Source organism: Gavia stellata, chromosome 11 (assembly GCF_030936135.1).
Source record: "Gavia stellata isolate bGavSte3 chromosome 11, bGavSte3.hap2, whole genome shotgun sequence".
Classification (NCBI taxonomy): Eukaryota; Metazoa; Chordata; class Aves; order Gaviiformes; family Gaviidae; genus Gavia; species Gavia stellata.
This window is the reverse complement of record NC_082604.1, coordinates 28,695,486-28,767,328: the sequence shown is the minus strand read 5'-3', so window position 1 is coordinate 28,767,328 and position 71,843 is coordinate 28,695,486. Positions and strand designations below refer to the sequence as shown.

Below are 71,843 nucleotides of genomic sequence, written 5' to 3'. Positions count from 1 at the left end.
CCATTCTCTCTGGGGTGGGAAAAATGTTTTCAACAACTGCATATTTAGTTTTATTTTACTTTTCCATGAATAGGAGGAAGATTAGAATCATCTTCAAAGCAAACTTTTATTCTGTGCATATGATAGGATTCCCTTCTCTTGAAATCCTTCTCCCTCATCTCACAGGAAAGATCTGTTTTGTGGAATTAGAAAAAGTATGTCTCAAACAGCTACAGAAGTTTGTAATATCTCCAAGACTGCTGGATACTTCCTTCCCCACATGTGCCCATCCAAGAGAAAAAGAAAGCCTGGATACATTTCCTGGTTATTTTCAGCCTGAAACTTTCCCAAGAACATTCACATACGCAATTTATGGACAGAATATTGCAAGATATTTCAGAGAACTTTTCCCCTCTGTGTTACGCTAATAATTTGATTTATTTTTCTGTTTGAAAAGCATTTACTCACTAAAATAGAGTACTCTTTCAAAACTTTTAAATGAAGTTCTCACATTTTTCAGTGAAAGAAAAGGATTAAAGATTATATTGAAAGAGCATCATTTTCACACAGAGTGAATAGACTACAGCAGTTCCCATGGGATCAGCTGCATATATTTAAACTCTTCCCACAAGACAACCATTGTTTCCTACAAGCCTCTCTGTTTTTTTCTGTCATGACAGGTTTCCACACTTCATGTCGTCTAGAAATCCCATGGATGCTGAGCTGGACCAGATGATGAAACAATAAATTATGAAGCCTACTAATTAGGCTAGGGTTAAAAATGCTTTTTGCTAATGAAACACCTTGCTGCAGTCCTGGGAGCTGTGAACTGACTTGCTCTCAACATCCAGTTCTTATACACAAGGAAGCAGCAGTATTCTTATTGGAGGCAACTGCAAAATAATCAGAGGAATTATACAGCCTCTTAAGATGCATCGCTTCTACCAGAAGTGCAGGGCTATACTACTATCCTCAGCCTGAAGTAAGTTCAGTGTTCTTCCTAGACACGTAAACCAGTGCTATAAACTGGCTTAATCAGTAGTTTTTACAGGTCAGATGCTGCTTTAAGAGAACCAGATTTCACAGATCTCCGGGGCAATTTTGGCTGCACAACCCAACTGATGCAGAGTGGTAAGAATGTACTTATAAACTTGCTACGTGCTACTTTTGCAAACAGTTTATAACTTGACCAAATTTTTTTTATATATCTCTACTTGATAACCTATGTGTTGTCGAGACAGTTTTCTACAATTTTCAGTATATAAGAAATCACAAAGGTTTATATTTGACTGCTGTTTCAGAACACACCGATACTACATATAACATTTCACAAGACTTAGCATCTTTTAACGTCTGTAAACCAGATTTGTAAGAATTCCATTTCCAAATATCTTCACGATATTAAAATATTATGCTAAAATAAACAACACACTGCTAATACGGAATAAATTGCTTCATATAACAAATACCAATGCACTCATTGTCATGGTGATGCTGTCAAAAGCTAGTCATTTTCAAGTGCTGCTTAACAAACTTTCCTATCTGTGACTAATTTTCAAGACTGTAGTGATGTTACAGAAAAAGAACTTGTAAAATTTTACAAAATTTATAAATATGTATTTCTGTCTAAAGAGAGTGAAAAACTGAATGGAACAGAGCATGAGGGACTACAGGATAGGGTCTCTAAGGATGCCACTCTGGAAGTGAAAATTGGACTAGAGCAATAAATAAATTCAAAGTCACTGTCCCTCAAAGCCTCCTGAAATACCAGTTACCAAACAATCATTGAACGTCCTAAGGTTCCTCCCAGGTACCTGGCAATCCACCCCAGTTTCTCTTCAGCACATGTTTTAATAGGGCCAACAGCTTCCCTAGCCTGCATCTTCAGAGTTCTTCCCCTAACGTAAGGCAACAATTCTACAGCACTGGGCACAAAGTGCCTCCTGAGCATGGGGAGGAAAGCAAAACGCATTTGAGCCTCGGGACGAGTCAAGAGCACTGCAAGATTAACGTATGTGCTGTCAGACACCACAATACACAGGCACTGCTTTTTCTTTCTGTGGCACTTCAAGCTAACTTAGAACGTTTTTCACGAACATCATTGTAATACATTTATACATGTAATAACCACAGTTCCTGCATGCACAGAAAAACCAGTAACAGTCACACTATTAAAGACTACATTTCCTACACTCTCTAAAACCTCTTCCATTATTTAATATTTGGATCTGCTTCTCAACTCCTTTCCGTGCAGTAATTTATTCATTCTTGAAAATGTTACACAAATGCATATTTAAGTTAGTTATTCATACCTCTCAGAAGAGAAACCTCTGAAAACCATTAATAATTGAAGGCAAATTGTCGCTCTTTAGAGAAATTCTGATAAAATCCATTACAGTTGTCAGTCCCCCTTCCATCCCCCTGTCTCTGGTATGCGAGGCTGCTGGCTCAGTGCACAGCCTTGCCAAACCAACCGTACACTCTATTCAGTTACCCTGGAGTTGTCATGTGGAATCAAGCAAACAAATATCTTCTCTCCATTTTCCCCAACTCCGGCACTCAAAAACAGATCCAGACTAATTCTTCACAAAGCTTAACTTCAACAGCAGCTTGAGTGAAAACGCTCCGGGCTCGATATGGAATCTGAATTAGTTAAAAGGATTTATCAACAGCCAGTGGTTACAGTCAGTTAATTAATAACTTACTTAAGAGTAACGAGGAAATTGCAGAAGTTAATATTACTTATGGGGCCTCTTCTCAGAAGTTGGTGAGAAGGCTGGACCCTTTCAGTGTCTTTGGAGGAACATTAGCCAAAAGAAAAAATCAGGAAAAAAAGTACGACACTGGAAGAAATGCATCCTTTAAGTTGACAGCCGTTGCATCTCACCAAATCATAGAACTTCAGCCAGCTCTCAGAAAGTGTAACTGCCCAGGTGGCACCAGTGCCCGGGACCTACCTGAACACCTCCAAAGCTTGACAGCTGTAGCAAAAGAATGATTTCTAAATCATTCCAGCAGCATTCTGCATGCAAGCTGAACATGCTTTCCTTCTACATTAAGCACGTCTGTATACTTTTCCCCTTAAACTTCCTTTGAGAAAGAAATTGCAGATTCCCAACGAATCAACTGTAACTAAAGCCTACTCTACACAAAGGCCCAAAGGATCTTCATGGAACTGGTATCAGCTATGTCCTCCGCTCCTGGGAGAGCACAGGAGCAAACCCACACTGGGAGTGTCCCAGCACTGACATTTTTCCAATAATGGCCAAAGTAATATCAAATGAACCAACTCTCAGAACAGCAAGGTGTAAGGTCAAGCACTCTTAGCCAGCTGCTGAAAGAAAAGAAAGATTGGTTGCCCACAGATAATGAGGAGGCATGTTTGTACCATTCTTGTTACGGCTTTTGTCCTTTTGCAATACAGAAAAGATTTATAAATTATACAGTTTAAAAAAAAATCTCCTCCATAGAATATGCAATCATATGAGTCCTCAATTTTCATGGCAAATCCTCCAAACAGCTTTTTTGCTCCTGTTCATTCCACCATGGCCTCTACAACCAAATACAAAATTAATGGTGGGTGAACACGTACTTTAATGATGTTAAGAAAGTCATCATTTTTTAAATAAAATGCAATTGTGTGTTCTCTACATCTTCCTTTTAACTTAGTATGTATATGAAGAACACAACATGCTTCTCTCCTGTCTCTATGAGACTGCAAAAAAACTTGCAAGCTGATAGCAGAACATAAATATTGTCACTCTAAAATTTGTTTTCTAAACAAGAGATTTAAAAAAAAAATTCAAAAGGCAGCATGGTCTAACTAGGAGAGCATAAACAAGGGTCTTGGATTTTACTTCTGCATCCGATAACTACTTAAGTCACTGTACAGTAGAAATTAAGAGGTTGATTCCTTCACTCACTGCGAGCCTACTTTTGACTTCTAATAGCAACCAAAGTCACACTTCCCCCCAGTGTCTGACAATCTTTTAATTTTTCATGTGGAAGGAAAAGTAGAACCACAAGCTGGTTTTGCACTTACTCAAACACAACTACAGTTGTAGCTAGTGACAGTCCTCAGAAGTTTTACGTGGAAAAGCTTTTCTGATAGCTATGCTGAAAGGATAAGACCAGTGTTGACTGTCTTCTCAGACAACTTGTTCTCTTTATGTCACGAGGGGGTCAGCAGAAAGGGGTGCCCACACAGAATATCTCTTACTCTGAAGTGCATGTGCTCTGCTCCCAGAGTCATCTGTACAGTCAGAAAGAAAACTAAGACAGACAGCAGACTGGGAAATATAAGGCAGCAAAGCAAGAATCGGGTGAGAGAGACCCAAACAAGCTTTGAAAAGAAGACTGATGCCATTACCATGGAGAAAGACAGTGACAGGGCCTTTTCCAAGCTAGGCACTTGGATCCCTTCCGACCTGTATACTCCCTGCAGAGGTTTGCCATGCTAGCATCACCCTTTACAACCCTGATATAGTCATACCTTAATTCTTTTGCTTCTGCTTTTTCATTGATGGATTCATTGCTGTACACCATTAACGTCACTAAGACAATGAAATCTTAGCTAATGCAAGATGACATGTGAAAGAATATAGCAGGAAGGCTGACTCAAGCCACCCAGCGCTGGCGTCTTAAAAGTTCTCTGACTTTCCTCTTGCTGTTTATAGAAATTGTAATCAACTGCACAGAGAACCAAGAAATTACTGCTGGACCAGGATATGCTTGGAAAGACAAATGAAATCAGAGACAGCAAAGAGCACTTGAGCAACTCATGACTCTAAAACATATGCACATGGTAAACAATACGTTGTAATAATAAGGCAAAACAATAGATTGTGATAATAAGGCAAAAATTTCACATACATTTCGCTATCTGAAAAAGGAGGATTTACTTTATGAAAAATAGTTTTTCCCATCCTAGAAAAAAATTGGTTTTAACTTTTATAGCTACAATGAATTTATGTCCTTTTTAAACAAAGCCCTGAAAATATTTATTTTGTTAGACTTTTTTAAATAAACATCTTGTTAGGAAAGAGACATGCTATTGTTCTCTCTCTGACTAATTGGTGAAGAGAAACAGAATATTCCATATTCATTGCGTTTAGCCTAAATGAGTCATGTTATCTTCTACCCAGACAAAGCATTTTAATTTTAATAATGACAATGCTGACAGCTACAATACTGTTCTTGCAGAAGTTTGCTTGTAAATAATTAACAATTGTTATATAATGACAGTGGGGTTTTTGACAGCTCTATTAATTTCACAGTCAGGCTGGAGTCTCTTTAATTCAGGGTATTCATAAAAATCCAACCCCCTCCCAACCTACTAACATAAAAGGCTAATGGAAAAAACAGGTTTACATCCCTGCAGTCTGTCTTGATGCCAAAAACATGTTGTACACCAAGAGTCAGCCACAGAAAACCAAGAATAGTATAGAAATCACTGATTATACCTCCAAATGGTTTACATGTTTGACTAATAATGATCCAATTTTGAAGACTGCATTAATAACAAGTTCCCATAGCAAAATTCTGTTCTGTGTTGTAGGACCTGGTAGTCAGTCACTAGTGGTGGCATTGTGAGAGGACAGATTCAGCACAGCATGGGGCATCACCTATTACTGTCCTTTAACTACGTGCACTCATGCCTCTCAAAATCTTGCCAAGCAAGACACTGATGAACATTCCCCTAATCCACTCGTATTTTTAAAACCTGGCAGCATTCCTCCGATTCTGATGGAATCAGTGAGGATACAAATGCCTTGAGGACCATGAAAATGCTTCCCTTGCTTACAAGTTCTTTATCTAACACATGCCATATAGTTCTCTAATCCACAGCCACATCTTTTACATACATGTTGGGAATTTTGTCCAAGAATTGTAGAACTGGATGCAATGTTTCCTCTACTGTAATAGGAGATACCAAATTTGATTCCCCCCCCCCCCCCCCTTCAGATAACACATCCTGATGTTTCCATTCCTGTGAGGATGAAATCTTTCACTCCAGAAATAACAGAGCCTCTCAAAAGCCCACCAAAGTTAACGGAGAGACTCTTATTGTCATTACAAGGATCTATAGTCTTTTGTTCTCCCAGTAGGTATTTCCTCAAGTTACCTTATGCCCATTTGCTGTCCCAGATGAAGAAGTGGATAGTGACACAGACATTTATGGAGTAATCTTTGGTTTCTATATGGACCAGGTAACAAGAAGCATTTCTGGGCCATACATTTGATTGGCAGCAGCCCAATATTTAGTGTACTTGCATGGTTTCATACACTAAGTGGATTATTCAGGATTGTCAACTGTCCAGCCAAATAAAAAATGTTAGATGTCAACCTAATATTTCTATCAAACTCCATATTAATTACTAAAGCTATTTTCTAACTATTCTCATTTTTTTCCCCATACTAATTGCTTACACTCCACTTCAATTACTGGCAAAGCACAGCAATCTTGTTTGACACTTTTAGAGTAGCTGTTTGTTTCTAAAGGCCAAATCCTGTGTACCAGGCAAAGTCAAAGCTCCTGTTGAAATTAAAAGAGGTTTTCCCTGAACGAAGACTAAAAACTATAGGATTTGACCCACTGTCTCAGAGGAGCTAGACCCTGCCTCAGCACTGTAACTGTTCGTTAGTGGGGTTCGTAGGTGGTTATTGCCTGGCAGCCCTATCTTGTAACAATACACAGAGCTCATTATCAGCTGCACTGCTCCAAAAGGCTCATCTGCATCACAAAAGACAACATCTGCTGTGCATCTAGGTGCCATCTTGTTGATAAAGTATACCAGAAATAGAAAAAGTTTGCACACTCATTTCTTTCTAGCCACTGCTGTTTTGGAGACAGTCCAAAATACTCATAGGCAACAAAGAAATGTCACTGTAGGTCCATCTGACAGTACTTCGGATGCTCCGCAGCCTCCCTTGCTGTGATGGACAAACTGCAAACACACTCAATTTTTTTTTTTTTTTTTTACATATACACATACATGCACACACACTCTCATATTCCACATATCAGATATCATTTGCTTTACTCACCTACATAATTTTCTAATTGAACTGCATATTTTATTACTTCAGGCATCTATTTCCATTCACTTTGTTTCCCACATAGAGGGCTTTCTTAATTGAGCTGCATGGTTTATGAACTGTGCTAATTGAGCTGCATTGCTCCACTGCTGAGTTTTTATATACTGTACCAAGCAGAATATCGAGTGCTGGATTTATGCCACTGGAGTTACAAGCTCTGCAAGTTGAGGAGTACTTTAACAGTTCTGCTGTATTTTTCACTTCTTAGATTGCTGTATGGTTTTCCTACTTTGTAACACCCGAATGGGTTGAATCTGCATTTGGCTTAAGCAACAGGTTTTTTTAAGGATAGCCAGGGCAAATGAATTAAATTGTTGATGCCAGCCCAAGCAACCCTTGTACTCTGTCCTTGAGAGCAGAAGTCAAGAAAACTTACCCTAGGAGAGTGAAGGCAGCTACTCCCACGCAGAAGAAAAACTGCCTGACCACAAGAGACTGTGCCAATAGGTGCTCACGCTCCTGGTTTCTGGTTAAGAGCCAGAAGCCTTTAAAAGGGTCCTAGAAGCAGGAAGGAAAAGCAGTATTGATAAGTAACCATGAGGACATGCTGTTCTCAGCTCCCACGAGTTAAGAGCCCAGCAGTCAGGGCATGCCTGCTGCAGAGAGACAGGGCATCTGGAGCCAAGACTGGTTCTGCAGAGCATCCAGCTGTTTCTCATCCTAATTAAGTCTATAGGCTAACAGTGATTATTAATATTAAACACCTACCCTCTGAAGCTACTAATGAAACCAGGTAATCTGTACCGTAGATCCACATTTAAAATTAATACAGGCATTTATGCTAACTTACAAGAAAGAGAAGCAGTACACACCAATACAATGTGCTCACACCTTTCTTGTGCAGAGGTTCTCCTCTTGACTATGGATAGATGCCACAGTAAGAGCCAGTATTTAAAAAAAACCACTAAAACCTCTGCTCAGATGCTTAATAAGCTTATCATCTTTAACACTATACCTCACAGATGAGCACAATGCTTTGAAAGACAAACAAGAGGACTTCCACCAGAAACTCTAATTTCAATAACGGCATCAGAGCTCAGTAGTGGCAGTTATTTGGAGGCTTAAGAAAACCAGTCAGGAGAACAAAAAAAAAAAAAAAAAAAAGAGAGGCAGCACCTCATGAGACAAGATATTTAAATGAATTAATACCAGCACTAATATGGCTATGTAAACGCCTTTCCAGGACAAAGTTTTGCTTGCTAGATTTGTAGAAGAAAGCCTCTATATAAGTAAGTGAGCTTGAAACCATAGAAATGTACGACTGGAAAGTCCTCAAAAGATTATCTAACCTACCTCCTTATGTTGAGGCAAGAGTTGTCAGGCCTAGGCACCGCTGATGTTTGTTCTGATCTTGCTTCCCTAAGCACAGCTTTTCAACACTTCATAATTAGGAATTTACCCAGTAGCCAAGGACTTATTTCTACTCCATTAGAAACAGAGGACAACAGATCGCTGTTTTGTTACGATGTTTGACTTTATGATTCTTTGCTCTCTCAAACATCTCCTCTTGGAGCAAACATCTCTTTCAGCTTCTCACTCTTCTGATATTTTTCTTGCTTGTTTTCATTCTTGTTGAACCTCCTCTGGACTCCCTTTTCTGCAATTTCTCAGCCCATTTGCACAGGCACTCCTTAAGTATCCCCCCCTAGCCCGAGAACCTCCTACTCCACAGATGTGGCACACAGCCCAACAGCAGGGGCTCCAGTACAAAACCCGCTCCCTGAATTTTCAAAATATATTGCAGAGAAACCATTTTTCTCTCATAAACTAAAAATTTAAACCAATAATCTCTGCAACGTAAGTCAACATCTGATCCTTTGTGTCCAAAATGTGGTTCTCAGTTTTTCCTCAGCAGGTCTGAATTCATCAAATAACAAGGTGTACACATTGCATTAAAATCAAGTAATAGAGAATTCAGTGTTCACCTTTCAAGTCCAACTCAGTAGTAAACTGATTCAATTTTGCTATCAATTACATCAGGGAGAAAGAGGAGAAAATAGAAAAAAAAATCAGATTAACACATCCTGAGATAAATGGTATTTCAGATAAGTTTAATCTTACTTTTGAAAGGTGCAAACTCATCACATACATCTACATGGAGAACTCTGCAGAACACCTGGAAGGCTCAACACCAAAACAGTTACATCATGATCTAACTGTATCAGGGTTTTCTTTTTTTTCCCCTCAGCAGGACTCATGGGACAAGACAAGAATTTAAGCTGGGGCCTGAAATTCCCATATCCAGTCTGACTTTAACCGTGAAGGTAATTTTCTCCTAACCGTCAAGTTAGATTGCCCCTTTAGTCTTCTTCATCAGACTGTAAATACATGTTTCTCTCTTCTTGGAAGGACAAGAATTAAAGAAAGAAAAGACATGGAAAAAGATTGAAACCCATACAAACTAGAGGTAGATACCATGGACTTAAGAGACATTGTTAGGAGATACCAGATCTTAAATCAACAGATTCTTGAACTTAACTTTAACCATATGAGAAACAGTCTCATTCTTTTTAATTATTCGTTGCCCCATTTCACAGAGCCAGAGAATCACAACATGGTAGAGATTGGAAGGCACCTCCAGTGATCATCTAGTCCAACCCCCTGCTCAAAGCAGGGCCAGCCAGAGCCAGTCAGACAGGGCCGCCTCCAGCTGGGCTTTGAACATCTCCAAGGATGGAGAGTGCACAGCCCCCCCCCCCCCCCCCCGCCAACCTGTTCCAGTGTTTGACCTGCCCCACAGTACAAAAGTTTCTCCTTACACTTAGCTGGAATTGCCTGTATTTCTACTTGTGCCCGCTGCCTTCTGTCCTGTCGCTGGATACTGCTGAGAGGAGTCTTGCTTCACTCTTCCCCATCAGGTATTTATATACATTGACAAGATCTCCCTGAGCCTTCTCTTCTCCAGGCTAAGCAGTCTCAGCTCTCTCAGCCTCTCCTTCTATACCAGATGCTCCCACCCCCTAACCATCTTCATGGCTCTTTGCTGGACTCGCTTCAGTATGTCCCTGTTTTTCTTGTACTGGGGAGCTCAGCACTGGACCCAGCACTCCAGATGCATCTCACTGTGCTGAGCAGAGAGGAAGGATCCCCTCCCTTGAGCTGTGGTCAATGCTTTGCCTAAAGCAGCCCGGTGTGCTGTTGTCTGCCTCTGCTGCAAGGGCACATTGCTGGCTCACAAGCCACTGAAAGTCACCACAAACTTCTGTAGACACTGGTCCAGCTTTCCACACGTTGTTTTCAAATGTTTTCATTCACTACTTTCGAGAATCAGGCTTTAGAACAATATAAGCAGGCACTACAGAGAAAAGTCATGGCTGTCAAACTGGACTCAATCTCATTACAACGACTAAGACATAAGTGTGGTACTGGTATTGTAATACATAGTGACTTGCAAGAGAAAAAGGATTGGTGTTCTAGAGTTAAAACCAATCAAACAGAACTGTCAGCCTTACCTGGAAGTTTTCTGATGCTTAAATAAATCTTCTCCAATTCCACATTCTCATTAACTCTTGTAAAGAAACTCTTTCCTACTGGTTTCTGCAATAATATTCTGACAATAGAGAAGGTAAAAAGGAACAGCATTTTCTTGTCTAAATAATATCCAATATCCCTTCCATTTATCACATCTCATTAATAGAAAAAAAAAACCAAACCCTGTCAAGCCTCCCTGGATGCCTTCAAAATCTCTCTGATGAATTTCATTAGCATTATTTCACCTTAAAAATTATAAAATCTACTTCAAATTTGCAGTCTAATAGTACCTTCGCACACCCTACATTATGCTCCCAGAAAAGGATTAATGTCATGTATATATACAGACCAAGGACTTCTTTATTTTAATGGCAAGGCAACAAAGAAATTCACTTAATGACAAGTTCTTGGACTAATGTATTATTCATTTTGTTATGCGACAGTAGAACAAAATTGTATCCATAAATATATAATGTTGTACACTGCTTTTTAATGTAGTTTACATTTATGAAATAATTGGCTGTCTTTCAGCACATTATCCTCTCTTTATTCACTTTTTTTTTAAGCGGATGTCATAAAATGCAGTTCATGAGATAGCAGATGCATACATTCCAGGAAAAGAGGCAGGAACTGGCCTGGATAAACCTATGAATTTCAACCTCCATTTCTGAAAATGTTTTCTAGTCTCTGGAAACATTTTGGAGGTATCTTTACAGTGGTTTTCCACAAATAAATTGCTACTTTACTCCTATTTCCTTACAATTAACATTATATATTTTTAAATATATTAACTCATTTGAGGTCAACAAATTGCATCTAATCATCAGCATACTTACATTCCTGCATTTAATGATGTGTGTGGGATTGACTTAAAAATACTCGAACCTCCTTGCTCGGTATCCCAAAGCAAGCCATGAGCAGAGAGACACCTCAGTACAGGCAGTGCCCTCACTGGCAGGGCTCAGCCCCGCAGCGTCTGAACATGGCTGGCAGAGCTGGGTGCAGCAACACCGGCCACTAACGGTCCCAGGAGAGTCAAGCGGTGAACCAAGCCCCAGATACACCCAGGGAGTCCAGCCAGGACTAGAAGGAGACAAGGCCAGAGACAGGACTGGTGGCAAGGCTATGGCGTAAGTCCAAAGTCCATCCAGGAAACAGGGCTGGATGCAAGCTATAATGTGCTTGCATGAAGGGTCCATCCAGGAGCCAAGCTGCTTACAGCATTGGTCTGAGGTCCATCCAGGACCAAGGGACTCAGCCTGAGCTGAACTGGGGCCCCTGGGCAGGTGTGGGTGGAGGCCATCAAGGCCTATCAACACCCTCAGAGCAGAAACACTTTCCAGGTTCCATCACCAGTTTGTTTGAATTTTGTTCGCCTTCATAAATTGTTACAAGGAGCATTTGCAGATTATTTTATCCAGTCACCTGCATAGTTTCCCCAGTTGCTGCCCTTGCACACTCCAGGTTCACATCCAGTTCTGGGTTAGGTACCGCATGGGTTACTTACACTGAGAGCACTTTTCTTTAGGCACTGGGGAGGTGTAGGAGATGAGTCCTCTGCAGTCCTGCTGCTAGTACAGCCCCTCCTGCAGCACAGACAGTTCCTTCCAGCCTGCTGCCCTCTTCTCCCAGCAGCCACCAGACCCATTTCTGTCTACACAGGTGCAGGGATTTCAGCTAGCAGGCTCTGTAACAGGCACCACCTGAGCACCTCAGCCAAAACATCGTAAGGCATGTAACAAAACCTATTCCTTCCACAAGGCTGTATGCTATTAAAAATTTTACAAATCTGCATGCTTTTGCCCATCAACAACAGCTGAGTCTTATGGACATAAAGAGGGACTTTCACCGTGCCAGACAAATGCTGCTCAACTGCCAAAACCAACACTGAATCATTGCTTGAGCAGCAATTAAACTAGAACAATGCAGATACCCGAGCCTCCCTTTAATCATTCTCCCAACCCTGTGTTAATTAGCTAGGCTGCAGTAACTACAGAAATGATGAGCCTGTATGAGAATAAAAAGTAAAATTATGTTAAAAATTCAGTAAATTATACAACACTCTTTCCTATCAAAATATTTTAAAATATTCATGTCCAAAAGTACACATCCTACAAAGATCCCAGGATTGTTCATTAGACTTCTTTCTATCGCGGATCCCGAACTGCCATGACCGATCACATTAAAGGGCGGTGTTTAAGAGCGGCCGAGGCTCGGCAAGCGGGCACCAACCCCGCTGTGGAAGGGTCACCGCGGTGTTTATCAGGTGCCCAGAGCAGAGGCTGGGTTTGCAAAGGGCCCGTTGCCTTCACCCCGGTGGAAAACGAACAGCCGGGGCCTCTTCACCTAAAACCTCGCTTCTCTATTTCTCCCAGCGGCCGCTCTGCGTCTGGGCACTATACGGGTCTGAAAGGGATGTTTTTGTATAAAAGAGGGGTAGCACGGCTGACGTAACTGCCTAGGTCTTAAAAATACCACAGCTTTTTGCATCGTGTCAGCGTTAAGCGTCAGTTCAGGCACCTTTGTCCGCACAGGGCTGCGTTAGCTGCCGCCCCGGCCTCCCCCCCCGAAAGGCACCGGAGGGATGACCGTGTTTTGTAGCAACAGCACGCGTGGGGACGTCTGCTCCTCGGGACTCGGAGCACCGCTGCCTCCTTCGGCCTCGGTTTCCTCACAGCACGCCAACACCTGCCCCCTTCCTCGGGCCGAGCCCGGCCTCGGGGCTGCGGCTCTCGCTCGCCGGCGGGAGGCAGCTCCGCGGCGAGGCCCGGGCTGAGGGGGCGGCCCGGCCGCGAGCGCGGCACCGCCGCCCGCCCGCCCGCAGAGGGCGCCTCGGCCCCGCCGCTGTGGCGGCTGATGGCGGCCGACCGGGGGAAGGGGAGGGGCGGCGGCCCGGGCGGGCGGCCCGTCCCTCCGTCCCTCCCGTCTCCTCGCCACGGGCCGGGCGGCCGCCGGGGTGGGTGGCGGAGGGCTGCGCCGCGCTCCTCCTCCGCGCGGGGCTGGGGGGCGCTGCGGGGAGGGCGCCGGCTGAGGGCGCCGGCTGAGGGCGCGGCGGGCTCCCGGCGGCCGCGGGGCTCCCCCGGCGCCCTCCGGCGGGTGGCGGCCGCTGCGCGCGGGACCGTAACCCCCTCGCTCTCCGCAGGGTCTTCCGTGCGGCGAAACCGCCCTCCGGTGGCGGCGGCGGCGGCGCGGGGAGAGGTGCGCGGCGCCGGGCGGGCCCGCCGCGCCCAGCCGGATCCGCGGAGCAGCAGCAGCCCTCGCCAGGTCGGTGCCTGCCCCGCTCGGGTGCGTGTCTTCGCCTCCCCAGACGGGCCCGCCCCGCGCTGCGGGACCGAGCCCCCTCCCTGCCGAGCACGCTCTGCCATGTGCGGGCAGCCAGAGAGCCGCTGCCCTTCCTTAAAGCCGCTCTGAAGTATTACGCCTTTCACGCCCCTTCCCCGCTCCCGTTTCTCCTCGGACGACCAAGCACTGTCGCCGTCTGGGGTGCGGGGGGCCAGGCCCGGCGCGGCCCCCAGGGCCTGCGGGAGCCCACAGGCCCCTCGGAGCCACCTTCCCGCGAGGGGTGGAGCCCCCGGGGGCGTTCGGCCTGCTGGGCTGCGCTGAGGGAGACTGCTTCCCTACGTTTTGCTCTTGGGGGGTGTTTTTATAAGATAAGTTGGAAGTGTTCTGTGAGAACCGGGCTTGGTTTCTAGGTAAAGTTTGGTCGTGCTTTATCATCGGCTCTGAAGAGGCAGCTTTCACCGTCAGGAGTGTGTAAAAACGTGTTCGGAGAATAGCTGGAGACAAAATACGATGACCGGGTTGGTATCGGGAAGTGTTTGGAGAAGCCCTGAATTACTCCTTAGCTTAGCTCCACTTTTTCTTTTCCCCAAGAGTAATTAAATTATGAATACTGGACACCTGAATGTTCTTTCAGATTTCAAGCTGTTATTAGCTGCTACTTAGAGAACTTGCAAATCTGCCAAACACACGTATCTGACATCTTTACCCATTACTAGCAATGCCTTGTTACTTGACATCCAGGAACATGCAGCAGCCGGAACGCATGGATGTTCACGGCAGTTTGGCAGCTGGAGAGGCAGAGAATCAGTGGCAAGTCTCCCAGGTTCCAGGGAAAGCTTGCTTTTCCTCGGCTGCACTGTGAAGCTATTCTTAATGAAGTGGGTTTCACTTTCAAACCGTTGTCTATTTCTGTTTGCGCATTTTTACTCCAGAATAGGGTATTAAAATAAGAAAAAGAGTGTCCAAACAGGAATCTCAAGCTACTGGCTCCTTATTACTAAATATCTTACACCGTAACGGTTTTATTTCTAGCTAGACAAACACTAAACCTTTTCAGAAAGGTGTGATGTCAAGGTTCCAAGTTAACCATTCTGTGAAAATAATACCATTACTGTAACTTTTCCAAATGGTGGTAACTAGTATTTGGGCAGTAATCTAAGAATGAATATGAGGCTACAGGCAAAAAATTGTTATAGGAACATAAATCACCTTTTAATATTATTTTCTTTTCTCATCATTGGCAACTTAAATTCTATAGGAAGAAAAGAAATGTCATAGCATTCTCCTTATCCTCTTTTCAGGTGGAAAGCATTTAATGCAACAAAAGAAAAGCAAAAGGGTTTTTTTTTTAAATGTTGAGGAAAAATTCAAATCTCTATGCAAGACTACGTATTGGGGAAGGGAACCATCTGTATTGGTCTAGCTCAAACACCATTATTCTTTTGAGCTGAAAGTGTAGTTACTTCAGTGTCAGAAGACATAGTTTATTCGGTAAAGGGTATATCCTAATATGGCACACCCAGTCCAGGTGTGAAAATAACTGAAGATCAAACACTGACACCTTTGCCTTCCCAGCAATGGCAGGAGGAGTTCAGGTTTTGTGGCTAATATGTTTAGTTGACGGCTTCCAGTTGTTCTAGCTGCTGGTGGAATTGCTGATCGGGCTCTTACTGGGACAGTGTATTTTGCTGGGGATTTAAGAAAAATAGCAGTTATTGTAAGATTAAAAATACAGTCACAAGGTCTGGCAACACGAACGTTATTTTGCTGCGTAAATGTTAAGTAATAGCAACGCAAGAATATCCACAGGCTTTAAATGTGTTAAGTGTGTTGTGTGGCAGGAGGCCAAAGCTCAAGTCTTCAGTCATCTGGGAAGTGAAAGTGGGCTGTCTAATTCCTACCACTTTTTAAACTGTTTGGTTTTCCGTAATAGCCGCAGAGTTTTGGAGCAGGGTATAGCATAAGATCAGGTGGTTGAGTCTGAATTGCCTTGTTCAGACTTGCTGCCACATAGTCCTTGATCTTGTAAGAGAACTTTTGCATGTGTGAGTCCAACTGTAGTTACGATATTCAGACGTGGTTTTAAATACCATGTTAAACCTAATTTTTCAGACATGGTTTTAAATACCGTGTTAAACCTAATTTTTCAGACACGGTTTTAAAATACCATGTTCAATTTTTTTTTTATATGTATCTGACATATTTCGCTTATCTTGAAATGAATGCAGCTTAATAAAATATACTAGGTTTTTCCTACAGTGTTTACGAATGGTTGAAAGTTCATGCCTAAAACCTGCCTTCTAAGTAATATGTGTGCTTTGATGTTTCTCCCTTTTTAGTGGGTGGCAAGACCCTGCTCAGCTGCAGAGTACCAGAATGGGAAAGCTTACTTGAAACATTACTCGCAACTTTTTTTTTTAATTTTAAAAGTTATTTTCAAAGATGGCTACAAAGTCTAATAACTTTACCGGTATAAGGTGAATAAGCTGACTATATCTAATAGGCTAAGGTGAATTCTCTCTATGAAGACATGTTCTTTTTTTATCGTTTAATTGGTTTAGGTCCAATGATGACAGTTCTCTCGCAAGGCAGCCAGTTTCTGCAGAAAACTTGTTCCAGCATTTAACGCCACGGACACCTGAAGTCTCGTGGAAAGAAAAAGCAGGTTTCTCAATGACTAGCAAAGTGAGTCTTAACTTTACAGTGAATGGTGCTCTATGAAAACAAACTTTGTGAAACTTTATCAAGATTTGAAAGTAGCTTGACGCATAATGAGGGTGGCTCCAAGCTGTTACATTGCAGAAAGGGTATATTGTCTGCCCTTCCAGCCCTGTCCCCATTGTGTGGAGTGAAGAACGTCAAAAGTCCCAGCCACGAACATCAGGCCTTTGGGGATTGTTGTCTGTGAGATACTGCATAACTTTAATCACTTCTAGAGGGATGCTCTTGTACCTCAGTATTACTTCTTCCTGTTTCCCGAATTCGCTATGCATCTGAGATGTTCCAAATGGTCTTAAAAATTTTCACCATCTTTCTTGTTACTGGTTCTACATCTGGCTTTAAATACTGAACAGGTGAACCTACTCGTATAGTACTTACTTTGTTGGGGTTTTCTTTTTAAAAAGTGCATTTGCTCTGGCTTTTTTCTTTAATAGCTAGTTGATTTTAGACTCCTCTGTATGAGAACTTATTAAACTTCAGAGCACTTAAATTATCATCAGAATGAGTAGGATATCAGCTGGTTTTTGTCAGCAGGAAGTTTCAAGGAATAGTAATAGATAATTCTGCATTTTTGTTAACATTTTCTTCAATTTTGTACTGGTTAGCCTTCTAAGTAAATATTAACATTTCAGATACGATGGCTATTTCAGAAGGAGCAAAAAATATCCAGAATTATTATAATTGGCTACAAGAAAATATTTTTAAAGGTCAAACCCAACCCTCTCTTGCTTCAGAATTTAAGCTGTATTGTACTATTATGCTTCATTCTGGGGATTTTGGGGGCAAGAGTACCCTAAGTTTGCCTTCTGCAAGTTTCTTATGCTTTCTGTCTTTCCCCTGGAGTATTAAATAACGCAAACTGTTTCACACGGTGTTGAATCACTAGTTACCCTGATGGGCTAGCTAGATTCAAGTAGACCTTGGAGCTCGTCTGGAATCTGAGTCATGACTGACTTCTTTTTCATAACATTATCCTGAAATTAGTTGCATAGAAAGCAACATTATATTTATGTTTTGTAAGTGTGAGTAGAGTGTTCAGAATCTGGCTGGTGCCATTAAAGAAAGTACTGTTACTTTATTGGCATAATGTTGAAGATGAAACTCAGAGTTTTGGTCTTAAGTGCAAATAAATTGCTTGGTTTACTTTACCCTGTAGCAGATTGCTGGCACCTCAGTGTAACTGGCAGTCTCAGTCTAACACAACCTCAAACTAAAATGCTATAGTGATATAAATCTGGAGTGTTGCATATTTGTCAAGAGCTAATGAATGCGATGGACCACAAAGTATTTTTCTTTCTTGGAAGTCTAAGTTCTCTTCTGTAAGCAATAAATATAAGTGAGCATTGTACGGTTAATGTCTTATTCACACTGGCTATATTTATTTCTTGGAATTTGGCAGGTTCGTTTATGAGATTGGAAATAACTGTGATACCAAGCATCCGTCTGGATGCAGAGGTCTTTTCACAGAGGATATTCAGCATTCGTAAACGGATTTGCGGATTTGCATGGGGTAAAAATGGAGGCAGAAATAAACTTCTGAAATTGAATCCTGGTCCAGGAATGATGGCTTCTCAGCTGTATACACATGCTTTCAATATCTCCCCAATAGAGAATAGGAGATTGTGCATAAATGGAACACCGTGGATTTGGCATCTCCTAGAAGAATGTGTCGAGAATGCGTGGGAGTATTGGAGCGTTGTCATAGGACTGATTTCCATTGTCTGTTTTCTGTTTGCTGCACTACCGTAAGTTTAAAGTCTTAAGCAGTCCTCAGATTCAAACATGAGTAATCTTGCCTGAAGCCTTTTTCAAAAGCTGCCTTTTTTTTTTTTTATTTTATCTCGGATATGTTTCTCTATCTGCATAATACAGATATAATATGCCAGAGAAGCATGTTGTTCATGTTTGCAACAATATTTGGTGGTTGACAAATGAGCTTGATGTACTGTTCTGTTGTACTGACTTGACAATAATCTCTGCCACTTAGAGCAAATGAGAATAAATCACCTCTTCTCTCTTATCTTCTCCACCCTGAGATGTCTGTGCACGCGCAGGCACACTTGCAGCAGAAGCTGTCTCAGTGTTTATTTAAACCACATGCTGTGTCACCAATACTGTTATGCTGGCTCCTGCCAATTACATTTGGACTGAGAAAAGGTCAGAAACAGCACATGAGTTAGCACTTCGATAGTGCTAAATCAGTTGCTGTTTCTTCGCTGGCACCGGGTTCAGGTTTCAAATCTGTAGAAAGGAGATGACAAAGGAGAAGTAGAAATGCTCCCAGCAGGTGAAAATGCCTAAAACAAAATGGGATTGACTCCGAAGTCTGTCCCCATAAGGGGGATGTCATTTACTGAACTAGTAAAAGGGCTATGGAAATCAAGCAAAATAAAAGCACTCTTAGTAAGCTGTTGAGCTTCAGAAATATTAGTTGAAATATTAGTTGAAAGAGGGCTTTACATTAAAACTGTCATGTTAGTGAGCATGGAATTCATCAAGATATGTCTAATGGACTCACGTTTGGGATTGCTTCATAGTCCCTGTTGTGAATCTGAATAATAGTTCTCCAATTTAGAGGCATAAGTGTAGTTGTCAGCTCTTTTAGAAGCTTTGTTCATTCTTAGCCTTTCTGTGTTAAATAACAGTGTTTTTCTTATTTCAGTATTTTAAAGGCTGGTATTTACAGCAGATGAATATAAAATGTTTACGGCATAGTTCTGGTGCCCAGAAAATGGTATTTCAGCACAGGCCACAAAAAGGGAGCATTACTGCAAGCAGTAATGAGGTTGTGATTTGAATCTTTTGTTATGTTAGAATAAGACATGGTGAGCTATAGTGATACTGAGTTCTCCTTCAAAAGGTAAGTGGAGTATTGCTGTGATAGGTCTCTTGTGGCTAGAGTTTTAATCTTTCTTTATTCAGAGTTTGAAAAATGTGCTTCTGAGCTTATTAAACATTTTTTGCTTACACTATTTTACAATTACTTCTGGAATTTGTGCCAGTCAAATTTACGTTGCCTGTCAGAATGGAAGAGTGGATCAAGCGCTGTCTTTGGGCTTTCTGCTGTGTTGGATAGCTGGAGATCTTACAAATTTCATAGGCTGCTATTTAACAAATCAACTGCCAATTCAGGTAATCTCTCAATATTCCTACTTTTTGATTTATCCTTTTCAACCTGTCTCTTTAAACGCTAGGATAACTTAATATTGCACACAAAGTACATACTGGGAAAGAAAATAGTTTTGTATTCTGTTCACTGATCTACCATCTATAAAATAAGTCATAATTTCCCAAATATTTACATTGATACTGTTATGTGTTATAGGAACCATTTCACACTTGTAATTAACATTCAAAGAGATTTACTGGGTGTTACTCAGTGATGAATGAAGTGGGGAATTTTCATTTGAGCTTCAGCTTCAAAGTAAGCTTGCAGAGCAAATAGGGCTGGAAGGAAGTTGTGTTGTTTAGCTTGTAATAGATCAAGCTGTTTTGGGGCAGCTACACGTTAAACTTCCTCTTGGTTTTGTTTTTTTGGGGTTTTTTTGCGTTTTAAGACTATTTATTAACAGGGAAATACTAGTTTAGAGCTGTTAATGTCTGACTAATTTGAAAATATATTTTCTTCATTAAGGGGAGGATTTCTCTGAAAGGAATAGTCATTTTCAACAATACATTAATTGTCTGAAACTTTCTTATCTGCGGTTTTTATTTTTGACTCTTAATTAGAAGGAGGTATGTGGCAGCCACCTGCAGAAGATTTCACAAGCTGGAGGTGGACCCAAGGGTAGACAGAGTTGGCTTCTCTTTTACAACTTAACATGTGGTGCTAACCATTCCATCTCTCCGTTATGAAGAGGGGAGGAGAGAATGTTGGTTTTGTCTTACTGAGGGAAGAGGCACTGAGTAAGATCAGTAGCTTCTGAAGTGCTGGGAAACTAGGTGGAGCAGACTCAAGCTTCTGGGCAGGAAGGATTTATCCGTCTGCCCAGGTAGGAATTTGTGCTATGCATCCTGGAAAATGACCAGCTGTTGTGATTGAGTCAGCGAGTCCCTGTTGCATAAGATTTATGCTGTATTCATCTGCAGCAGTCTAACTTGTTTTGTACTGGAAATGCTTTCCTTTTCTTTTTTCTTCTTTGGCAGTGCTTTGGTATTTGTCATTCACATTATGATTATGAAGCAAAATTTCCATGCAGTTAAGATATTTTGTACTATTTGTATACTGAACAAGCAACTGTATCTTCTTTTTCAGATTGTCACTGCCATTTTTTATGTTAACATGGACATAATTATGATTTCACAATTTATCTACTATAAGCTCAAGAACCAGAAGATGACAAAATGTAAGGTTTTTCAACAATTAAAATGTTCTCCATAATGTAGCACACTCTTTACATTGATGTTTTCTACACTGTTTAAATAAAGTTTTTTCAGAGGGATCAAAAAATGGAGTGCACAAATTCTGCTTGAAGTTGTTAGGCCTATTAATTCCAGCTTTCCCAGGCTCTTGTGAAAATCCTACCCTTTCTCTTCTTTTCTGCTTTTCTCTTTTCTTACCCACATAATATCTGTAAATATTTGCCATGTCATACTTTCAGTTTATATAGACATAACAAATGCAGTAGTTTTGTGGAACCTGGTTCCATATTTTAACTTACTCCATGGTTTTACTATCTACTTACAGCTATCTAAATATATGTATAAGTTGAAAACAAGCATTATTTCTTTGTGTGGTTCAGTTAGTTTCCTCCATGTTGACTGAAACGGGACTTTATTTGCTTATAGCATAAAATATCTTGACATCTTCATGTGTTCTGTTTCAATACATATAGTTAAAAAACATATTCAAGGGGAATTAAATCACTTGAGTTGTGCTTCATCAAATCCTGGCAGTAGTTGTAGTATTCAGCCTACCAATGGACTACTGTTTTGACTGAAATGGAAGACAGAAAGCTCTGTTCACATTGTATCAAATCAAAAACATTAACTCATCAATCTCAAAAAAAAAAAAAAAGTATCAAAGAAAATGCATGGTGCAGCAGAGGTAACAAAAAGCTGAAGTAAAACAGATGCCTGCCCAGCAGACTAAATAGGGATAAAGCAGATTCATTCAATATGGAACTGATAATAAACCTGGAGATAGGTCAGTGCTGAAGATATTTCCTTCCTGCTGCCTAGTCTTGAAAACAAACACAGGCTTTTGTACATTTTAGCTGCCAGTGCCTGTTTCAGCTCAATGGTTTGCGTAGCTGGAGAGGGAGGAATGGTACTGCGAATAAAGCAGTGAAAGAGGGCTTTTCAATACCCGCTTCTGGAGCAGTTACCCTAGACAAGTTGGTCATTTTTGCATCTCAAAGTGCAGCCTGTGGAACAGCACTACCAAGTCTGTGTTATTTAGACTACAGGTCTTTAGGACAGGCTTACTAATGCCGTACATCAATTTGTTCCATTGGTAATAGTGACTGCAGGACTTTACCAGCATCTTGTAGATACAGAAGGTAACATAGCTCCGGAGTTCTGTAGGCTCGTCTGCCATTTTCAATGCATCTTGTAGGTGTCTGTGGAGACTTGCCAGATGGAGTCTGTGTCTTTGAATATGTGAGTCTCGGTAAGGCTCGCTATCTAGCTAACCATGGACATAGACACTGGTCCAGCACAGCACTTAGATTACATATTTATCTTAAAGATATTTTTCTTAGTTTAAATTTCAAATATCTTTGCTTTTTGCAGTTTTTAATCAAGTTGTGCTGAAAGAAATTGTTGCATTCTATTCTACTTAGCAGTTTTCTGTTTATCAGCTGTTTTTTAACAGTAAACTATTAGGAGTTAATATAAGAGATAAGGTGAGCATGAAAAATTTCTCTCTTGGTAGCAGTGCTCGTTTAAGGAGTTCCCTCCTGTTCCTGCACTGCTCCCCTCCGTTGTTGCACGAAGGCACAGCACAACTATGGTAGTGAGCAGGGGTGGGCACAGAGCCCGGAAGAAAGAGGTGGACTTACATTGCTGCCAAGAAAAAGATACATGAAATTGTACCTTTAAATTTACATATTTATATTGCAAACAAAAAGTAACCTTAAATCAGCAGCAGATGTTATTTTTCAGCTAATTTGTTTGTATGTCATTCTAGGCAGCAAAAGCCTGAAGAACTTCTGTATAACCTGGATTGTGGTGTGTATAGCACTGTGTGTTATTTTACCCTGTCAGCTGTTACTAAGGAACCAAGACCAGAGTACAGTAATCGAAAGGAGTAATGTAAGTTCTTACCTGCTCCCATTCCAAAAAAAAACCCCACCCAAAAGTGCCTTGAAAAGATTATGTACCCTGAGCTTTAAAGGAAATTTGGATGACGTTTTTAACAATGATTTAGAAATCATAAATGTGGCACTATGTGGATGTTTTAACTATGGACCGTACATGCCAAAATAAGTTATAAAATTGCTTCTTTTAGCAGCTTCCCGTGTTTCGGGCTTATTCGCTCCCTTGGGTCGTTAGGATGTGCTGCTCTACGAAATAACATGTACACGTGTTGTCTTTCAGCTTGTGTTAGATACTGTGGACATCCATGTAGAGACTGCACAGTCACAAGTGAAATCAATAAAAGTGGAAAATTATAATTGTACCTGCTGCTGCTGTCATTTCAGCAGGAAAATTCACCGGCTATTCTAGCAATTTTATGGCCTTCATACTAATGCTGGTAAAGTAATTGTAATCCAGCAACATTGCCCAGCAGGGAAGCAGCTTATTTTCAAAACACAGCTAGAGTGAGAAAACTAACAACTCTTAAACTGTGAAAAATGAGTATTTTGCTTTCTCCAGAAAGGGTGATTCATTTTTTTTTTTAGTGGCCTTACCTACAGTTCTTCGGTTTGGTTTGAATTATTGTGCCCAGGATTTTTTAGCAGGACAACTGGATTGATATTAGTGTCATATCCTGAAGCCCAGCCCTAGTTTTGATCTCAGTCATGGCTATGACGCAGCAGTGTGCATTGTTGTGAGATAAAGATTAAACCCTTTCTAGCCCTCTTTGGTCATTTGAAGAGCGGCACTGAACTGCTGTGAAAGGACTTCTGTCCTGAAAATCAGCCAGCGGACTCTCAGTTTAATCCTCTGAAATGCCTGAGAACATTCTTGCCAAAATATATGTACCTTTCCTTTCCAGAACTCTCTTGATATGGTTGAAATGTCAGGCTTCATTTGTGGCTACATATCCTGTGTGTTTTACTTGGGAAGTAGATTTCCTCAGCTGTATAAAAATGTAAGTAGGTTTTTGGCTAAGTACGCTTGTATATTTTACAAAATGCTCTCTGTTGCTTTAGATGTTGGATTCTCCCTAGCAGTGAGCCCTCTTGAACTCAAAAGCCTACTTTGCTTTTGTGACTGTCTAAAACGGTAAAGAGAAAAAACAGGGTTTTTTCCCATTCGGAGGATGGTGAGAATTTTAGGAAAATGATGGTCTTTGATTGATGGAAGAGGACTGATTGGCTGGGGAAGAGGAGGTGTTTACAGTTGGATTTATCAGATACGAGCAGAAACATGCTTTGTGTGATTGTTGTCATGAGCAAGCGATACCTCCCTTTTTCTTTCTTTCTCTAAACTATTCTACCTTAAGTAACCAACCATGAGGATCAAATGTTAGAATTAGAGGAAAATTAGCTTAGAATTTTAGCCCCTTTTTACAAAGATGCCATTACTGGCTTTTTTTTCCCCATAGTCTCTTCACTATTAGTATATTAAAAAAAAACAAAAAACAAAAAACCCACAAGAAAAGACCTGAAGGTTTTACATTGTCCGTTGTATACAGGCATTTTAATTGATTATGGAAATGATTAGTTCATTTCCAAGCCTATTCATATTCCCCCTCTACCTTTTCCTTCACAGCTGGAATACCACAATATTTTCAAAAAGGTCTGCTAAACAGACTGATAGAGCAACAGATTACTTAAGAACTAAGTATCATTTGGAAGCAGATTATCCTTGCTGCTTTGCACTTACATAAAAATTACATTAACCGGAGCTGCTTCTAAGAACTGTGGTTTTCAGTGATATGTGCCGTTAAGTACTAAGCTCAGAGGATTCAGAGCCCAGGAAGAGATGGACAGGAATGACTGAAAGTCTTTGGATGTGTTCTAGTACAAAATGCCAAAATTATCTATGACTGGCTACTGTGACACATGTTTTAACACTTCTTTGTATTTGTAAAAACTTCTTTGTATTTAGTTCCGAAGAAGATCAACAGAAGGCACCTCTTACCTGCTGTTTGCATTAGCTATGATGGGAAACTGTACATATGGACTGAGCCTTGTGTTAAAGATGCCAGCTACCAAATCCTTCCAGGCCCTCTACCTTTTACACCATCTTCCATGGCTCATTGGGAGCTTTGGAGTTTTGTTTCTAGACATTTTTGTATCCTTTTCCTGTTATAGCTAGAGTTTCTCAGGATAGGCTTGTTAATAAGTAGATCAGAAATTAAGTGGATTTTTTTTAAATCAAAATTTTTTCTACGATTCTAACCTGATCATAAACTCTTCTTTCTGAACAATAATTTGTATGCTTTTTATTATAACATTTCTTGATAAGGATAACAAGTTTATAGAAAATATCTACATTAAAGCTACATTGCACAGGTTAATTTATATCTTGTAGCCAATATGTAGTATACTAATAGTTGGGGGGGGGTTGCACATTGTGCTGGGTTTCTTAGGTTTGCTGTCTGATAAATGTAAAAAAAAAACCAAAAAAACCCCACAAACCAAAACAACAAAAACCTCCAAACAAAGAAACAAACCAAAACAAGCCCCAAACCTGCTTGTTTTTAAATGCAAATATGGAATTATAGCTTTGAGAATTTGGTTAAATTGTAAGTGTTATTGCAAGATTGCATTAACGTCAGAGACAAACAATGAGGTTTTGGCAAACTTGGTTTCAGAAAATAGCAAAGAAATGCTGCAGCTGCCCTTAACTGCATAATTCGGGCAAAATCAGATGCATGGAGACACTGAGTGCCTCTGAAAACCAGCAGCTTTGCTTATTGAGTCATGATAAGGGCTAACCAACTACCCAGTTACCTAGATTGGTATGCCAGTTTCTTCAAAGTCCTCAGCAAACTTAAAACACTGTAATTTTTTTATTCTTACATTCAGGGGACATACATAAGATGCCCACAGTATATTAGTTATTGTTAGTCATGCTCTTTCTAGATCGAGCATTAGCATTTTGTGATCAAGAAATTGAAAGCAAAATGTTAGAGTAATATTGTGCTTTTGCTTTAAAAGCCTAGTGAACAGTAACATGGTGGTCCTTGGTCTTACTGTTCACTATAGGTTTATAGTCACCTGTCTTACTACTATAGCTTGTATTTTCACTTAGAAGAGTATAAAGAGGAGATTTTCTGATTTTTCCTGAAGTAAGAATTTTAGGTTTGTGTCTGAAAACATCTTGGTACTCAGCTCCATGAACTCAAACTATAAAACAGGATAAAATGAAGAGTGATTTCAGGACCATGCTGAAACATATTGTGTTAATCCGTTCCATATTAAAAGGAAGTTCTTTACCAGATTTACCTGGAACAGTTCCAGAAGTTATGATTCCCAGGCATCAGTCTTGTCTTTCTGATTAAAGTAATTTCATAAGCCACTCCAATTAGACTAGCGATGGGACAGCCGACCCTGGCCTTTGGATGGACTGTGAAATTATACTGTCATTCAGAATAGCCATCTGTGTTTTTTGCATCTCCAGCCACGGCGATTTAAGTGGGCAGTTTAGTAAAACATTCTGCATCATGGGAACACAATACCCCACTGCAGTGGTGAGACTAAACTGTGGTTGGTGGCCCGTTTTGAAATAAATTGTAGTTTTATCTTTTATGAGACAATGCAGTTTCTTTTGCGTGAGCAGACTGTAGGGATTCAGGGTTGCTAGCCCATGTGGCTGGTTTGAGCGCTCAGGCCTTTTACTCCATGAACGAAGCAGTGACTTTCTTCCACCCCCAGCTGGAAACATAAACCGGCCAGTATTTATTTACCAAAAAAACCCTAGAATTTGATCTTGATGACCCTTACAGTACGTTACGTGCATATTTGCAGATGCCTTTCTATGATGTACTCTGAAAAGGAACTTCTATATTGGCCACAAACCTCCCCCCTCGCTGAGCCCTGCCCCAGGATTGCAGTGCCAGTGTGCACATGACATTCATTTCTGGGTTCTGTCTTGATTGGCATCTGAATCCAATCTTGCTAATAGTCCTCCAGTTCAAATTATATCAAAACCAGATGCTTCCAAATCAGGTTGAGGAGCTTATAGGAATCTAGTCAAGTATATAGTGTTAGTTGAAAATGTATGAAGTATTTGTAATCAAGAGAAAACAAAAGCAGACCTCCTGCTTTGAGAAGCCCTGAAGGTATGGAAGTCAATGCTTTTAAAGAGAGTTTCATTACTGTCTCTTGCCAAACAAGAAAATCAAAAATCTGACAAACCGATATGTCGTGTTAGACCAGAAAACAAAGAACAGGATCACCTGGGTTTTGGAAAACAGAGGAATTAAACCAAAAAGTCATAATTTTGAAGAGCGAGGTGTTTCATAATTGGTCATTGGCGTAACAGACAGTCTCTGTTTGGAGGAGCAGTTGCAGAAATGGCCTAATTCTAGTGGACTTGATTCCTGATAGTGTCCAGAGTTTCATTAGGTGGAAAATAAACTCTCATTTCTCAAGGTCCAAGCAAGGATTAAGAGTTCACTTACTCTGTGTCTGCTGCAGTATTCTTTTGCTTCCATCTGACATGGCTGGCATTGACTATTTTTAGAAACAAATGGACTCCTGATCATAGCTGGAACAGCAGCTCCAGCATTACTTATTGCAGGATTATACTGGAGTTGTTTCAGCTCAGTGTAACAGGATAACACGGTCATCCTGTTTCCTTGGTGTCTACAGTTAAAGTTATTTGGTTGCACAATAAGCCAGTTATTTTCGATAAATAATGGAAGTGTCCCATTGTTTGGAAAGTATTAATTGTCCTCCTTTTCATTTTAAGAGGAGTTTCATAGCATTACACGTTTAAATTATAAATTGGACACGATTTTCTTTTCCAGTAAATGTTTCCTTCCAGCTGCCGCTTTGCAGTGGAAGGTGGTTGGAGTTTCTCAAGAAACCACAAAGCCCAGGCTTTAAGTGGGCCTTGTCAGTCAGAGACGCTAAGTCCAGATTTACCTACTGTAGGGTCCCACGGTGGACCTCATTAGAGCTTTATTTTATGTGCGTGATTACTTAATGTTTCACTCGTACACAAGGATGCAATACTACATATTTTAAAATCAGCCGATGACCAGTTCTGCCCTTGGACTTTTAGCAGCAGCCATCACTAAGTTTCTAAGAGACTGAATCTAGCGCAAGTTTTCCCAGAAAACTTTGTCCTTTTCTGTAAGTCTGCTACCCTCTTTCACCCGGCTTCCTTCCTCCCCTGCTCCCACCAAAACCAAACAACTCTGCTTTCTATTTAGTTCAGACAAAGCCCTTTACCAAGATTTTTGCCTTTTTTTTTTTATTTGACATCACCCTATTGTCAGAGAACTGTGTTCAAATCCTCCACATGTACTTCTTTTCATTAAGTGGAGCCAGGTTGTTACTAGATAGCCAAAGTATATTCAGCAAGAGCCAAGCTGTTGTGCACAGACTCCTCTCTTGCACCTTTTGTGATTTGCAGGGCAACCACTTGAAATCCATTATATACTTCTACAAAACATCACGCTTTGTAATTTAATTACACTGGGCAAAGAATGTAAGTCTGACCTGACAATTCAGCCAGGAGAGTTTCCCAGCCAAACACACAACTTCTCTGCGTTCTTGTAAATACCCACTTTTGTCTCAAAACTGTGTTTTGAATTGTCATTGAATTGTTTAATTTAATGAAACAAATTTGATACACTTGCTCAGTGGCTGTCATGTACTTTACTCTGAGAAGTCAGTTTGGTTGTCTCCTCCACTTTGGGCTCTCTGCATGCTTAGGTCTTAAAGTTTCCCCCAGAAAGTCAGAGTTGAGCAGCAAGTTAGTTTCTGTATTAAGTAGTCGTGGCAGTTTAGCGTTTATTTAAAAAATATGAGCAGCTGAGTTACATATGCTACAAAGACATATTCTGGAAATACTGTTCAATAAGCTCCACATAACTTGTGTTTATAATTTATTCCTCCTTAAAAACTCTGTTGCTGTTGCCAGCTTGGTGGCTAAGAGGGATAATGCACAGTGCTACAGCCCAGGCTTGTCCCAAGCCCACAGTGTGATTTCAGCAAATTTGATTCTCATTTCACGGTGTCTTTTTCCACCAGTGCAACTGTTAAGACTTGGGGAGGTGCTCAGCTGCAAGTACAGTAAGGGCTATAAAAAAGAAAAAGGCAGGAAATTTAAGTGGTAGCTATATATGCTATAAAACTAATTTGCTAAGCTCTAAGAAGAAAGCATTCCCCACATAATACTATAGAAAGACTAAAAAAGGAGTGCTGACCTGCTGTCTCTGAAGGAAATCCTGTCTAGTCTTTAGTTGGGGGGCCTCAGAGGTGGGGTGCTGGAAAGCTTTGGGAGGGTGGGATAATTCTTGGGGCTCTGCCTAGGATGCAGAGAATTTCCTCTCCATTCATCCAGGCCTCCCAGAAAGCTACTTTTTTTTTTTCTCTCCTTATTTTTATAAATAATTACATACATTAGCCTCAAACTTCTCACAACCATTGTCTACCAGCCAAGTTATTTTAACTGATCTAAAGCATTCCTGCTAGAATTCTGGATGTCGGATTTCCTCCCAGAGAAACGATTTCATTTTAAAAATGGGGTTTTATGTGTAACAGTAGTGGTGATCCAGGCTCTATGAAAGCATACATTGGACTTCATACAAGGTACCCAGGTATACAGATGGCCACTTATTTCTACACCACGTACCTTTGAACATGCTTTCATGAGATCCTTGTGTTGGAGGCTCCCTACTTGACCTCATCTACCGTACCTTCTTCCACCCAGCTAATGTCCTTCTCAAAACTTTCTTCATCAAAGTTGGATAGCAAGTAGTGCTGGGTTTAGCATAGGCTACTGCTGAAATAACTCCATCTTTTAGAAAAAGAAAAAAAATGTGCCCAAAGTGAGTGAAAAAAGTAGGAGCCGTAAACCCTGCGGCACAGAGTGTGTTGTGGCTTTGCTGGCGGGTGGTGGTTTGCCTTTGTGAAGGCTTCTGGTACCTGCTGCTTCGCATTTCACGTCATTTCCGTATTGATTTACCGTGTCGAGGAAATCTTTGTTCTGTAAGATGCATATTTCTTAGAATAGAATAGAAGGGAATACTTAAGGGAAGGGCATAGCTGGCTAGCTTTGTACGATATCTTTCTATCTTAAAATGATATCTCTCTCAGAAAACAAAGTGGTTTGTATCAAGTTCAGTACTCAAGTATAAAACTCCTCAACTCTCTAGCAAAAATTCTGAAGAATAAGAAATCTCTCCTGTCTGTTCCAGATGCACACCCCTGATTTATTTTTATTTAAAGGCTATCTATGCTCAAAGTCAATAATTTTGTTTGAGAGCTGGAACCATCAAGAAAAAGGACAAGTACATACTTGTTAATTCTTCTCAGATTAGCAGTATTTCCGAGGGTCTATTTTACAATAGAAGTAAATAATTTTGTCTAATTGCACAATTCTGTGTTGAAAACAGCGTTAAATACTGACTCATAGTGTTGTCCACATGTCAGTGCCTGTAAATATCAAACCCCCTCAAAGTTTGCAGGAAATGAGAATTTTGTTTTCTGATCAGGCCCTGCTGATCTCTTGCTAAGAAAGGTTTTGAATAACTTCCCCTCCTCACCAGCACCCAACCTCAGCCCAGCCCGCAGCATTCAGACCACGGAGGCTGGAGCAGCACAGGGCAGTATGTTTGATTCCACGTTGTTCCTAGATGAACCTTGTTCCTATTCTGCTTCTAAGGAATTTCACACTCAGGACCCTTGCAAGCAGGAAGATGAGGTAGTAAAGGATATTTTCATGTGTATTTGAGCCATGTGACCAAGGGGATCTGAAGTTTTGAGTTAGAGTTTTTCTGTGTGTTCCCTGTTCTAGTGTTGCAAGTAAAATACGATTAAACTTTTTGCCATAAAGAAGTACTGAAAATGAACGTTAAGTAGGATTTGGAAAAGGTTATATGCTGATGTAGAAATTCCACAGTCAGGATTAAATAAATGGATAATACTTACACTACAGTACATGAATTAGATACAGCGAGTTTTAAGCTTTCCTCTGCGGACTGTGGTATTCAGCGTCTGTGCCAGAACTAAATGGATGGCTGCTTTTACTCTGTACAGCTTATTTTGGTTTTAATTGAAAGCAAGTACTGCAAATGCTACCTCCGTATCCTAGTTAATTACTTCCTTACCCCAAAATAACAGGTGACTCTGCAATTCATCCTGTATCGTCAGCACACGGAAAGACAACCTGCTTTAGTGGCACTGGAGGTGGAACCATTGCTGGTGAGCGAGGAGACTGCCTAGTGTCGGGCTGGGTTCGGCTCCTGTTTTCTTTGGATTTTGCTCTTGGATGACTTTGACAAACAGTTAAGATTGGAGTTGCTTAGGGACCAAATTTATTACTTAGGTTTTATTATTTATTTTGCCGTTAATTTGTCACTAGTTATTTGCAAATGACATGCCAGTAAACTATTTAATATTTACCCTGTTGTTTCAGGATAGATACAATTATTTTTTTCCTGATTTTTTTCCCCATTTTAGCTGTTTCTCCCCAAAGTGTGATATGGAGTCACAGCAATAGGTGCTGTAGAAATATTTATTTGACATCATGGAACAGTGCATATCATGGGATGACTATTTTTAGATGAACGTGTACATCTAGTTAACAGTAGCATGGCTGTTTAAGAACAGGGGATGAGATTACCCCTGTGCCTTGAACCCAACTTGGAGTTACAGACTGTTCGGTCCAGTTGCGTTTTATGTAAGGGGTTTTTTATTCATACCCAATTTTGTATGCATCAGAAGAAAAAACACCCTATAATTAAGTAACTTCAGTGCAGAGGATCTGCTACTGGTGCAAAAGCAGAATCCTGGTGTAGTGGGAGCCTCATGTACAGCTCATTGCAGAGTATCATTATGCATTTTGTTTTTAAGAGTTAAAGCATTTATACATCAATATCTGTGTGTTCCAAGGAATTTTTGTACAACATGCATTTTCTTTGCAAGCTTCTGGTTTAGATAAGTACCACGGGGGAAAAAAAAACAGAAGCTAAGGAGACCGTACCTTGCAGTTGCGGGGTTTTTGCAATACTGTGTTGTGTTTGAAGAAAACTTTAATAAAATCTCAAAAAATAAAATTCTTGTTAGTATTTCATTGAATGTATGTATGATGATTCACTCTTCAATAAATAGGTTTGTGAGCAAAAGGGCTGTTTTTTTATAAAGGTCGATACGAGCATTTTATACATTTGTGGGTTTACCATGAAGCTCATTCCCTTTGATTTCAGGTAACTGTTAAAAGGAAATGATTTAAATTTTGATTTTAAATAATAAAAACTAATAAATTCATTTTTAAATAATAAACTAATGAGTGCAATGGAGCATATCTACATGGCTGCCAAAAGTGCACACTGCAAATGAAGAATTTTTCTCCCTGAACTTTTCTAGAACTTCACGTCCCACTGATAAAACGCCACAGAACGGGGTTGGGGTGGTTTTGGAGGGGTGGAGGAGCAGCCTCATCCCTGCTGCTGTACATGGAAATGGAGTTCCAGCTTCTGTGGCAGCAGTAACTAACACGAGTGGCTGAATTCTGTGGTTTTGCTAGAAATGAACTGGGCCCCCTCAAACGACTGACTGTGAGAGGGTGGGTCAGGTGTCGGTGGCACAACGTGCCGTGGAAGGATAAACCCATCCCGGCGGCTCTGGATGTCTGACTGGCTTATGGTCCTGCCGCCCGCCGAAAACACTGCCTGGTAATCCCGGCAGCGGCGGTGTTGGTTTAGGCAATGCCACAATGGCTGAGTAAAAGGGATTTGCTAAGTCGTAATGTGAAAAGCCAAGTACTTTGGAAACGTTGTGCAGCTCTGCCAGGCGCTGGGGGTTCTGCGAGACCTACCCCAGTGAAGTCGGGTGCTTTATTAGTCTCGGTGTGTACGTAGAGCGAACATCATCTCCCTGATTTCTGAAGCGAGTAGAGGGTATTAGAAGTTAACCTTTTCAGTACATAAATTAAAATGCAATTTGTCGTACTCGCAGATTTATATGCTGTACACATGAGATTATCAAACTCTTGCCTGGCTGGTGATTGAAACCATGACTTGTTACTTTTTAATGCAGTTGGAATGTGTTCTTACATCATTTCTTCGAAGATTATTTCCCTTTCTGTTGGTATATATAATCCTATTTTGGGATGTCTTTTTATCCCCGTTTCACACTGCTGTTTATTAGAACAGCCAAATACGGGATATATAAAGTTACTGTAATTTGAGAATTTTAATGGAAAATAATTTAACTTCTGAAATGTGAAGCAATGATAGTTATTTATTGATGGTTCTGTATGTCATGTTTAGTATATGGGTTAACTGAATACTTGAGAAAACATTATTTCTTATTAGCTATTTGACTGCAAGAGGCGATCAGATACACACGGTTGTCCTTGCTGTTCCCTGTCGCCTACTGGGATGCAAGGTCTTTGCCACCCCTTTGCTCAGCCCATAATTATTTTCTCAGAACCAGACCCTGCCACGGCAGAGGGAGAAGGGAGAGCCGGGCCCCAGCAAGGCAGGTTAGAGACTAAAGGGCAGATCCTGATCACCTCGTTGTTATCTCAGACAGGAAAATACGGCATGTAGCTTCTCTCACAGCTACTTTGTTGGAAAGCAAAGTGTCTTAATCTTCTTGCTTTATGCTACTAATTCTTCCCCCGTGCTGCACGTAATCCAAGATTAACGGCATTGTTTTCTAATTTTATATTTTTAACTATCATGGAAATCTCATTAACTAAAGGAAACATCTAAAATGTCTTCAGGGCTTTATTTTTAAACAGATTAATCAAATAATTTAGCTAACATAGTTCTCCATCGTCCACAGAAGATTCTTCCAGGCACGGAGTTACTCCTGGCCGTGGCACATTGGTTTTGATCACTTTTTTTCGATAAGAAAAATACGTATTTAATTTGCCACTTCTGACTCTCTCGTGGAATTTAAGTTTTTTCTAAATTCATGCTTGGATTCTCACTGACCAAACGTGTTACTAGTCTACAGGACAGAAAGTTGGTTCATCTAGTAAGAAGCACGGAGCAAACGCTACCACTGTTGGCTGCTCCAGGATCTCATTCCTACTCTTTCCTCCTAACCAGCTTTTAAGGTCTGCAGCATCTTGTGGAAGCAACAAAAGATGCTCCCACAAGGTTTTTAGTACAACGCCGCTGAGAGGGGCTTCGTTTACAGCTGTGCCAAAAGTACAACAAGAAAAACAAGCTTATTTTCAGGTTCAAAGAGCGGAAGCCAACGCCGTGTCTCTGTTTGCCACCAGTGCTACGGCTAAACCTGTGCAAGGTCGCTGCTTTATCTGTAGCTACAAAAACCTCAGAGGAGAATATCCAAGACTGGGCAACAGCCGCCTTGTTCTAATTACTCCATTGCGATTTGCTTGCTTATTCCTCTGTAACCTCAGAGACGCAAGAGAAAACGGTTGTTCGTTACAGTAGCAGTTATTACGGATGTGAAATAGCGTGTCCCTAAGAGAGCAATCTTTGTGCTGGAGAAAAACGGCAGCCATGCCTTGTGCTGCTTGCTTTGTTGCTGCCTCTTTGCATGACTTAACACACCCGTGATCTTTTAAGTTTATGGATGTTTAAGGTAAGAGCTAAACATCCGTGCGGCACCGTGTGCAGGTTGTTAATCAAAGCTTTAACTGAGGGAACCCTAAGAAACTCTTACCCACATCCAGGGCTTGGGTCCCTTCAGATGACATTTATTAGTATTCAGGTAACAGACGACAAAGACAACAGATAACAAGGAAAAGATGTGGGCAACGGCCGCAGTGAGCTGATGCCACGACACCGAGCCAAGGCATCGCGGGTGCGTGCACCCTGTGCATCAGCGCCTGCTTCCCAAAGCGAGCACAGCCAAGTTCCCCGGCAGCACGAAGGCTTCCCCCTGTTCCCTGACGGCGGAAGGCTGGGAAATGAATGCTCCGCACGTGAAGGACATCAGTCCTGGGGTAAGGGTGGGTCGGGCTGCTGGTCCCTGCGAGCAGGGGAGCGGAGCGCGGCGCTGCCGCGGAGGGAGGAGAGAGGTGGCTGTGGTACCCAGCCTGGCAAGGAGCAGTGGAGCAGCCCTGCTCGGCCCGCTCCCCCTCCTGCTACGGGGCCAAGGTCTGGCTGAGATCCAGCGGTTTCGTTCCCAAAGCTGCTGGTGCGGCTCTTGGCTGTGGCCGTGCCCCTGCTCCCTGCGTGCTTGGATGAGCGGTGGCTGCTTCTGGGCAATGCTACTGTGGGCACCACACAGCCCCGGCAAGCAACAGGGATGCACCCAGAGCTGCCTTTGCAGCACAGCGCTTCCTCCAACGCGTCCGGATCCATCCCCTGAAAGGGTTTCCCAGCCATTCTTCTGACAGTCGGGGGTCAATGGGCCCCATCACCACCAGGAGAGGTAAATCCAACCACTGCTGTGGTGTGTTTTAAAGCAATTTTAATGGTGGTAGGGACGATTAATGAATATTAATAGGTTATAGTACTTTGGTGTCCATCCATGTGGGTGCTTGTTAGATGCTGCTGAAAATATATGGTATGGAGACGGGGCATTGATTCATATCGTGATGAGGGGGATTGCCGTAATGTGCTCCAAACAGCTTTTAAAGTACGACTGCAGAGGAATGAAGACCAGTTTAATCCGACTAAATAATACTCCTAATGATAAACCATTAAAATCCAGTTGACTTTTAGATTCTAGCTATTGTATCAGACAAGGTGATTACACTCAACATCAGTATTGATAATCATTAAAATAGATTAAACTATCGACTGAGAAATGCTGCCTGACTCCAGCAGAAGTGCTGGTTTGACTTTCCAGCAGTGCTCCTCCTGCTCCCCGAAGCTTCTCGCTGCTATGTGGAGGTTCAGGCAGGTGCCAGTTACTGTTCTTCATGAGCATCACGTGCCTCAAAATTAGCACCTATCGTAAACAGCATATTTTACCTTTAAATGTCTTTGGAGAACAGGTTGCAGACTTCAGGAAGAAAGAAGCATTACATTTTTGTCTGACTTGCTAGTGGGCCACAGGCTTGCACCCGCTCCTGCGTGGAGCCCAAGCCACTGTTCAGCTGAAGGACGTCTTCCAGGGAATGGCCCTCACTGGGAAATGAGCCTTTATTTCTCTGCGCAACCTCAGCGACTCTCTTTGCATTTCCTTTGCAGCAGACTGAACTTTCTCCTCTTAAAGGAATTTCTTGTAGATAGAGCCCAAAGTGACTCGTACGTGAAATGGCGCAGTTCTTCTGACGAAGCTGAACACCTGGAGCTGCCGAAGCTACTTACTGGGCCACAGCACAAGCAAAGCCTTAGCGTCTGAGGTGGAGCATAAATGGCCCCAAGGTAGCCCTACACCCACCAGCCCACAGGCCAGGAGTCTCGCACGGCTAACGCCGTCTCCTTAGGGGCCATTGGCTCAGCGGGAGGCAGGACACCGAGCTGAAGCTGGTGCAGGTTCAGGGAAGGCTGGGGACTCCCCCAGGCACCACGGCCCGCGGGGCAGAGCGCCCGGTGTGGGTGGTGGGTGAATGCCGGAGCAGAGTGTTTGGGCAGGGTGACGTGGTCCTCTGCATCCCCTCTCTTCCAAGACTGTCCCCTAGCATGGAGGTGATGGTACCTACAGCAAAATCAAAGACTTCTGCAGGACCAGTAGTAAGTGAAGGCAATGGGAAAGGCCAGAAGAAGCCAAGGAAGGGGGGTGTAACGCTGGGGCAGAGGAGAGGGAGGTGTATGTGTAGGGGAGGACAAACCACCCAGCCAGAATTGATCTTTTTTTGCCACAGGCAGCACTTGCTGCCTGATGAATTGGCCATAACATGGGAGCTTGATGTTAAAAATATCCTCTGTATCAACGAGAGAAGGCATTTTGCAAGTGGATGATGCAGAAGAGTTCTTGGGCACATTGGAGGAGAAATTGCTCAATGTTCAAAGCGGCTTCTTGGAAATACAGTGTCCTGCCCCAGAGCTCTCTGCGAGCAGCCTTTTAGTCGGTACTTTACCCTCCGCCCTTTGCTGTAATGCAGTCTGGCCGTATTTGGGGCGCTCTGGTGAAGTGGGGCTGCTGCTTTGCTACGGGGATATTGAACAGTCACTTCTTTGTGCCTTCAATTGCAAAGGGCTTTTTTAAATTGATTACTGGTCTGGCTCAGGTTATTGTATGATCCTGTAAATATAGAGAGAAGATGGGCGTTTTATGATGTCTGACTTTCCTACAATATTTTTTTATTAAGTAAACTGTAATGGAAATATTGGGTTTTCATTTCTTGCTTGCTTCTTTTCTGACAATTGCCAGTAAATCAAAGTTGCAAAAAGCCATCTCCCCCTCTGCGCTGGCAGAGCTAACGGCAGCCTGGTGGTCACTTACTTTTGGAAATGATATCGCCTTATTTCTAGGCACTCAGCAGACTTCAGTGCTGATGTATTGACACTTGCAGCTTTCAGATCAAGGAAATAGTGGAGGATAGCATTTCCAGCAGAGAAATGCCCATCTTTTAAAATAAGGACTGCCAGCTGTAGTTCCGCTAATTCGCTGAGATACAAAAGTGCCATGTTTAGAAAGCAAGCAAGTATTTCTTCCCCTCTTCTTCCAGCATCTCTGCTCGTTTGTGTGTCTCCGTACAGCACATCAGGCGTGTTGGCTAGCACAGAAACCCGCTGCGAGCCCCGAGCCCTCTGCCGTCACGCATCTCAGGACCTACCGCTGGGCGTTTGGACCCCTTTTGTAGCATGGGCTCATTTGAGTTGGCCCTGGACAAATGTATGGAGTCAATGACGTCTAAGCACATCTATGATCACTGATTTGGAGATGAGTCCTGCAGTACAGCCTCGTCTCTCAGTGCTCTCTCTGGGTTGTGAGCAAGCAAAAACTCATACGGAAGGAAAAGTCTAAATGCTGAACATCATAGAATCTTTTTCTTCATTACTGTGTCCGTTTTTTAAAGTATGAAAGCTGCAAGCTTTCTACAAGTCCTAGGGTGCTGCAGTCCTCTCTTGTTTATATATTTATAGTGAAGAAGCAAGAAATGTTTGATGTAGGATGAAATGGTAACGGGCTGTTGAATTACGGGCAGCTGGAGGGGCAGGGCTGCTGCTGAGCGGTGAGCCGGACCTCGCTCCGCTCAGCCAGACCACACCACCGCTTCACAGCCCGTTTATTTTGTTGAACCAAAGCTGTAGTGAAAGCACTTCCCTCCACTTTTATCTTTGCTCATTGCTTTTTTTTTATTAAATATTAAGATTGTTCAAATGATCAGCAAAGCACCTGCCTGCAAACACAGGCAGAGCCCGACACAGGCTGCGCGTTCCCGTTCCTGCCCTGTGCCGCGATGCCGGGCTGAGCCGCGCTCCCGGGAAACCTCCTTTTAAACCTTTGTCATGTCATATGCTTAAAGCCACAAAGAAGCCGGCCCCGGCTCAGCCACGGGTTTATTTAAGGGTACGTGCCCATAGCGACTCTCCCTCGTGCCGGGGATTTGGTCGCTGAAGCCGCACGCCTGTTTCACTGGGCTGGCCTGGCTCGCTGCCGCGGTTCTGCTGGTTGTATGCTGGCCGTGTTCTTCAAACCCCCTTGGGCGCAGCCCTTCGACGCCGGGGTTCTCAGCAGAAGCAGCACTGCTCTCCAGCACGTCTGCTTTCGTTTCCCCTTTGTAGCGTACGAGCACAACTGCAAGGCGAACGCTTCATCCCTGGTCGGTCCTCAGTGCTCTGCTCCTCTTTTGCACGTGTCCTTTATCAACAAGTGCATTTCCCTCGACCATCCTTGCAGCATCAGGGCAGGGGACCTGGTCCCTGGAGCGGGCGATGGCTGTGCGGTGGGAGAGGGCTGGGACCCCCGCGACGTGCCAGGGATGCCCGGGGCATCGTCACCTGCCGTGTAGGACGAAGCTGCAAGCCCACGGTGCCAACCCAGACGGAGCCGTTCCCACCAGATGGAGCAGTTGCCGTTCCAGTGCTGCCGAGCCGTGAAACCCCAAACCCTGCGGGGCCCCGAGGGGCTGCAATCCCCCGGCCCCGAGGAGGGACCCTCACGGATTGCCCTGCGAGCACCCCAGCTCACCTCGACTTCGCTCCCAGGATGTAAATCTGGAATAAAAGTCACAGAGCTGTGAGAGCCGAGCTGAAGCACCGCCTCTGATTTGGTCCTTTGCCTTGCTTTTTGGCAGCGCCTCGCTTTCCGAGCGTGCCCAAGCCTCTCTCCATGTTTTTTTTAACTTTACCATTTGCAGCACGGACCAGGCACGGGGGACTGGTGCTTTTTTAGCAAACTGCCTCTTTCCGCCTGGTTTGGCCAAAATGCCAAACAGGCGCTTAAAAATCATGCGACATTTTAAAACGTGACCCAGCTGTGGATGCGGGTGTGCCTTTCCCGGTGGGAGCAGACGGCGTGCTGCCCACGCGGCAGTCACCCTCCCGTTGGCAGAGCTCCGGCAGCCGCCGGCTGGGGCACGGTGACCGAGGTGCACGGATCCGGCAGCTCACCCTGCATCGGACCGGGTCGTGCTTCGGTCCTGCGGGTGCCACCGGTGAGGTGGCACGGGCAAGGTGTACCCGTGTCTGGTATTTGACCCGGTGGGTGCGTTCCAGCGAGCGGGTAAGGAGAGGCACCCTGGTGATGTGCCGAATAACCGGCCGCCACCTTGGAGGGAATGTGGTGACTGTATATTTGCAAAATTATTATTGTTTTGCTAAGTGTGTGCTTCTTACTAGAGGCACAGAAGGAATGACGCCAAACCACAGCAGCGTTTTTATCCATCGCCGTGACCTCCTTACCCAAATTTTCCTGAGGAACCAGTCCCCGTATGGGAGAGGGGAGGTGCCGGGGCAGGCGGTGCCCCCCAGCAGCGGGATGCCCGCGGTGCTGTGCCACGCTCGCCCGCCCCAGCACACTCTGCCCGAGCCTGGTCATGCACCGGGGCTGCATGAGGGCCTGGAAGAACGTCAGCGCTGAGCTTACCCAGCTAACCTGCACCTTGCCCTGAATCCCATCCCGCACCCTTGCTCCTCGAGGATCTGACACCCGCCCTGCGAAGGAAAGCAGGGAGTTTTCCCCCAGCCCTGGCTGCAGAGAGGTGCAGCTCCCCAGGAGGGCAACCCATGATGTTGGCCCCGCACGTATCACTGACGGTACCTTCCTGTGCTGGTGCTGGGAGTAGGAAACCTCTTCAAACTACCAAGCGTAGAGCTTCTTGACTTTGCTTTGCTATTGCTTTAAAAAAATCGTTCCCAGCCCATCTGGCCTTCTTGCAAGGGCTGCATATTGCTGTGGACTGGCGATGCCTTCTTCCCGCTTGCAGGTACTTCCACGATAATCAGGCTGGAGTTCTCATCTGATCTGCTGGAGATGAAGCTTGGGGTCAAAGTACCCCCAAAAGCTGGAAGGCTCAGCCTGAGCTCCAGATGTTGCAGTTCTGTGCTGGTGAAACGTAAAGTTATGATTGATTATTGCATGCAGCATAATTCATTTTTACATTGAGAGTAATATTTTGTTATATAATCAAACCTCATTTGTTATTTATTGCATTCTTTCCCTGCACAGATGTGGATGCTTCACCCTCTCTCCTGGTGGATAATGATGTCCTTTGTGCTTTTCCTGGTGAGGCTGCGGGGATCTGCTGCGAGACGGTGGGCAGCGCTGGGGGAGCGGGCAGCGCTCCTGCCCAGGGGCTGGAGGCACAGAACGGGGCAAAGTCTCTCCAAAGGAAAACAACATCTTTTGCCCATTTGTGCCTATAAAACTGCAGTAACTTCTGCAAAGTGTGACCTCGGAGCAGCCGAGCTGGCCGGCAGTGGGACAGGAGCCATGGCTTGTCCTGGGAGATGTGTCTCAGCAAAACATTTGCAATGAAATGCTTGGACATTGAGCTGCTGCGACTGCTACAAAAGACCCTCACAAAAGGATGCCATTGGCCTTGAAACCCACTCATTTCTTGCGCGTGTAACTCTCCCACACTTATTTGTTGCCTTTTTCTGGTGCTGCCGCGGGAGTGTCGCAGCAGACAGGGCAGGCAGGCACAGGCACTCACAGATCCCTACCGTGCTGCCTGGCCACCAAAATACGGGTCTAAGTGCTGCTAAAGTACAAATCTTGCTGCTCGGTGCAACAACGACCTGCAGCATGAGCGCTTTCACCTGCCACCCTCCCTGCCAAACAGCTTTCCATTTGGCAGAGCATCTCATGGCAAGCCGAGACCGTGCTCTGCCAGCACCCGCTGCCCAAAGAGTGCAGTCCGTCCGTGCCCTGTGTAAAATCCGTGCCTTACCGAAAGAAAGAAAGATTTTTTTTGACGCAAGTCACGCTGCATTGAGCCCAGATGGCTGACGTGTGCTCCTGCTCCATGTCGTACACCATGTCTGCCTCAATTTAGAAACGCTATGAGCTAAAGGGGCTTGGAAGGGGGTCTGCATTGCACCAAGGTCTACAGGTCTTCTTCGGTGCCAACTCCAATTGCTGCACACACTCAGCATTTAGTTTAGAATAGATTATAATATATATTCCAGATGTATTATGCTTTAGAGCATGTCTTTTCTCCTAATCTTCCCCATGCCAACATGTATCAGTTCAATCTCCCTACCTACAACAGACAAATTATTTTAGTTGTGCTTTGGAGCCCGATGTAACCGACAACAAATAGAACGCAATCCTGGAGGCTACCACCGCCGCATGAAGATGCCCCAAGCACAGAGCTGGAGATGGGTTTTATTAAGTCCTCTTTATGCAATATTTCATTTTATACTTAAAAACGAGTATATGGTGGGGACAGATTAAATGTTGATCCTCTTGCTCCACTATCTGCTAATGCGATTTTTGGTACCACATCACGGGGAAGCTCTGAATTCTTTTATCTTTATGTAAAAGTGCTGTCACAAACCCAAGCAAGTTTTCAGTGTGATGAGACCCTTAAAAAGAGGGATTTTTTTGTTGTTGTTGTTACTGATGTCTTCCGAAAAGGATATCCTTAAGATATAGGAACAGCTATAGCTGCTGGTATTCTGAATTGCTCTGATGGCTTATACCGCAAAGGGAGCCTTGACAATGATGGATAACCTCTGCAACTTCTCAGCAGCGGGTTTGGTTTATCCTGCCTTTGCTTTGTGTTTGTGTCAGGTTTCTCATTTGGGGCTACACTCAGCCTTTGTACGCTCGCCGCCTGCCTCCTCCTCCCCGCCGCGGGCAGTGCGGGCAGCGTGGGCAGCACGGGCAGGGCGGCTGCTGGAGGTGTGCGCTCTCCCTGCAGCCTTCCAGCCCCAAAGCTCCTGGGCAGCACCCCCGAAACCGCACGGGAAAGCACCGAGACACCCTGGTTTGGCAGGGAAGCACAGAGGGGTTTTGCTCTCGCGAGTGAATTTGGGTAAAAGAAAGCTGGGAGCTCGCAGCGTAGGGGATGTTCCTCAACAACTCCGTGTGTGTCAGAGCAAACTGTCTGCATACGATGCTGGGAGTAGCAAAACCTTTCAGGAGCCTGTTCACAGAATCACAGAATCATTAAGGTTGGAAAAGACCTGTCAGGTTATCAAGTCCAACCACCACCCCAACCCCACCATGCCCACTAAACCATGTCCCACAATGCCACGTCCACACAGTCCTTGAACACCTCCAGTGATGGTGACTCCACCACCTCCCTGGGCAGCCTCTGCCAGTGCTTCACCACTCTCTCAGGAAAGACATTTTTCCTAATATCCAGCCTGAACCTCCCCTGGCACAACTTGAGGCCATTCCCTCTTGTCCTGTCGCTTGTCACTTGGGAGAAGAGACCAACACCCACCTCCCCACAACCCCCTTTCAGGCAGTTGTAGAGAGCGATGAGGTCTCCCCTCAGCCTCCTCCTCTCCAGACTGAGCACCCCCAGCTCCCTCAGCCGCTCCTCAGCAGACTTGTGCTCCAGACCCCTCACCAGCTCCATCGCCCTTCTCTGTTGCTCGTAGGCAAACACCTTTAGGTAAAAAGCAGTCCTCACCAAGATGTCCCTTGTGCCCCTGGTCTTTGCAGCTGCCATGTCTGATACTGCAAGGCTTTCCACCATCTCTTGTCCGTGACTTCTTTTCCCACAGATCTGTTTTGAGTTCTTTGTTTGTTTTTGCTTGAAACGTTCTAATAAAATCACTGCTCTAATATAGAAAGGCATTTCTTGATAGTTCAGTAGTACTTGTATAAACTCATTGATTTCATTAAGGTGATCTGGTGGTAGGAAGGAAATGAGTGTGCGCTCGGGAGTGAGGATTTAGGAGAGTTGTTTTGTTGTGTTTGAGGTCTTGGAGAGGAGACAAGTGAGTGCTTTGGCCATATTGCCTGAGTAATAAAATGCTTATAGACATGGGAGATGGCCCGTGAGACTTCTTCGCTTAAAAGGAATTGGCTAGGCAATCGCTTTAAAAAGGAAAGAAGAAAAAGATGTGGGAAGAGGATTGATGGGAAGTGGAGTGAAGGTGCTGAGACAGAAGGCGTTATCCTTGAGCTTGTCCTTGAGGTTGCTATCCTTGGTCCGTTGCGGGTCCTGGGGCAGGAGCCGTCCCTCGCCACGTGGACCCAGCAGCACAGGGCAGCCCCAGCCCCGCGGGCGATGGCAGCGCGGCTGGACGACGCCAGCGAGGACACGCACAGGCTGTGGTTCAGACCAAAGAGTTTGAGCATCCTCTGATGCAGGTGTGGTAATTAATGCTGTTGCAGTTCGTTACCGTGACCTCTCTCCTGCTCCCTGCACTCACAGGGTGGCACGTTCGTTTTGCACGACTTAGCGTTAATAACAAAATGCTAGCAAATAAAAAAAACCCTGAATTTCTGGGAAACTTCTGCTGCCCGCTGCTCTCCATCAGGGGAAGGAAGGAAGCGGGGATCATGGCAGGCTGTGCTGAGCTGGCTGGCGCTCGGCTGGGGGGAGCCCGGCGAGGGAGGTCCCCCAGGGAATCCCCCCACCCTTCCTTGTCCTGGGAGGAGCTTACCCGGGTTCACCTTCCGGTGATCAACTCCTCATCAATAGAGTCATCAGGAAAATAACTGCCAGTGCCAGTTCTTCGGGGGTGTCTGAAGTGTCCAACGCAGGCCAGGTATTTCAGTGCAAGCCCACCTCTAATTAATAGCAGTATTTGTTTAAAGGGATCAATGTCTGTCCTTGACCTCAATGCACTGTTTAAGCTATTACCGCATCACTAAATACGAAATGAACTATAATACATTTGAGAGGCAAACCACTTGTATCGAACCCAGTGATACCGATAGGAATCTTTCATTACATCCAATGAAAGCTGTGTGGTTATATTTAAATACTCCAGCTGCTAAAGGCTGCAATGAAAGTCTTTTCTGCAGCTAATTTACTGAGGAGCATCGCAGAGGCTAACCCAGACCTCCAGCACACATCATCTCTCCCAAGAAGAAAAATTGTTTTGGAGTGAGGTGCTCCGCTACTCGTGATTAAAATAGTTCACTTACTGTATGCTGAAAATAGTGCTTGCAGTAAGTGCACGGAGCTATAAATGTGAGAGGAGAAACTAAGAGCGAGGTGTCCTCAAGTTGCGCCAGGATATTAGGAAAAATGTCTTTCCTGAGAGAGCGGTGAAGCACTGGCAGAGGCTGCCCAGGGAGGTGGTGGAGTCACCATCCCTGGAGGTGTTCAAGGACCGTGTGGACGTGGCACTGCGGGACATGGTTTAGTGGGCATGGTGGGGTTGGGGTGGTGATTGGACTTGATGACCTGACAGGTCTTTTCCAACCTTAGGGATTCTGTGATTCTGTGTGTAAGATACACTGAAGGTTTGCAGTCGCGGCTCGGGGTCTGCTGGTGGTGTCACCCCCTTCGCACGGGGCAGGGGATGAGCCCTGGGCAAAATAAACAGCCAAAAAACCACGGGGTGCTGCCTCAGCGCTCGTCAAACCCATTGCAATCATGATCGAGAGATTGTGTCCAATGGAAGCGACGGACAAGGAGCTGTGATTACTAACTGAAGGCTTGGCCTCAGTAACGTACTTCTAATTAGTGGCAAGTTTAAAAGTCTCTTCTAGCACATGGGTAAACAATCTCTTGGAGTAATACAGGGGTTGTCAATGATGCTTTTATGTTCAAAAAAGCCTGTATTGTACTCTGGGTCAATGAGAAGCTGTGAGAGGTGAGGACTGCTCAATACTCATGGCCTAAGGTCTGCAAAAATCTCCATAATATAGAAATGGATTCTGCAGGGACAGGAATGCTAAAAGGCGGCATCACCACTTCAGGCAATCGCTGGTGTGGTGCTCCGTGCACTATAAACATCATCATTAGAGGCGTGCCTTTATCCTTTCCTATTATACTTTGCTTAGGAACAAAAGAAACCCTAAAAAAGTAAAAGTATTGGGAAAAGAAAACAGTACCGCTGGTACCAGTTCTGCTGTCAGTCAGGTTGGTTTCCTCAAATCCATGGCTGCGGTTGCGTGTGGTTTCCTTAAATCATTGGCGTTTCTTCCATGGGTCAGTCTTATGTACTGTGCGGCGCTGTAGCTCTCATGCCGCTAGATGCTTTAGATCAGTTTTATAAATTCATTATGTATTTGGGGGGAAAAACGGGGTGCGGGGCGCAGTTTTCCTCTCTATGCAAACCTTCTCTCCGGGAGCGCTCTCCTGGCTTGGGCTGCTGTGCAGAAGGAGGGTTTTTCATTTACAGTCCCAAAGGTAAAGTTGTTAGTGAATGCTGAGCCTTCCTCTTTAGTCTAAATTAATTAAATGACACAGTATCTATTGTATGAAATAAATGGGGATCGTTTTACATGGTATACTGTATACAGCGATTATAATGTGTGATCTTTCTAGAGAAATATGGGAAAACAATGTCCTTTGCTGGAACAGGCACGGCATTCCCCTGCTCTGTAATACATCTCCTTGTTAAGCGGTAATGCAATGTAATCCGCAGCGACTTAATAACTAACATGACAGATGTATAATCTAGAGTAATGTAAAACGTTGTAAGCACAAGATGCACGTGACTATCCTTCATCCGAAACATGTGTAAATCACCAGCATTCTCGCGCCCCCAGCAGCAAACAAAAGCTGCGCCCGTGCCGGTGGAAACGCAGACGATCGGCACATGAACGCTGAAACGCTGCTCGTGTTTTCAGTCTGCATTCAATAATTATGCGATCAGATCTCCATCGATACCCAAACCCCAAATTAGTTTGCTGTGAACCAAGTCTGGTTTGCTAAGGCTTCCTCCTTGGCTGGTAAGCTTCGTTGCCTCCCGACCGACATCCTCTGGGTATTTCACAAAGAAAGCCTTTACACTTATTGATGCACTTAGGAGCACTCCAAATACGCATTTACTGCAGATTGCAGTTTTTGGACTGAAAACGGCGATGCGGTGTGAAACAGCAACACACAGCCGTCAGTCGGAGGGGAGGGGCCGCAGCACGCATCCACCCCACCACGGCCACCCACTGCCGTTCACGTTCATGGCACGAGTAACTGGGGTTTGTCTTCGGAGTCATTATTAAATCTTTAGAAAGTGTTGCTGAGAGAGGAGCATCAGCCAAAATTTGTCATAAATCACTTTAAATAATAAGACCACAGTCAATAAAACACATGGAGGAGGAGGAGTTTTGGAAATTCCTTTGGAAAAGAGCCAGCTCCTCTCAGAAAAATTATCTTAGAAAATGTTTATAGCACTGACGAGCAGCTCCGGGGGTGCAGTGGGGCCCGTGCCCAGCAATGTGCCCGGGAGCCGGCTGCACAGCCCTGCGCAGGATGCGGCCCCGGGACACGGACCAGGGCTCGCTGGAGGCTGATGTGCAATGTGTGATGTCACACAGAACCACAGAATCATTAAGGTTGGAAAAGACCTGTAAGATCATCAAGTCCAACCACCACCCCAACACCGCTTGAGAAGAGGAGGCTGAGGGGAGACCTCATCGCTCTCTACAACTGCCTGAAAGGGGGTTGTGGGGAGGTGGGTGTTGGTCTCTTCTCCCAAGTGACAAGTGATAGGACAAGAGGAAATGGCCTCAAGTTGTGCCAGGGGAGGTTCAGGCTGGATATTGGGAAAAATATCTTTCCTGAGAGAGTGGTGAAGCACTGGCAGAGGCTGCCCAGGGAGGTGGTGGAGTCACCGTCCCTGGAGGTGGTCAAGAAACATGTATCGACACAGAAAACATTAATTTTCATTTCTTTTTGTTAAGTTTCAGTTAGTCTGTGCTTAATTACCACAAGTGGGCATCCCAAAGCTCCTCTCACCCTTTCCCCTTCTGAATGTTTGCTTATATAAAACACCTCCTGTTAGGCAGGAAGAATTATAGGTTGTGTGAACATATGCACATACTCCTTGTATGTGTAGTACGCAGTATCTTCCACCAAGAAATTTTCTGTGATATTGTCCAGGAAAGGAAAAACTATTCAATGCTTTTAAAAAAAAAAAAAAAAAAAAGAAATTTTGGGTCTGTAATATGTTAGGTTTCCAGCACCTCTGAGAATCGTTGCTTCTCATCATGCTGACAGTGCTGCTGTTGGGGTACAGCGCTCCCTCAGTCCCTCCACATCTACAGCAGCAGCTTGGGGTTTGGGTACTTGGGTTTTGCTTGGGAGGCAGGGCGCAGTTCTCGCTTTAGGGTACCCTCTTTTTTAAGCAATTGATTGCCCAAGAGCTTTTATTCTTCTTTCATTTGATGAGCAAAAGCTGTAAAACACTCTGGCAATGGAGCTGGACAGCAAAACCGCACATTGGCTGGATGTGACCATCCTGCTGCGACTGCAGGAGCTCCAATAAGCCCCTTATTTGAGGAATAAGCACATTTATTTGCGTGGTTTCCAAAGACCCCTCTTAGAAATGCATTTAGGAGAGGGTTTGCCTTTATTTTTTGCCACTCCTCAGGAATGTAGTGGTGTGGGCTCAGAGGGCCACATCTGTAAATCTGGCTGGGATATAACGTAATGTCTCCATACAGGAGACAGAAGGATAAAGCACCTGTGGCCAGGGTTGCAGTGTTCATGCTGGTGCATAATCCCCGCTCTGTGGGGCTGCCGGTGGCAATATCAACCCAGAAACGTGCCCGAACGTGGAGCAGTGGGGAAAGTCGGTCTGAGCCAGGGTCTGTCCTTCCACCCCTTCTCTGTTGGAGTAGAAGCAGCCACGAGATAAATGGTTTTGAGCATCTGGGTTCAGACTTGTCACGAAATTTTGTTGATAGTGTTATCTTGCGAAATTTCTCAGCACTTGGTTGCACACACTGCTGATGTTTACTCTCAGAAACAGCAAAAGGTTTTGCATTTTCCAGCCACGCTAAACTTGGGCTCCTGGTACTTGATATAAACCCTGTCCCAGCCGAGCTCTTTGCAGTTGCCCTGGAGGAAAACGGAAATATGAAGGAAATGTGGAAACAGGGAAATCAAACACAGTACAAAGAGACTAAGAGCCAAATTTTAGGGAGAGATGAGCACTTCTGCACACAACGCTCCCACTCCTCTGCTCTCTGTGTTCATATATTCTTGTTCTGACTCATCCTACAACTCCAGCTGTGGCAGAAGGCTCCTGAGAAAGCAGTTCAAATACAAATTTTATGTTAAAGTGGAGGAATCAACAGAATTATTCAACTAGCCTCAGTAAAGCAAGTGTATGTAGCATTTCAGCTATTAATGTATTATTCCCTTATAGTATCTCTCATTCTTTCAAACAGCAGAAATGTCTGATTTGGAATGCTCCAGTTTAGATAAGAAAATAAAATATGCAAAAGCTCTTCCAAATAATAGTTTTTATTAATTTCTGGTGAAATCGTACGAAAACCTGTGCAGGGTGATTTGGCACCCAGGACCCGCTCCTGCTGTGGGAAGCACCCGGGTCCCCTCTCCCCGCAGGTCCGGGGCAGGGCTCCCCGAGCCGACCCTGCGCCCCGCATCCCCACTGCCGTCATGGGTGGAAGGGGCACTTGGTGCCTCATTTGCTTAAGAACTTCATTAACAAGTAATTAAACGCCAGGAGCTAATGGGCCCCACATGTGACATCTCTGGGTCGCTGCTCACTGAGCAGGCAGAGCAGTGGTGGATGGGCAGGATCTTACCATGGAGAAGTCAAAGAGCTTTTCATGAACACGGTGACACTGTTTTATACGTATTTTCTTAAAATAATCTCTATGATGCACCAGAACCACATTTCATAGGTTTTTATCAATCCTGCTATTGACTAATACGGTTTTATACGTAGCGCCTTTGCCACGCACGTGCTGGGAGCAACGGCACAAACCTTGTTGGGGTTGAGACGAGATCTGGCCATAAACCAGCACACAGGGCTGCATTTGACACTGCTGATTTGCTAAGTGTTATTTTGGTATAAATTTAAAAATCCTAAGATAAGGTCTCAGGAGTTTGAGGGTTGCGTGGGGCGCGCAGGGGTGCATCCCAGCTGCCGCAAGCGCCGTGCGGGCAGGGCTCCCTGCCTGCGGCACCTCTCCTGCCTCCCAGCTGGGCTCGCCCTCACTGTTGGGTTTTGGCTGATAATATGCCTTAACAGAGCTACCCGGGAAGTGACTTTCCATTTAACATGAGTAAAGGAACACAAATCCAACCTTCAACCATAGAGTAATCCATCCTTTAACCATAGAGTAATCCATCCTAACCATACGAGTAATCCATCCTTTAACCATAGAGTAATCCATCCTTTAACCATACTAATACACTAGTAGTATCCTGAGCAAACAAGTGTCACCACCACACCGCCGTGTTGGATCGGCGTTCCCATTTCCAGCAACAAAAACCTATTTTGGCTGCATAATTCCTTCCCCGCTCATCAGCTACAGGCAACGGATGCTGCTGCCGATGCTGGGAGAGCAGCACCAAGAGGGCAGGTGCCATCAACATGAACTACCTGCGGGTGCTGGTGGACATCCTGCTAATGGGCAGCTGGAGAAGAGTTGGTGATGCTGGATGAAGCAGCTGGAGAAGAGCGCACAGCCCCGTGTCCGAGCTATGCTTGGTTTTCATCCCTGCCATCACCGCAGCCGGGCGGGCGGCTCCGTGCACGGGAGCTGGTTTAAACAAACAGGGAGGTGGATGTGTCCTCCCAGCTGCGCTGGTTGACGACACTGAAAGAATAAGTGGTTAGATATTGATATAAATATTTAAACCTCTCTTACGGCCTTCAGCATCTATTTACTTGAAAATATCCCCTTAGAAAGTTTATTCAACATGATCTGCAAGTCAAACAACTATTCAAAAGGCACACCGAGGGAAACACAAAGGACCAAATCTCTCTTTATATTGTTACGGGGTCGCACTTTAAGCCTGCTTTAAAAACGGGTGGTGAGCGTGAACCGGGGGAGAGCCGGGCACGGAGGGCGAGGGGAGAGCGGGGACCGGGACGGCCGTGCCCGGTGCTGCCCGCCAGCACAGCGGCTGCCTGCCCGGCAGGGATAGGCACTCGCCGCAGCCTGGGGAGAGAGGAGGCACATGAAAGCGGGTCTGGATTTGCCTTGCAATGACAGCTGCATATTAATCTAAAGAATTTCTGAAAAATCAAAAAGACATTTTTCAGCAAAATACACCCCTAGAGCCTCAATCATAAAGCCAGGGAATAAACTTGAAACAGGACTGATTTCATCTTAGAGGGAATACTTCTTTGAAACACTACCAACTGCAGTTGTCTTATTTGGTTTTCAATACTATAACAAAATTGTGCCATATTGTGTCAAATAAGGAGATAATATAACAGCTTTAAACAAATTTTGTAATTATGGGATCAGTCAGAAATTAATTAAATCCATGTGCATTAGGCAAGTCGTGCCACAGCATACTGAGTAGCTCCAAACACCAGCTCCGAGCCTGCCTCCAGCAGCCGCCGTCCTAAACCCGTGAGTCTGGTGTGACACCAGCCACGGGACGCAGGGGATGCAGCAACCCCCAGCCAGTGCTCCCAGCCCGGGGAAAGAAGCACAAGGTACAGCACCTTGATTAAAAACAAAGAAAATGAAAAGAAAATTATAAAAGCCCCAAACCAGTCCATGCCAAGAACAAAACCATCAGTTCCACCCAAAGCCTGTGTTTTGGATTAGTTTTTTAGTGGTTTTCTCTGCACAGCGATGCTGATCAATCTCTCACACTATCAGGTGTTTTTCCCACTCTTTTCTTACCCGGTTTCAAATCTCCACAAGCCACAGCGCGGCAAGGTTCAGTATTAGCGAATATTGAAACCATTGTGAATATTGTGACTATACAGTGAGTATAGACCCCACTTCAGTTGTGGGGCATCCCTGGTACTCAGGGAGGAGTTTTCCTGCTCTCTTTCTTCATTCCATCACCGCAGAGCCTCCCCGGGCTGCCAAGGATGGGGGATTATTTCAGTCTAGCTTCAGTATCCTTTAACCATAGCCCTTTGCTAAAGTTTTTTCCACTGCTGAGAGGTTCGTGTAAATATTTTCAGGGCTCTGGGCACTGGACTGGCACGGGGGGTGGAAATAAAGGGGCTTGAAGGATGTGGCACCTTTGCCCTTGTCCCTGTCGGTGGCAGCTGCGCTTGCCCTTACGGGGAAAGAGAGCCCAGGAACCCCGGCACTGCTGTCATCTTCTCAAGAACTCGGGGTGATTATTGTCTCCTGTGGAATTCATTAAATGATATTAAACGCCCTTTATTCACCAATGTCATATATGCATGGATGCAAAAATTAATGAGTAGCAAAAAGTATTAATGAATAGCACATTTTCTAGCAAAATTTGCATTCGCTTTCTTTAGGAAGTTTGACGCAAACTCTCCTTCATTTGGGTTCAGTAAAAGTCCCTTCTTTTCCCGTTGTAAATATTTGACTCAAGGTTAGACTGGAGTATCTCCCTGGGCACCTTCCACCCGGGAGCTGCCCCGCGTGCCGGCTGCCAGCACCCAGCCTGCACCCACAGCCCTGGGCCAGAGCTGCAAAAGCATCCCCATCAGCTGGCCCCCTCTCACCGAAAGTTAATTAGTGCAACAAAAGCTTTCTGCATAGGAAAGCACTGGGTATTTTGGAGTCATCAGGAAAGAGGCAGATCACGAAGGGTGGGGTGTGTGGATGAGGCGCTTCACACTCACCACCGACACTCGGAGATCTCCCCAAAGGAGACTCCGACAGCAAACTCCTGCTTAAATTTTCACCCTAAGGAGCTTTGTAAATAATTTCTTCTGCTGTTCTTTTAAAAAAAGTATATTAAAAAATCAAATGAGGTTTGGAGCTGCTAGGGGACCAGGAGAACTGGGAGAAGTGCCGTATGCACTATGCGGTGCGGGGGCAGCGTGGGTGCTGCGGGAGATGCCCCTTGCCAGGGCTGGCCGTGGGCTGGGGCAGCTCCTGGCAGGGTTTCTCACCTCCTGCCCCACCTGCCTGGTCAGCACATGGGAAAACCCCCGTCTAGCCCAGCATGGACCTTCCCAGGGTTTGCCCAGGGTTTGCCTCGGCGGGCAGGAGGAGACCCTGGGGGATGCTGGAGCGTCCGCTTTGCAGAAAATGCTGCAATTGCTTTAAATGCTTGTCAGAAGAAAGGAAAGAAGTTCTCTTTTTTTTTTCTTCTTATTCATTTAAATAGGAAGAAAACTGGGAAAGGTTTTTTTAAGTGCTCCTACAGGCTCTTGATCCTCCCCAAACTGTTCTCTTCCTCTGCTGAAGCACAGAACCAGGCAGGTGAGAGCAGTCATGGTGCAGCGGGACGTCAGCGCTCTCGGGAAGGGGAGCGATGCCGTTTTGGTGGAGTTTCTGAAGGCTTTAAAGAGCTCGTCTCTGAACAGGGACAGGGAACAGTCTATTTTCTTGAAACTCGGGCTTCACAGAGAGCCCCGTTCTCCCATGACATCTTCAAATGCGGTGCCGGCGGAGGCGGCACGGCTGCGATTGAAACCGCCGGTTTGTCGGAAGCCACAGCCAGCGTGGGTCCTGCAGGGACTGGGATGGGGAGCAGAGATGAAATACACTCCACTCCTTAGAAGCTTGGTCCTCTCCTTCCTCTGCCTCCCATTATCGATTTCTTCACAAATACGATGTCTCTGCTTTCCCTTGCCTCTCACACTGGTCCTTTGCTCATGCAGGAGGCTCTGCGAGCAGTGTGGGGGCTCCCAGCCCAGGCTCCCACTCACCCAGCCATGGGCATCAGCCACCTCGGGTGCTGGGGTGCTGGGGATGCTGGGGGTACTGGGGTGCTGGGGGTACTGGGGTGCTGGGGGTACCCAGAAGGAACGTGTTTGTCCCTCTCCATTCTTCCTCCTCCGGTGGCCCATGGGCTTGGTAGCAAATACTGAAGAGCATTGTTTTTATAAATACGCCTCTTGGTTTCCATCCCTTAGGAAGTAACTGGCCTCTGGGGTGAGGTTCTTCAGCGCCACGGGTCTACTTCTGCTTTCCAAAGCAACGTGAGCAAGCTCAACAGAGGTATTAGGTGAGAAAAGCTGAAAATAAGCACAACTTCAAGCTCGCAGCGAGACGAATCCCTAAAGGAGGCATCCATCCCCCATGTTCGGTGCACAGGTATGCAATTAAGTGACCTGCACACCCACCTCACAAGCCCCAGGGCTTCCTGCTGGGAGGTGCTGGGGGGCTGTGGGAGGGCTCCCCGTGGTGGCACTCCCCTCCGGCACTGCACTGTGGGGACGTGCTGACAGTCCCCACCGAGGGACGGTCACAGGGGGACCGTGCCCCCTGCGTTAGTGTAAGCCTGGACCTTGCATAACAAATCCTAGTGAAAAACATAACGGTCCAGACAGGGATGAGCACATCACCGCGTGGTTTCCAAACACAAGGATTTAAATACCAAGATTTTCTCTGTATCTTGCATTGCATCCCCAGTATCTTTTGGCTCTCCCCGTCTGCAGAAGCGCTGGCTGAGGAGTGTAAGATGGGTGTTACTTCCATGCTTGTCCTGCCACGAGTTGTTCTGGGGTGATGGCTGGGTTTTTAATTACCGATTGCAGCATGTGGCCAAGCCCTCCCAGCGAGGGTGTGCCCAAGGGGATGTTGGGCTGCGAGAGCTGAGTGTGGCTCCGGATAACCCCGCAGGCACCGTGTCCTCACGCCAGTGCTGCTGAGCACACTGGCCGTGCCCCGGCGAGCAGCCTTGCGGAGCTCGGGCTCCCGGACCCTTGAATTGCGCGGCTTTCTGCTCAAGAAAAGCGTTTGACGAAGAATCGCCTACTGATGCCGGAGAGATGGGTCAGTAAGACCACATCCATTCTGCCCCGGCTGGTTGCCTGTCCATGCAAAATGTTCACTGCTGAGCCTGCACGTGCTTCTGCATTAGGTGAATGATTTTCCTCGGGTGAATAGTCCTTTCTGGTTTCAAGTGAGCAATGCACTTGCACAAGCGGTCTGCAGAAGCGAGCCATCGACTGCACATCTCTTACATTCCCCAGGGAAATGAAAATTTATCTTAAACGAGTTTCTCTAATGATTTATTAAAAAAAAAAAAAGGCGGGACTTTCAAAGCAATCACGAAGGGAAAGCAGCAGAAGATGGAAAACCACGGAGGGAGACACGGCAGACGGAGAGTCTCAGTGACCACGAAGGGATTGCACAGTGTGAGCACGGAGTCTCAGTGATCACAACGATGCAGCGGCTCAGGGTGCACCGACACAGGTCTCAGCCCTGTACCGCTGGTGCAGAAGTTTAGCCTCCTCCCAGCCCATCAGGCTGTAGTCAGGGTCATCCGAGAGATCCCTCAGTGGGCGTTTCCCCCGTGTGTGCAGCCGAGGATTTTCCAGGAGGCTGGTGCTGTGCACCCGCGACCGGAGCTCAGCCGCCATCTCCAGAGGTGATTGCACTGAGGCATGACACGGTTTGGAGCCCAGCTCGCCCCGGCAGCGGCCCTCGTACCTTCTCCTCACAGGCAACAATGCAAATGAATGGTTTTGCAGCTTGTCAGATAAATACAATGTTTGTTCTTCCTAATGGATTTCAGCAAGATATGGTAAATATTAACTCCCAGGTGGGGCAAAATGCATAATTCATCAGCTAGCACACTCCGACTGCTCTGTCTCTCTCATGATTAACATGTAAGGCATTCATTATATTTTTCAGGCAGTGTGTAGACGAGCGTAGAAAGTTATTCAGATGAATACCAAGCACCTGTGTTATATAAAATCATCCCGCTCTATCGCAAGACCTGCTCCGCAGCCAGCCAGCCCTGCTACATCCCTGTAGTGCACCTGGAGGTTTCTGGGGTTGGGTAGGTAGAGGTTGGTCACTCTGTGCCTCTGGTACTCCTCGCCGTGGGAGACAGGCGCTTTTCCTGCTGCAGACACACACGGGTTCATCAAAACAGCCGCTATCAACCAGCCAGTAGCCCTTTTGGTCTGCAAGCTTGGGTTTGTCATCTCACCCTCTTACCAACATGCCCTTGATGGCAAATGACACTTGGCCAAAGAAACTGCTTACGTTGCTGACAGCATCCACTGCAGGGCCACGAAATACAGTGCCTGATCCAGAAGTAACACAACCGCTTCATTACTGTCTGCTTTTCAGGCAAAATCAAATCTCTTCCCATGATAATGGATCTTCCTCATCATCCGTTACATCTCTGACATGTGAAAGACACATTTGTTTATCTTTTTCTTCCAAAAGCTCAACACGCAAAGGCAGATGCTGATAACTTCAAGGTGCGAGACCCTTGAGCATCAGAGACCCTCATCCTTCTGCATCTGCTCTCCCAGCTGCACAGGCTCCACCAACTATGGCCCCACCTGTGAATGGCCCTGTTTATCAAGCTATTTCCAGCAGCCGAGGTATCTTCTTAGGGTTGTTGCAGCCCTTGTTGTCTTAGATCCAAAATAACAAAACCAGACCTTCTACCTGCTTTTTCCAGCTGAAAGGAGGACTCCTGCACTTGCCATGCTCTCCTGCATCTTGGATGCCTCTTGGATGGTCCTAGTCAAGAACCAAATATGCTACCAGTATTTTCTTTACCCACACTAATCTACTGCCAAAATGTAAACATTTTCGTGTTTGCATCCTAAAGGGCGTGATTCAGGGGGCATGAAATAAGGCTGTGTTCACCAGAGGGCTGCTGAGCAGCCCCAGGGGCTGGAGGTGAGTGGTGCTGCTCGTGAAATCGGGTGCCACACAAAATCTAGCCCAAGAAAGGCTTGGCCTTGTAGCTTGTCTGCGAAGCCCATGAGCAGCACCCAGATCTCCAGTGCCAAAACAAACCACCACTTCTATAGCAGAAACATCTTCCTTTTTGCCATCTTTCCATCCTCACAGGGCATGAAGCTCTGCATTCATTTCTGGCAGGTTAGGAAGGTGTGTGCAGGTCAAGCGCGCTGTCCCAGGAATGCCCAATTGTCCACCCATCAGTTTTTTGGGAAAAAAAATCTTGGTGAATGGAGCAACCCAAAGGAGGGTGCTTGAGGGGACAGGGCAGGAGGAGCCTCTGGAGCCCCATCCCCAAGGTGCCCCCGCTGCAGGGGGTCCTGCCCCGCACCCGCTGGCTGGGCAACACCGAGCTGTACATTGAGAAGAGCTTTTTCTGTACGCACATACAAATTTTTCACATGTGCTCATTTGCTTTAATGTGCTATGTGACCTGAATGCACGACGGGGTCTTCTAAAGGAGGCGGCGTGTGAGCCGGGATGCTCTGCTGAGCCCTGCCCTCGCAAGGCGATGGGCAAGCAATCGCTCTGCTCACACCAAACCTGCTTTAAAATATCATTCACTCCCTCACAAAAATCCACCAGAGGAATTAAGTACTAATCTGAAGACCGCAGCAGGGTGATGCAGGTTAGCGGTCGAGCCGGGACTAGCTCTGTCTACATATTTCTGGGGAAGATGGATTTCAGTAACTAAGGAATCCTCTCCCTGACGGACTGCATACTCCTCTATGCATCAGCTAATGCATCCCTGTGCAAATCAGACTGCCTGGCTCTTGCACCCAAATAACTCTCCGTTTCTCACTTTATCTTCCAAAATCCCAGTTATTAGCTGGTGTGGGCTTAGTAAAGGGCTAAGAGGTGAAAATGCGCTGCATTGGTCTTTAAATGTGTAGTTTAACCCAATTAATTTCAGTGAAGTAAATAGGATTTATATTTCTGCTTAAGTGATTTGTTAAGTCAGGTGATAAATATGGGCCTTCGCCTACATCCCATTAATTAGATGTCAATTCATAAATGCTGGCATTTGATGCTATCACAAAAATTGCCCCCAGAAGTGATTAGAGTCTCTCTTAAACACTCAGCCGGTGGATGAAATCTGTCTTCCAGACTCTTGGTCTTCTACTTTTTCCTGGGCATAAATTAACATCCTGCATACATCCCAGTAGCTCCCGTGGCCACGTGGCGACTGTGGTGAATTATGCCATCTCCTTTGGTGGTGAACATCTAAATGGAGCTGATCTATTGCCAACCTCGCTTCACGTTGCGCTGGAATTAGATTTAAGCCCAAGACTAAGAAGTCAAGGCTAGTGCACTGACTTACAACTTCACTTTTTTTTTCTCACTTGAAGTAGTCTTTGCCTTTGCACTCATGTGGTGACAGCACAACAAAAAGCCATCTTAATAAATGAAAGAAGTGACATTCAGCAATGCAATTTAAGACCCAGATAAGTCAGATGTTAAACACCTAAGGGGTATAATCTCCTTTTAATGTGAGCACAATTCCTATTAACATTAATGGGGGGTTGTACGATGGCTTCAAAAGGAGAATATGCACCTAAAAGTGCAAATTAGCACTTACAAACTCTATTGATAAATTATTAAAGCATATCATTAAAGCGTAGCCACACCTCCAGATCATTACAGCAAGTCAAAACCAGCAAGGCAGCATGCGCAGTGCTCCCTCATTATAACAAGAGCTAAAATGCCATTTAGTCACCAAAATGAATCTAGTGTAAATATTGGTTCATCAGCCACAACTTCATGCAGAATTTGGAGTTTTAAGAGCTTGAGTTGCTCTTCTTTAAATGCAAACGAGCACCAGGAGATGCTTTTAATGCAGGTCACCGCTTAGAAATCAGCGTGTAAAAAGTAAATTAAAAACAAAAGCCTCAAACCTTAGGGACTGTGCTGTCATCAGAGTTCTTTGTTGTTGTTTATGTGGCACCACGACCGCGATAAAACCAGCACCTGCCTCTCCCTGGGAGGTTCAGACCTGAATTACCAGGTCTGCCACAATTAATTTTCCTCTGATCGTTTGCTCCAGTGGGTATCATGGGTGACACTGGCTGGTTTGAGGGTACAGCGAAAACCACCGGTGCTGGTGCTCCCCTGGTGAAACCCGCTCGGTTTTCCTCTCCTGGTCCAGCAAGGTGGACCTCCCCGAGGTCACAATGTCCAGGCTTCCGTGGCCACACAGACAGCAGCTCGTGCCGCTCCCATTTGCTTGCCCAACCCAATGGACGCGGGCTCATCGGGCATTTTGCAGGTCGGTGCTATTTATTCCCCTCAGCAACAGCCCCCCAGAGCAGACACGTCGAGCGGAGTCACCGAGCCACGTGCATCAATGGAAACAATGGGCACCAGGAAGGATGGATGCGGTATGTGCCTGGGAGCACTGGTGTTGGGCGTCTATTCCCACTTCCAGCACTAACCCCTATCTCCAAGAAAATGAGAAAGCAAAGCAACGCCAACAAGTGAGCCCGACTCCTTCAAAACCCCAGGCTGTTCCTGCGATACCCGTATCGGCTGATCTGTCCCCAGAAAATACTGTCAGCCCATTACCTACAGCTTTTAAATTATTAACTGTCTTTGACATCTCATCCGCATTAATTCCCTCCCTTTCAGGACACTGTGTATCTCTCAGAGATTTACCCTTTTACTCTCCCTTTTGTTAGATTAACCAGACGTGGGTGTCTCCAGCTTTCTTCATAATTCATGTCCCAAAACAGAGACTCTTCTTGGTTGCCCCCCGCAGCACCTTTACAACCCCAGCGATGTCTCCCCTTTCACAGGGGGAGCAGAATTGTCGGCACCAGTCTCAATCTCTCTCTCCAAGTTAGGTATTTATAGGATTACAATCACCCTACAACCCTGGGAGACAGTTAAATAGGACATAGTCATCCTTTTCTGTGAAGATCCTATTTACTCAACCTGTAAGGAGTTTTAATGCACTAAAATAGCATATCCTCCCGCGCTTCAACATGCAGATTGACACGGTTCGCACTAACCCAGTGGCCACTGCTCCTAATTTATAGGGTACTCTCTTCACCCTTCCAGGGATATTTTAATTTTTAAAAAACAGGCTATTTCTGTACCAAGGGTACATTGTGTAGTGTTATAACCACTATCCTTAAACACAGGTCCCAAACTCTAAACCCATTCCTGAAGCCGTTTAACAAAATTATTTTTTAAAGTATATGATTCATATAAATGTAGCTGCATGAGTAGTAGAAGTCAAGAAAACAGCACCTCAGTGGTGATCCCGAGTTATAAGTGATGCCAACTCTTTATGCTATTGTAAGTCTTGCAGCAGCTGAAGCGAGGGCAAAAAGTCCCAGTTTCTGGAGCCAAATAAATATACAAACTCAGACGTGGAGGTTAAAACAGATCAAAAATAGTGTCCTTCATTCCTATGAAGAAAAGCTGTAAAATGGTAAAAAAAGTGCCCAGGAGGTCTTCTAAAGTTAAAATAAAAAATAAGGACATTTTGGTTTTCAAACAAGTTTAGCTAAAGAATCAGTCTTGTGAACGCGGGTAGCTGGTCCCTGATTCTGCAAGGTCTGGAGCTGGCAGCGCCAGGTGAGCTACGGTTTTGCACATAAAACACAAGCCAAGACGAGATGGGAACAGGAGAGGCAGAGTAAGATGAAGGTTAGAGTGACACCTCTGATGATGGCCTATAATGAATTTTTTAAAGTTTTCCAACGAAGAGCAATAAAGGTCAGCTCCCTTCCACTGAATTCAGCTAATACTTTATTAATACCAATTGAAATTACATGCATATAGCACAAGAGACAAGTCTGTAAGTCTTCGGTTACTGCTGAAATCTAGGTTGCCTAATCTCTCATCCTGCTCTAACCTCATACTCGTTATCACGCTTTGAGATAGTCTCTAGAAGTGCATGTTTTTGTGATGACAACTTAAATAAGCAGAACCAGAGGATGACTACACAATGTACAGCCTCCCCTTTGACTCTCCTGAACGTCAGTTTGGTTCATCCCAGCCCCTGCCGTGCAATGAGGCTGGTCTCATGCAGCTTTCCACGCTGCTTCTCAGCCCACAAATCCACAGTCTGTTGCCAGTGAGCAGCTCCCCATGTTGGTCCATGGTGGAAGACACATGGCATGTTATCTCCACCAGCTTCTGTCAACAAAAGGTTGGGAAAGAAAACAGGAACTGAACCGAAAGGGCAGAAGAGCCTTTCTCCTACCCTGCAATGGGTGTCCTCTCCCTTCCCGGGGTCCAGGTTTGGGTCACCCATAGAGAGAGACCAGACAAGAGGTAGCTGCAGCATCAGCTAGAGCTGGTTGCTAGCTTGGGTGCTGCCGGGGTGGTATTTTCCAGAAAAGCTGAAAATAAGCACTTTTTGGGTTGGGTTTTAGCAAAGGCTGTCTCTGAGTAGGAGACTCCAGGTGAACCATCTGCCCAGGGACCTTACCAACGCCCGGTGGTGTCGCGCAGTGGCCACTGGTTCCCACACCACCTCCCTTAGAAACCCAGTGAGTCTCATCCCCATTAAATGAGTTTTAATTATTCCACATATTACGTTCAAAACAGTCCTTCCTTTTAAAAAATAATTATCCTGAGAAAATGCGTTTTATCTCTCTAATAAGAAATCATTAATTAGGAGATGTTGACCCAATGAGCTGTGATAGTTCAGTGGATGATGAACACTGCTTTTAATCAGACCTTTTACAAGCTAGTGGATGTTAACTTCTGGCTGTTAATTATTCACACCTTCAAGTATTCAGATGGTTAGAATATTTCATGAATGCTCTTTTTATTTAATAGCGACATTGGATTTTATGAGCTAGGAGTTGCACTTATTAATTTACAGTCGTTTTGCACTTCCATGCCAGTCATTTAGCATTAACTCTCTGTTTAAAAATAATAAATGACCCCTGAATCTCTATTGTCTGTCATAATTAGCATACTGTCTTTTAAAGAGGAAAGCATGTTTTCTCTTCATTAACAGTAATATTACCTAGGAAGACAATCAGTAAGTCCGTGATCTAGAAGCTGCTGTGGACGCCAAATTACCCTCTCTACCAGGACAAAATCAATTAACACCACTAGGGATGTCATTATTGTCACATTATGTCACCGGATATACTCCAGGGTAAATAAATGATTTGTGGAATTTTTAATGCCACCGCTGGAAACCCGAAGCTGAGCCGCATGGGTGGTGGGACCGGCTGGCCGGGGGGTCCGAGCACCGCGCATCTCTGCCCGTCCCCAGGGACCAAATCGCTGCTGGTGCAAAAACAAGGGGGGAAAAGGTCAAACGAGCATGGGGCTGGGGCAGCGCGGAGCCTGGCCGGCTCGATGGGACCCGCGTCCTGCCATCCGCTACTGAGCATCACCCAAAGTCTCTGGGTGACACGCGCACGGATTGGGACAGTGCTGCGGTGGGTGGAGGGGAGGGGGCAGGGGGAGGTGGGAGAGGGCTCAGGGTGGAGAAAGAGATAATTATATAGACAATTTTATTGCCACAACTACGGCCGGGTGTTTGCCGCTCCTCGGTACTGTCGGGAACCACCGGGTTGGTCCTTGGCGGGGCTTTCCAGCCGCACACAACACCCGGGAGATGCCATTTTTAAAAGTATCCACAACTTCTATATTTTGCCCTATGTCGGGGGGTATTTAATTAAGTCTATTCTGTCTAACACGATCTGATGTCATTGTACAAGGAGATGTTCTTTGTTAGCAGCGCTCTTAGTTTCAGGCTCCTCTGTGTATTTGAAACCATGGTAACAGAAGAGTAAGCTAAAGCCAATGAGATAATGAGATATTCTCATTGTAATTGTGTTTCATGAGGGCACACGCTCCCATGGGTGGGATCCGACTGTCTTACAACTGCTAACAGAATTTAAGGAACAGGCATATATTAGCGCAGCAGCGTTTTTCACAACAGCCATGTAAACACTCCTGACACGGCATTTGCTGTTGTTTCCAGCACATTCAAGTATGTAATGTGCATTTGTGTCGCAGGAAATCACGCTGCTAATGGGTATCAGTATTATAAAATCCTCAGAACTTCAAGGAACTTCAGGTTTGAAAGGCATTAACGAGACTGCGAGGTGCTGGTTTGCATGATAATTGCGATCGGCGCTGGAGCTCGTGCGGGGAGGAGGCGATGGAGGCAGAGAAAGGGGGAATGGGCTGGAGCTGCCGCAGCCCTGAGTCGCTGGGATGTTTATGGCAGAGCCTGCGTGAAACACAGCCCAAGTGCCCCGCAGGGTTTGTCCTCCTGCTCCCACTGGAAATGAAATCTGGAAGTTCAATCCGCATTTCCATTCTAAAACTTTCTAGAGGCGCTAAGGAAGGGAGGTGTTTATCTTCTTGCATTGTAAAGGAAGGGGAACCAAAACCAAGTGGTTGGGTTTTAGAGACCCCTTCCCAAGATTTTAATTTTACTCCCAGATGGAGGAGGGGACGGGGCAGGGGCACGTTTGCTGTTCGTTTGCCACACCATGTACAATACTTTACATAAAAGACATACTTGGAATGGTATGCAAAAGTGAAATAGGAAATATAATTTGGGGACTGGAAGGAAACGGGATCAGATCTGCCTCACACTACAATTGTCTTTGTCCCATGTAATTCCCAGCAAATGTACAATTATCACTCTTTTCCCCAGGAGCAGCAGAGCACCTCAGTGTGGGGCAGGATGATCTGGGATAGCGAGCATGCGTGGAGGCAATACAGGACCGTCTCCTCAAAAAAGTCATAAGATGCCCGGGAAGGTGGGTTTTTCCCAGAGCAGAAATACCGACGTGGCTCCCCGGGAGCGGCGGCTGGGTGGTGCACGAAGGGCACGACGGAGACTGCCTCGACATGCCTCGGCACAGGCCGGCACTGCTCCATCACCCTGGCTGGCAGCAGGATTAGCGTTTCACAGAAAAAACCACTAATGAGCAATACCGGCATTAAGATTAACAACGTGTGTTTCTGCTCTGGTCTTCTGGGAGGGTGAATTCTGTCCTTCCCTTCGGGTACAGTGATGTTGGACTCCCCTTACAGATGCATATGTATATGTATACTGGTCCTGTGATGGACAAATGCACAAACAAATGCTCTGGCTCATCAGCAGAGGGAACCCGAGCCGGCTTTGGAGCAGGTCCAGCATGACCACCACCGCTCTGCTGCATCGTTACTGGATCGGCTGATTTGGCCACCGTCGCTGGCTGAAAGCCTCCCTGCTCTCTGTATCCACCTTCTGCTGCAAAACTGCTTCATCGGTGCAAAACTGCATCCTTTACTGCATCACCTGCCCCGGCGTGGGCTGCAGGAGAGGGCTGCAGCCTGGCAGGGCACAAGGCTGGTACCCAGCCCCACGTTCAGCCTCGCCGGGAGCTCCGTCCCCGAACGCCGTGGGCTCGTGCATGGTGGTGGGACCAGCCTGGACCACCGCCGTGTTGGTGCGGCTGGCGAGCACCAACTCACCGGTCCCTGAAATTGCCGGGCTTGGGCATTGCTCCTCCAGCTTTCCCAGTGACGACCTTTCCTGCCTTCCCTTCCCCAGGGAAGGTGGACGTGTGAGGTGATCACCGTGGCACCAGCTGACGGCAACCCAGCGGGCAGGCGCAGGCAGGGGAGCCACGAGGACTTGCTTCGCGTTGTAGTCAGGGATGATTTTTATTATTATTATTGCTATTACTTCAAAGAATACACTTCTGATGTGGGGAAAGCTGACAAGATAAATTATATCTGTTGTCAGCTGCATGTATAGACCTTTGTGATATTTTAATTAAAACCACGCTCTCCATCAGCCCGGCGTGCATCTTCACCAAAGCTGCAGCGAAGAGCCAGGAGCCCCCAGTCCTGTCACCAGCACAACAACCGCACGATTGAATCTCCTTCCCACACCACGTATATTTTATGTTTATCTCATGGACACCAAAAATTAGTACCTGTATTTGTTTCGTGCGGAACAAGACTGTGAAAGTGTATCCAACGTTTTAGACAAGACGGGCACCACTTTCGGAGGGTGTGTTTACCATTAAAGCTGTCCGCAATGTGTCGCCGAAATGGATATAATAATCCTACATTAAAACGGCCTTTAACTGCTCAAATACTATCTTTCCCCCAAACGTGGAGTCCAAAGGAAAGCTATTTTTGTTTATACTCTTAAAGGAATACTATTTCCAGCTTGGTGGCTTAAAGCTTCAACAATTCAGTTCTGATAAATGGGTAAAATGCCTACAGTGGCGTATTTCAAAGGAAACAGGTTCTTTCTTAGGCAACACATTAAAACAACTAACTGTCCAGCCCCGGACGTGTGGGGTGAGAGGCAGACAGCTTGAAAGATGCTGTAAAACACCGGAGAGGTGTCCCGCTCTCCCGGCACATGGATCCGTTTTATCCTGCTGCAGGCGTTGAGCCCGATGGCCCATGTGCGACCAGAGGACAGACAACAGAGGCTCATAGAAAAGGACATTTTTGAACATCAGTTGTGAGCGCTTTGCTGATCCCATATTAACCCATATGTGACACTCTGATACGACTCCTTTGAATGACTTTATAAATTCATCGGCTTAACCATGCCCAGCGTGACCACGGGGAATAGCTGACACCCCATCACATTTTTGCCCTGCCCTGTTAGGAGCCTTTTGCTCCTTAATCACTTCACAAGGCCTAAAACCCCGAGAACTGCCCCCAAACTACCCAAACAACCAAAACCAGTGCCCAGCAAAAGTTCAATTCACCTTCACAACTCCATACTTACTCATCTCGGCAGTTTTTTTCTCCAGCTTGTTATTACAGCTGTGGATCACAGTTCAGCACTTGTAAAATAAATCTGTTATCATAGCTTGCATATAATTAGTGCTAAATGCGTGTGGTTTATTTTCAATATCAGGATCCACATTAGGCATCAAAAACACTTAAGATGCTGGCTATCACCGCACTTTATGACTCTGTCATTTACTGACTCAAAGCAACAAATATTTAATGTGACAGTAACATTAAAACACGGCTTAGCCGATAAAGCAGCGTGTCCTGCAATTTGCATTGCATGATGCAATGATGAGCCGTACATATTAACTATGATGCAGCTTGTCTGGTTCAGAAAACCTTTGTTGTTGAGACATGGAGAGCCAAGGCATGTGTCATGCTGGCAAGGAGAAGACAAATATTTTTAGATACTGATGTAAATAAGCTGCCAGGATTAGTCTGTATTTCAGTAAAAATGGTCACGAGACAAGATGCTTTTGTAGGTGTGCACCGGCTGTCATGCAAGGCACCTGGCTCTCATGTTAATTAAAATTTGTGAAGCATCTCTTGTGAACGTGCTGCTTTTACGGGTGCACCAGAGCACCTGGATTTTCATATCACTCGTTTGCTTTGGTGGTGCGCATAGGGGACTCCATAAAACAGGGGAGAGGCAAGAGCGAGCCCGGACCCCGTGGCTCGTGCCCTGTCCCTCCTGCCCCAGCGCTTCCCCGGGGCTTTTCTGGAGCCGGAGCTTGGGGCCCGTTTGCCATCGCCCCGTCGGTGGGTGCTGGGGTGGGGGCAGCCCCGGGCGCTGCTGCCTCTGGGAGGTCAGGCCAGGTCCTGCACCTGGAGCAACCGCAGGATGCCGAAAACTGCCCTGGAAGTAAACACCCCCTGTGAGATGGACTCACGTGCGACTCATAAAGTTTATGAGGTTTATACTGTTTTATGAGTTATAAGGGGTTTTACGAGGTTTGGGTCCAAGTTCCTCCAAATCTTCAGAGGTATCTGGAGGGTGCTGAGCTCGGGACATGTTTGGTTGAGAGCTTTCCCCAGACCAGCTCCCTGCCCTCTCGTGGCACCGACTGATGGCTGTGCATCACTGCCACCACCCTGAGCCCAGCACTGGCCGTCCATCACCGTCGTCCCCACTTCCCCTGGCGCGGGGAGGAATACCCACCAGCCCTGAGCTCGTATGAAGCATCTCTTACCCCACGGGATTTGCTAAGAGGTGCACGGAGCAGCTGGAGCGTTACGGTATGTGGTGCACTGTGGTGAAAAACATCCCAAAATTCATTAAATCGGTACGTTTAGGAAAGCGTAAGAGCAGCAGCCTGAAGGAGGAGTGCTGTAGTGCCCGGGCACCCACTGGCATGTGGCTCAGGGACCTGTGCGTGCATAAATGCTTCTTCAGCAGCGAGCAGATTGAGCCAGGAAAGCTTTCCAGAAAACCGGAGAAGGCTGATGTTCATTTGGGAGGGTGGAGGGGCTGTAGAGGGCAGGGGAGACCTCCAATCCCCCGGCTCACTGAAGCCTCCCTTCCGTGTATCACTGCAAAGAGACTTAGGGAAAAAAGGACTGGGTTTAGATGTATAAATATATATGCATACGCATAGATGTATGCGAGTATACATATAGACACAGGTAAGTACACGTGTGTGCGTATGTATACATATATAAACCACCTCTTCCTTCTCTCTCTCTGCACCCATGTCATTGCACGTATATATATCTATGTTTCTATACATATATATATGCAGATATATATATGTCCCTGTGGCGTAGGCACAGGTCTCTCCCAGCCCTGTCCCCCAGGCCGAAGCAGAAGGACCCTCCAGGGTCTGAGCGTGGGGCAGGGATGGCAACGCAGCCACCCGCGCGGTCGGCTCTGCTCCCCGAGCTGGCCGCATCCATCGTCCTCCAGCAAACACACGGGCTTCAGATGTTTACAGATGCACCGAGAAGGAAGATTACTGTAGAAGTTGTTCAAAAGAATTCTGCCCGGAAAGAAATACGAACCAAATGCTCATGCAATCCCTTCTTTCTCCTTCGCTAACGTGCCCATACGCAGAACAACATGGCAAGAGCCTTCTTGCTGAATTTACTGCAGAAAAAACTATTTGACAGTCTTGTACAGGAAATCAGAGTTATGTAGCGTCTTTTTTTAATTTAAGCAATATACACAAATCAAGTCTATTTATTGAATCAATGTATAGTCATTTTTACAAGGAAGCGTAATTTAAAAACAGACATAAAAGATTTCTAAAGTAATGATACACATCTCTTTTGGACAAATGTTATTTCAGGGATTTATGATAATTCCTTTTCTGAAAGAAAAACGAAGCTAATTGAAACAAACTTTGTACTTTATATTAATGCCATTCGAATACAGTATGTGCTGCCAGTTATAAAGTGACATTGAAAGCTGATGCTGTTCTCAACAACACCATGGTTTCTCAGTTTTATGTACTTTTTAATTTCCTCTGTGGAAAATCTGTTCTTCATAAAAGGGCTGCTAAAGAAAATGTGGAAAAAGTTGATTCATTCCATATTTACATTCTTGCTAGTACCTGGAAATGAACCAATTACCAGTGTGAGCCAAAAAAGAAGTTAGAAAAGTCATTTAGAAACTCATCTTCCTACAGGCACTGCTTCAGAAGTGCCCCGGGAAAGTTCTGCTCTGATAGCAAACACCTTTCATCCTAACATGATTTTGGATTCTCAGCCCCTCGGCTAGTGCAGCCTGCTCCTTGCCATCGCTCTGTGCTTCAGATCCTCCTCAGCTGGGGGGCAGCACTGGGAGCCTGGGGAGGGGCCCAGACCCGTACCCCAAACCCAGACTCAAACTTGAACTGAAACCTGAACATGAATTCAAACCCAAACCCAAACCCAAGCCCAAACCAAACCTAACCGGAACCCAACCCAAAGCCCGCCCAAGCCCAAACCCGAACCCAAGCCCGAACCTGAACCTGAACCCAACCCAAACCCAAACCCAAACCTGAACCTGAACCCAACCCAAACCCAAACCTGAACCCAACACAACCCCAACCCAACACAACCCCAACCCAACACAACTGAACCCTTCCCCAAACCCCAAACCAAACTTGAAACTTAACCCAACCCAAACCCACACCTGAACCCAACCCAACCCCAACCCAACAGAACTGAACCCTTCCCCAAACCCCAAACCCCAAACCAAACTTGAAACTTAACCCAACCCAAACCCACACCTGAACCCAACCCAACCCCAACCCAACAGAACTGAACCCTTCCCCAAACCCCAAACCCCAAACCAAACTTGAAACTTAACCCAACCCAAACCCACACCTGAACCCAACCCAACCCCAACCCAAACCCAAGACAACCAAACCCCTCCCCAAACCCAAACCCCAAACCAAACTTGAACCTTAACCCAACCGGAATCCAAACCCAATCTCAAACCCCAGCCTGCTCTAGCCCAGGGCACCCTGAGCATGGGGATCCCGGGCACTGCCAAGCCCGAGGCCACCCCACAGCACCTCTGGGGTATCCCATCTGGACAATGCTTTGGAGATGTGCCACTGCATTAATGCCGACTGTGGCTGTGTATTTTGCAGCGGGGAAGAGCAAATACCGGGTGCAACCTGCCTGGGCTTCAGCATCGTCCTGATCCTTCACAGTCTGATTTTGTGAACACGGAGAGGACAAATTAAATAGAGAGCACTCATGCTGCTTTCAGTGTCCCGTGGGGTGATGTGCTGCATGTCCACATCCTGCAAAGGGACCTTTCTGCTGGGCTTCTCTTCCCAGAGGTCTGCTTCGGGGCTTGGGGGGCTCTGTGGCAGCAGCCCCTCGCCCTATGCCCAGCACATCGGGGCAGGGCTGCTCGTGGCTGCAGGATAATGCGCTTCTCTCATTAAACCCTCACAAACACCTGTACTAGTTTAAATCACCAAGTAAAAAAAAAAAAACAACTGATGAATTCCCCAAAAGAGGAAAAAGAAGGGGGGTTGTTTGTCTTTAAAGCTGAATTTTGGCATCGCTGACATCCACCCTGTTGGAGTGGTCTCTGGTTTTGGGTCACTTTTCCCAACTCTGCCCTGAAACGACCACCACGGCCGGCCAGAGATGCCCTGACGAACCTCCGGCCGCTGCTGCCACCTCCAGCCTGAGCGACTCTTCTCTTTTCCCTCTAAGTTGCACGTAAGGGGATGTGACTTGCTAAAAAAGCCAGTCATCTCGGGGCGGGGCGGGGGTTGTTTGTAGTTTCTGTGTCTCCTGTTTGGTTACTCAGTTTTGCAGAAACACACTTTTTTCCCTAGGACTGGGTTTAATAAAGACTTGATGTGGCGTCTGCGTGGTGCGGTCGCCCATGAGGTTGCTTGCTTGGGGCTTGCGTGGCTTTCAGCGGCGCTGGGACCGGGCAGGGGTTTATTAAATTCTGGTGTAGGAAGAAAAGTAGAAAGTTGAATTTCCAGCACTAATACGGTTTTTATTCTTTTTTTTTTTTTCCCCCCCTAGCCTGTTGGGTTTTTGCACTTATATTGTGAGTTTCATTTCAAAAAGCAGTTTGATGGACACGACGCGGTGCCGCTGCTCCTCATTACCAGAGAAAAGCCGGGCTGCGGCGCTGCTGGCCCTGCTCTCCTCCAGAGAAAAGGAGAAACCTTGTCCCACTTCTTGCTCCACAAACTGAAACATAAAGTCTGGAAGTGTGAATATAATGAGGTGGAAAGTTTTGCCTCTTGGACTTAGGTTTTCACGCAATATATCTGTAATCTCCGTTTTGGTTTATTTTGCTGAAGAGAGGAAAGCCAGCATCAGCCGTCTGCGCCCGGTGCCCAGCAGCCCTGCTGCAGTAACATCTGGGGGATGCAAAGAGGATTAAGCCTCCCTCCTTGCAGGCGTGGATAAAACACTTAGTGAGAAACTTCCCACGTTCAGGAGAACTGGGAAAGAAAATATTCAGTTTTCCTGAAGAGTGGGAGAAAGCAATTCCCCCATCCTGCCCCTGCCCTTGCTGCGGAGCCGGGGGGGCTGCGAACCCTCAAAGGGTGTTTGTGGCCCCACAGCCGGGTCCCGGCTCCTGGCATATGGCTCGGGGTGCAAACCCCTGCTCAGAAACCCCTCAAGGTGTCGGCTAACCCTGGGGGGAGATGCCCGTCGAGCAGCGGTGCCGGGAGGCAGGGTTGACCCATTGATCCAGTACCCCATTCCCACGGGCACTGCAGCAGCGGCTCTACAATAAACGGCACAGAGGAGATATACGAGCATTGATCCCATACTAATAATCTTTTGCACTTCCATGGGGCTTTTAGGGAGTCTAGGGGGGGCCTTATAAGCATTGCTGTTCATATTCAGAGCCCCTGAAATAATGGCTTGGGGTGTCCCCCCCAAATTCATGGGAGCACGGTGGCTGCCCGCATGTGGCACGGCCACACCGGCCTTTTTCAAGTAGGAAAAATTAAAATTGCTTGATATGCAACGGGCTTATCAGGCTCCCTGCTCCAAATCCTGTTTGTAAATACAGCCCCGTGTGCTCCTCATAGGAAGCAGTGAACGTGGAAGTTGGTTTGTGGCCTCCAATTAAGTTAGAATTGATTTTATTTTTTTTTCCTGCAGGCAGACTGAAGAAATAGCTCTACTTAAAATTGCTTTAACCCCATTTTAAAATATGCATGCTTCTACTGAGTTTAGTGCATAGGCTGTTTGTCTTGCTATTTTAAATTAACTAAAAAATCAATTGTAAAAACCAACTTCCATGCACAGCTGCAGAAAACTGTAGGAGCTCCAATATCTGCTACAAGGACGCATCTGCAACGTCTTAAATATTGCAAGAGATTACATGGAACACTAAACTACCTCAGCTGAAATACACCGTCACGGCATTAATTAGGTAGCTAAGTATAGACCTGAAAATTAAAATACCATTGTATTGAAAATACAGATAAATAGAAATTCTCCTTTCCCATGAGTGGTGGTTGTATGCAATTATACACACAATCGCAGGGGGGTTAGATCAGGCAGAGAGGGGATGAAGAGCCCCAAGCAAATGAGAGGTGAGCGCGTCAGCGGGGAGGAGACCGAGGTTCTAATTGTATTGCAAAACATAACCCTTCCATGGAGCTTTGATAAAACACAATGTATTGATCAGCTACCACAGCCGCTAATGAAATCCAGCGTTTCTTCTAATCTTATTGACATTTAAGTATATATACTGAAATGTGATGTATTCGCAAAAATGCGAAAGTGTTACGTAATACCTGTTAAGTGTCCTCTCAAAAAAAAGAGACTATTTTTTCTGTCCCTTAAACCTGACCTTCACTGTTGTTGACATGTATGGGCGCAGCTCTGCCCTCGGATACACAGGTGCCATTCATTTAAGTCCAATTAATATGAGAAAAGTTTCTCCCTGGAAATACCTTAGCCATTTTTGCAGACAATTTTATTCTTGTCCTGTATTTCTGCAGCTCTCCAAAAGAAACCTTACGTTAAGATACAGGGATTGCGTTGGCTCAGAAGCCTGGGAGGTGTGCTGCCAGCCGGCAGCCCCGGCACGGGGACAGGGACGTGATGCCATGGGGACGGGGCTCCTCCTCGGCAGCATCTCTCCTGTGGGGTTTGCTGAGCATCAATCCCAATTAATAAATGACCTCCTTCCAAGTAAAATGAATAGTACCAAGCAGCCTCTCCTCTTCCTTCAGCCCAGTTCGGGCATTTGCCCATGTTCCCTTTGCTTTCCCACCCTTTGCATTACCGTCTGCTCACTGTTAGTGCTCCACTACGTATTTTTCATTTCCAGCCCTCCCGTTCCTCCTTCATGGCTCCTTCTGCCCATTTCCATAAAGCCAGGCTTAGAGCGCAAAATGATTATGCGGCTTTTTGGAGCTATTTCTGCCTGGTCTTATCAAAGTTTTCAGGAGACAGGAACCAGGTAATATGTAGGCTAATATGGTCTTTCAGTATTAGGACTGACAGATGAAACGCTGTAATATGTTTGCAAAATTTAATGAAAGGAGAAAAGCAAATTCTCAGATAAGCAAGGAGAGCCATGGACCAGGCTACCAGATGTGCGGCTTCCCCGGCAGGAATGCCGTGCACCGGCCAGCTGTATTTTCCCCCTGTATTTTACGTCTCAGTAAGGGTGTAGGTTATACACGGGATTTATGTGCTGGCTTTTGTTTTCATTTTGATTTATTTATGATGAGGCTATGAACTGAGTTACTGCAAGATGTCTGCTATATGCCATTTGGATATATCGCTTCTAGTACTTATTGTATTTTTTGCTGAACCAGGATTACATACACTGATATA

General features: G+C 45.2%; 1 protein-coding gene across 3 annotated transcripts; it reads left to right on the top strand.

The window, feature by feature from the left end:
• The first annotated feature begins 16,398 nt into the window (after nucleotides 1-16,398).
• Nucleotides 16,399-31,864, top strand: LOC104258069 (lysosomal amino acid transporter 1 homolog). 3 transcript variants are annotated; one of them, XM_059822676.1, is made up of 9 exons: nucleotides 16,399-16,515; nucleotides 17,951-18,061; nucleotides 18,161-18,296; nucleotides 19,554-19,683; nucleotides 20,807-20,897; nucleotides 22,682-22,806; nucleotides 23,714-23,809; nucleotides 24,772-24,957; nucleotides 30,966-31,864. In XM_059822676.1, the coding sequence occupies exons 2-9, from the start codon at nucleotides 17,959-17,961 to the stop codon at nucleotides 31,065-31,067; spliced, it is 969 nt and encodes a 322-aa protein (XP_059678659.1). In that variant the 5' UTR covers nucleotides 16,399-16,515; nucleotides 17,951-17,958; the 3' UTR covers nucleotides 31,068-31,864. The 3 variants fall into 3 exon arrangements, with proteins under 3 accessions (XP_059678659.1, XP_009811322.2, XP_059678660.1); XM_009813020.2 differs by having other exon boundaries at nucleotides 17,951-18,296; XM_059822677.1 differs by lacking the exon at nucleotides 24,772-24,957 and having other exon boundaries at nucleotides 17,951-18,296.
• The last annotated feature ends 39,979 nt before the right edge of the window (nucleotides 31,865-71,843 follow it).

Coding starts and splice junctions, on each gene's coding strand:
- LOC104258069 (XM_009813020.2), top strand. CDS start 17,959: ATGAGATTGGAAATAACTGTGATACCAAGCATCCGTCTGGATGCAGAG. Junction 22,807..23,713: donor CAGTAATCGAAAGGAGTAAT/GTAAGTTCTTAC, acceptor TTTCCTTTCCAG/AACTCTCTTGATATGGTTGA. Junction 23,810..24,771: donor TTCCTCAGCTGTATAAAAAT/GTAAGTAGGTTT, acceptor CTTTGTATTTAG/TTCCGAAGAAGATCAACAGA.